This window comes from Budorcas taxicolor, chromosome 5 (assembly GCF_023091745.1).
Source record: "Budorcas taxicolor isolate Tak-1 chromosome 5, Takin1.1, whole genome shotgun sequence".
In the NCBI taxonomy this organism is placed as follows: Eukaryota; Metazoa; Chordata; class Mammalia; order Artiodactyla; family Bovidae; genus Budorcas; species Budorcas taxicolor.
The window spans coordinates 40,291,168-40,363,256 of NC_068914.1; positions in this window are offsets into that span (position 1 = coordinate 40,291,168).

Sequence of the window (72,089 nt, forward strand, 5' to 3'; positions counted from 1 at the left end):
AGGAGAAGGGGACTACAGAGGATGAGATGGTTGGATGGCATCACTGACTCAATGGACATGAGTTTGCACAAACGTTGGGAGATAGTGAAGGACAGGGAAGCCTGGTGTGCTGCAGTCCATGGGGTGGCAAAGAGTCAGACATGGCTGAGGGAATGAACACCAATAATATTCTCAGCACAGCAGGGCCCAGGAAGGAAAATCTTGTTAACCAGTCAAAAGAAGAAGGTCTCCCTCTTTATGAGGGGGCTTCATCTTGGGGAGGCTCCACACTGTTACCTTCTCAGCCCAGTTTTGAACTGAGGAGGTTCAAACATATTCTTTGGTCAAGCATATTTTTTCAATATGTTTTTGACTTATTTAGGTGAAACATATTTTTTCCAAGATAGAGGCAAACTGGACAGAGAAACATAAGACTGGCTGTCCCTGCGTGAGTGATCCTATGTTTTCTTTAAATGACCATTCAGGATCTCAGGTATAGTTTGAACGACTCTTCAACTGATTTCATTCATCTTTTTTTTTCCAATAAGAGAGAAGCTGTAGCTTATAATCACTCAGGCTTTATGTGATTTGGTTTCTCCTGTCTGATAGTGAGGCCAGAGTATGTTTTTTTATTTTCCACCCACTTTCTTGGCCTCTCAAATTCTGCCTTCACGATGGAAAGCCCAGTGATCTCAGGTGCATAAGCATATTCATGCTGTGTTGTGGAAGGACCAGGGGGAACCAATTTGGTGATCCTGTTCCCTTCCTCCAAAACAATTTTGATCATTCTCCTTCCAATTGCCCACCCCTCACTAATATACACAGTCTCACAGGCTCTCACACATACCTCCTGTCCACCACTGGGCTCAGAATTTCACAGGGACAGGGATGGGGGAGGGAAGGAGGAAGAAGAAGAGAAAAGAAGGAGACAAAGCCCTTCCTCAGCTTCATGTAGGGCTCACAACCCTGGAGGAGGGGAAACACCATTGGACCCACCCCACCCCACCCCTCCTCTTGTTTCTCCCTTCTCACACTCAAAAGTGCTTCTGACCCAGAAAGAACCACAGACCTCCTGCCTTCACCTCAGCTTACACGAGACTGTGTCACACTGTTCCTGAAAGGTGTGGGCTGTGCTACTCGCTACCCAAAAGCCAATAAACAGGCCTGGTTGGTAGAAAGGAACGTTTGCTTTATTTCAGATGCCAGCAACTGGTGGGGAAGGTGAGCATCTGTCCAAAGGCCACCCCCGCCTCCCCCCTCCCCGCCCCCGCCACTGCTGGCGACCAGTGGGGCAGGAGCTTTTATAGACAAAACGAGGCATCACATGCAGAAACAGCACAGTCGGCTCTGACAGTCAGTCAGCTTCAAGGTGATCGTTGGTGGGCTGACCACCGTCATCTTCATTGTTCTAGGCACAATTAATCTTCAGTTCAGAGAAGGTAATGGCAACCCACTCCAGTACTCTTGCCTGGAAAATCCCATGGGCGGAGGAGCCTGGTGAGCTGCAGTCCATGGGGTCGCTAAGAGTCGGACACGACTGAGCAACTTCACTTTCACTTTTCCCTTTCATGCATTGGAGAAGGAAATGGCAACCCACTCCAGTGTTCTTGCCTGGAGAATCCCAGGGACGGTGGGCTGCTGTCTATGGGGTCGCATAGAGTTGGACATGACTGAAGCGACTTAGCAGCAGCAGCAGCAATCTTCAGTTCCAGGGTCTGTTTTTTCCCATTTCGGTGAGGCCAGTTCACAGAATTGTGGCAGCTTATGTCGGTATGACAAAGCCTTTGACTGTGCGGATCACAACAAACTGTGGAAAATTCTTAAACAGGTGGGAATATCAGACCACCTTACCTGTCTCCTGAGAATGTATGCAGGTAAAGAAGTAACAGTTGGAACCAAACATGGAACAACAGACAGGTTCCAAATTGGGAACGGAGCACATCAAGGCTGTATATTGTCACCCTGCTTATTTAACTTATATGTAGAGTACATTATGCGAAATGTCAGGTTGGATGAACCGCCAGCTGGAATCAAGACTTCCAGGAGAAATATCAACAACCTCAGTTATGCAGATGACACCATCCTTATGGCAGAAAGTGAAGAGGAACTGAAAGTGAAAATAAGAGTGAAAAAGTTGGCTTAAAATTCAACATTCAAAAAAAGATCATGGCATCCAGTTCCATCACTTCATGGCAAATATATGGGGAAACAATGGAAACAATGACAGACTTCATTTTGGGGGGCTCCAAAATCACTGTTGATGGTGACTGCAGCTTGCTCCTTGGAAGAAAAGCTGTGACAAACCTAGACAACATATTAAAAAGAAGAGACATTACTTTGCTGACGAAGGTCCATCTAGTCAAAGCTATGGTTTTGCCAATAGTCATGTGTGGTTGTGAGAGTTGGACCGTAAAGAAAGCTGAGCACTGAAGAATTGGTGCTTCTGAACTGTGGTGTTGGAGAAGACTCTTGACAGTCTCTGGGACTGCAAGGAGATCCAACCAGTCAATCCTAAAGGAAATCAGTCCTGAATATTCATTAGAAGGACTGATGCTGAAGCTGAAGCTCCAATAGTTTGGCCACCTGATGGGAAGAGCTGATTCATTGGAAAAGACCCTGATGCTGGGAAAAATTGAAGGCTGGGAAAAGAGAAGGGGATGACAGAGGATGAGATGGTTGGATGGCACCACCGACTCAATGGACATGAGTTTGAGCAAGCTCCAGGAGTTGTTGGTGGACAGAGAAGCCTGGTGTGCTGCAATTCATGGGGCTGCAAAGATTCGGACACGACTGAGTGGCTGAAGTGAACTGATGTCATAGCTACAGTGCAGTCATCACGTAGTTAGCTTCTTTTACTTGGTGTTTCAGTATCTATAAGTCAGCTCATAGGATATGGCTCAGAATATTATCTGTAGCCCTTGAGAAAGAACTAGAGCATGGACTGATTAACTATGCTTAATGAATACATTATTACTTGGTCTCCTTTGACTTTTCCTTTGTTTTCACTTGTTCTAATTTTTCTGATTAAACTTACTCTTTGACTAAACTTTTCCACAGACCACAGGCAGGCTGAGGACATGGGGGCGTGTGCAGTAAGGACCATGGGGTCCTGCTCCATTTTAACACGCCCCACCCCAGGCTGCTGGCAGGGACATCATCTTCTCCCATTGCCCTAAAGCTGGAGCTTCCTTGTAAGTGGCTAGAAGGGTAACTGGTGCAAAAGAGATTCCTGGATTTGACGTGCTGTCCTTGTTTCCTCATAGTTCCCCTTTGGGGACATTATCCCATCTGAGATTATACTAGAAGAACAGGTCAGGAAAGAACATGGAGAGGGAAGTCTCTAGTCTCCCAGGAATGCTTGCTAATGTTACTCCAATGGTCCCCAGTTAAGTGCACGTGCATTCAGGGATCTCTACCATGATTTGTAAAGCAGGCCTGCCCCAAACCCTGGAATCCACGTGGGTGATGCTGAGGGACTCTGGGCAGGCCTTTCAGCTGCTATCTGCCTGATTCTGAAGGGTCTGTGTCTGGCCATGAGGGAGAAATGAAGACTGGGAATATCCAGTTTGTATAAAGTATCCCCATTTTCTGATTCTAGACCTTGCCCATTCTTGCCCTCTTTACATCAAGAAATCAACGTCTTTCCCATCTCATCCTGGTTGCTAGGAAAAGAACTTGTGGGATCATTTACCTGCTGGGTCCTTTCTCCCAGACTTTGGCCTTTGTGCAGGTGAAGCGTGTATGTTCTTTGTCTTAGCCACAATCCCCAGAAGCTGGACATCCTGAGGTAGACAAGAGGCAGTTCTTTGGGACAGACTAGAGGTACAGGTTGTTTGGAATAGAGAGAGAAGCATGGGTTGTTTGGAGAAGAGGGTTGAGAAAAGGAAGGAAGGGAACAGAGGGGGGATCTGTGTGTAGGCTACAGTCCAACCCAAGAAAGTAGCCCCCTGCCTTCTATCCCAGGGTTAAACTGCAACAAAATAATTGTGACTATAAAAGTATTCAGTTCTCCTTTCCTCCTTCACTACTTCCCAGGACACAATTTACCTGTGATTTCTAATATGTGATTTTACGTATTTGAAGGAAACATTCTTTAGAGTTCAAAATCTTAATTGTACATAGATTTCATCTTATAGTTTTCCTCCTAGGCTTGAAAGTAAAAATTCATGGCATTAATTTCTATATTATGTAGAAAACAGTCTGTCTCATAAAAGCAATATCAGGCTATCATTTTAAAAATAAACTTACTGCCTACTTCAAAATCAATACACAATTTTTGAAAGCACTTAATATGTTGGCGATATCTCCAACCTTCCTTCATTGTCTTAAATATCTGCCTGGTTGTCTCCCTGCAGACATCCGCTAAATATATGGTTTATTTTGGGTAACTGATTATAGGAAACTTTTTCATATATCCACCAAATGGCATGCTTAATCACATCTTCTTTTCAACTTTAAAGAACCAAATAATTTCCTTATCTTGACATGATTTATCATTTGAGCATGAGCCAGAGACCTCAGAGGAGGTTATCTATGGCTCCTACACATGAAGAGCCCTTATCAAGCAAGCAAAGTTTACAATCGCAGCAAGAGCATAGAAGGAAAACAAATGGTCTGGTCAATAGTTCTCCATGTGAGACTTTTTCAAAGGATCTTATCTAGAAGCCTTTTTCCAAAAAGCTCACAGCGGATGAGATTTTTCGTTAACTGCAGAGCTATGTGATGGGTGTAATGTTTTGAATGCTTTTCTCTTTTCACTGGCTATCAGCTAAGACTCTTATTTTATTTCTTTTTGGATATAAGTTAAAATTTTCTCCCATGACCTCAAAGCCTTCGCTGCTCCAGACTTTTTCTCATTACTGATGGTTTTGATTAGAAACTAAAAAACTGTGATGAAAAAGTCACCTTCTCTACCTTCCTTCCTGCTTCCCTGGAATTTGATGACCAGCCAGAGGGTATCCCACACACAGTCTTTTCCCTATAGGGAAACTGATGTGGAAAGATTACATGAAGGATCTGTTAGTGGAGGCATAGCATTGACCAGAAGCAAGGCTAGCAGAACATGGTGCACTGAGAGTAGCTAGATTTTTCTTTGCATAGAAAAGTAAATTTCACATAATTTAATATCTTTCATGTACAGTTTCACTGTCAAGGCACCCAGGAAAGGAGTTAAATTCAGTTTCAATCAAAATGTTAAGAACTTTTATTAATATTTAGAGTGTGATACAACCTAGATTTACAAAAGTGCAAAAATTATAAATTCAGAGCTTGCTGGATTACTACAAAGTAAAGACAGCTGTGTGACCACTTCCTAGTTCAATAAACTGAAAGCTGCTGAACCCCAGAAAGACCCTTACTCTCCTTCCCAAAATTATACTATACTCCTTCCACTACTGTGATCTCTAACACAAGAGGTTGTCTGTTTTTGAGCTTTGTATAAATGGATTGGGCTTCCCTTGTACCTCAGATGGTAAAGAGCCTGCTTGCAGTGCAGAAGACCCAGGTTTGATCCCTGAGTCAAGAAGGTCCCCTGGAGAAGGAAATGGCAACCCACTCCAGTGTTCCTGCCTGGATAATCCATGGGCAGGGGAGCCTGGTAGACTACTGTCCATGGGGTGGCAAAGAGTTGGACATGACTGAGTGACTAACATACACATGAATGGATTATATGGTATGTATTTTCTTGTGTCTTCTATTGCTCAATACATTTGCAACTTTTATCCAAATTGTTGCATGAAATAGTTCAATCATTTTAATTGCTGTGTAGTATTCCATTCTATTGATGTACCAAGTTTATCCATTCTACCACTGATAAGTATCTGGATTGCTTGCAATTTTTGGTGATTATGAACAGTGCTGCTGTGAATATTCTTGTACATATTTCTTGCAGGTATGTATTTAGGAGTGCAGCAGCCAGAATACAAGGTGTATATATGTAGTGTATACCGTCAACGTTTACTAAAACAGTTAACCAAAATACACCAATATGTACGAACAGACTCTTGATTTCTACGAGAGGTCCTATTGTCCCATATGTTTGTCAGTTCTTAACATTTTCAAGTTTAAATTTTGGCCCTTCTGGGAATTCCCTGGTGGTCCAGTGGTTAGGACTCGAAGCTTCTGCTGCAGTGAGCAGTGGATCTATCCCTGGCCGGCAAACTAAGATCCTGCATGCTGTTTGGCATGGCCAAAAAATAAAATGAATAAATAAATGTTAGCCCTTCTAGTGAGTGTGGTGGTTACTCATTGCAGTTTAAGTGTTCTTGATTGCTAATGAAATTGAGCACTTCTTCACATATCTTGCGGACATTTAGATACCTTTTTTTGCAGTGCCTGTCCAAACGTCTTGCCCGTTTTGCAACAGAGTATCTGACACTTTCTTTGTGATTTATATATTCTTTACATACTCTGGAATATGCGTTTTTTTTCAGACATATGTGTTGCATATGTCTTTTTCCACTTACATCTTGATATTTTAAATGGCCTTAATAGTATATCTATCTGATGGGCAGTTTTAAATTTTCATCTAGCCTAATTTATCAGACAAATAGCTTTTAAAGTAAAAATTGTTTGTAGAGACAGAAATAATACATCATGAAAAAAATGTTCAACAAACAAGATATTCAGTTTCCCAATTTGTTGCAACTAATAATGTAATTTCAAAAGATGAAAAGGAAAAAAGAAAACAAAAAAACAAAAGCAGAGTTAAAAGGGAACTTTAGAAAACCTATAGCCTTTTCCCAGTAACTGTATTGAAACACAAAAACTCACTGTGCACTGCTTGTAAGAGACACAATTTAGATATAACCATACTGAAAGGGACCTTTGCGAATCCCCTGGGCAGCCAGCAAATCAAACCAGTCAATCCTAAAGGAAATCAACCCTGAATATTCATTGGAAGGACTGATGCTGAAGCTGAAGCTCCAGTACTTTGGCCACCTGATGCAAAGAGCTGATACACTGGAAAAGACTAATGCTGGGGAAGATTGAGGGTAGGAGAAGAGGATGACAGAGGATGAGATGGTTGGATGGCATCATTGACTCAATTGATACGAGTTTGAGCAAACTCTGAGAGATAGTGAAGGACAGGAAAGCCTTGCATGCTGCAGTCCACGGGATCTCAAAGAGTAGGACACGACCGAGCGGCTGAGCAACAACAACTGAAAGTTTAAAAATAAAAGGATGAAAAAGGTATATAATTCAAACACTAATCCAAAGAAAGCTGGATTTTAAATATTGAATCAGTCTGGCAATCCAGAGATAAAATCCAACTTGTCATGGTACATTTTCTTTTTTAAAAATTAACGTATTCAATTCACTAAAGTTTTTTTAAAGTTTTTCTTTTTGATCTATGTTTAGGAGAGATATCTGTCTATAATTTTTTTTTCTTGTAATTATTTTGTTAGGTTTTAGTATCAGGACAACATTAATCTTACAAAATAGCAGGGAGAGTTTTATTCCTCTTTAATTTTTTAAAAAATTTTATGATAAATTGGTAATATTACTTCCTTAAATATTTAGTAGAATTCACCAGTGATAGCATCTGGGCCTGGAGTTTTCTTTGTGGGAAGTTTTTAACCAATAATCAGTTTATTTAACAGATAAAGAGGCAGGCTAGCTATTGTTCTTTGGATGGGATTTGATAGTTTGTGTCTTTTATAAAATATGTCTGCTTCATCTAAATTATGAATATCATCAATGTAAAATATTTAATAATAGTATTGATTATAATTTCCTGTCTGTAGGGTCTGTAGAGATAGTCTTTTTTTTTTCTTTCTGCAATTGGCAATCTGTGCTTTCTATCTCTCTTCCCTATCAGTCTAAAGAAATTATCGATTTTATTTTCTGATTCTTTCAAAGAACTAGATTTTGCAGTAATTGTTTTATCTATTATTTTCTGCTTCTTTCATTGATTTATGCTTTTGTTCTATATATAACTAGAAAATTAAGAATTCTACTACTTTGTTATTTGTTCAGTATGGAAAACCTAACTCTTGTGATTTCTTATAGGTCATGGGAGACACAAAATTTAGTGCTAAGTCTCAACATCATCAATTGGAGAATGAAAATTTCACTTAACAAAAGAAATGAGTAACACATCATCATAATTTATAATTTGATCTGCTGTTATGATAAGTTAATATATACAGTGCTATTAGGTTTAGTTAATTTAAAACATACATATCACTTTTTAATCTCCCTAAAGCTTTACAAAGTAATATCATTTTTCCCATTTTATGGACAAGAAAGTGAAAAATCAGAGCAGTTTATAATGTGTCCTCACCAATCACACATTAGAAAGGAGCAGATTGAGTTGTGAACCAGTGCTCTTAAATACTATTTTTTACCACTTATAAACCAAAATCACTTGTGGTCTAAGGTAACCTAAACAACTAAGGGACTCTGTTCTTTTCAAGCCTGTATGATAGCACATCTGTTAACAACATGGTTACTGAATATTTTAAGCCCCGTGTTGAGACCTACCACTCAGAATAAAAGATCCCTTTCAAAATATTACTGCTCATTGATAATGCATCTGGTCACCGAAGAGCTCTGATGGAAACGCAGGAGATTCGTGATGTTTTCATGTCTGCTGACACAGCCTCTGTCCTGCAGCCCATGGATCAAGGACTAATCTCAGCTTTCAAGTCTTTCACTTAAGAAATGCATTTCATGAGGCTGCCGTACATAGTGATTCTTCTGATTAATCTGGGCAAAGTAAATTAAAAATATTCTGGAAAGGATTCACCATCCTAGAGCTATTAAGAACATTCTCAATTCATGGGAAGAGGCCAAAATATCAATATTAACGGGAGTTTGGAAGAAGTTGATTCCAGCCCTCATGGATGACTTTGAGGGGTTCAAGGCTTCAGTAGAGGAGGCAACTGTGGCTGTCGTGGGAGCAGCAAGAGAAGTACGCGTGGAGCTTGAAGGTGTCGCTGAATTCTTGAAATCTTGGGATGAAAATTGAATAGGTGGGGAGTTGCTTCATATGGGTGAGCCAAGAAAGAGGTTTCTTGAGATGGAATCTATTCCTGGTGAAGATGATATGATGATTGTTGAAATGACAGCAAAGGATTCAGAATATGACATAAACTTGGTTGATTTGAGAGGATTGACTCTAATTTTGAAAGAAGTTCTACAGTTAGTAAAACACTATAAAAAGCATTGCATTATAGGTAAACTCTTGATCATCTGAGACACCAGGGAAGCCCCACTTTCGCTTTTCACTTTCTACTGTGGGTAAAACACTGTCAAAAAGCAATGCGTACTACAGAGAAATTGTGAAAAAAAGCTTTAATAGGTGTAGCAAACTTTACTGTTGTCTTACTTTAAGGAATCATTATAGTCACCCCAGTCTTCCGCAACCACCACCCTAATTAGTTAGCAGCCATCAATATTGAGGCAAGGTCTTCCATCAGCAAAAAGATTATGACTCACCGAAGTCTCAGTTGGTAGTAAGCATTTTTCGTAGCAATAAGTACTTCCAAAAAAATTATGTACCTTTTTTGGACATAATGCCATTGGACTACAGAATAGTATAAGCACAACATTTATATGCACTGCAAAGCCAAAAATTCATGTAACAAATTTTATTACAGTGTTCACTTTATTGGGATGGTCTGGAACCAAACCCACAACATCCCCAAGGGAAGCCTGAATATCTTAAAAGTTTCATCAGAAGAAAAAGAAAAAAAAAAAAACTGTAACTGTGTATGGTGATGAGTGCTAATTAAACTTATTTTAGTGACCATCTGTCAGCATACACAAATATTGAATCATGATGTATACCTGCAACTAACATTATGTTGTCAGACTATTATACCTCAATTTAAAAACCAGTTCTTCTCTCTTCTGTAACTACACCAGGCTTTCCCCTCCTCTCAGATATATCACTACGTTTTCCTTTTTATTCTTCACCTCGTAGCCACCAGAAGCTATTTCTAGGTAAGATATCTTGGCATGTCTTCTTTTTCAAACTGTGTTAAAATAATCCTCAATTCAATTTTTTAACAAATTGTTGAAAATCTTTCGGACCAATTAAAACATACTTATTGACAACTTTCTCTTACTGGTTTACTTTTGAAATTTAAATTGAGTTGAACTGGATTATGATACAAATAAATCTAGTAATGTAATAGTACATTTTCTATTCTTCGACTTTCTCCATTGACTTTAATATGTGCATATATACAGCATTATGTGTGATATAACATGTATTGCATGTATGCCGCTGCTGCTTAATTGCTCAGTCATGTCTGACTTTTTGTGGCCCCATGGAGTGTAGCTGCCCAGGCTCCTCTATCCATGGGGATTCTCCAGGCAAGAATGCTGGAGTGGGTGCCATGCCCTCCTCCAGGGGATCTTCCCAACCTAGGTCTCCTGCACTGCAGGCAGATTTTTTACCTTCTGAGCCACCAGGGAAGCCCAAGAATACTGGCGTGGGTAGCTTATCCCTTCTCCAGGGAATCTTCTTGACCAAGGAATCGAACCAGGGTCTCTTGCATTACAGGTGGATTCTTTACCAGCTGAGCTACCAGGGAAGCCCCATCATGTGTGTGTGTGTGTGTGTGTGTGTGTATAAAATCAAATATATATATATAATCAATTTGAGAATACATATTTTTGGTAACTAAGAATATACCTACAGTCTTTGTTTTTTAATCTCCAAGGATTAGTGGATCCAGGACAGCAGATGGAAGACATCTTAGTTTTTTGTTGTGATTTTATCTGCTGTTTGTTATTTTCTATTTTCTTTATACCTGGATAACTATGTGGCCTGAAAATCTTTACTTTAAATTGAAGATGATAATCTGATTGCTATGCATCGGGGAGATTTAAAATGCCTGTGTTCTGTGCTTAGTCACTCAGTCCTCTCCAACTCTTTGTGACCCCATGGACTGTAGACTACCAGGCTGCTATGTCCATGGGATTCTCCTGGCAACAATACTGGAGTGGATCCCATGCCCTCCTCCAGGGAATCTTCTCCACCCAGGGATAGAACCCATGTCTCCTACACTGCAGGCAAATTGTTTGCCTTCTGAGCCACCAGGGAAGCCCATGAATACTGGAGTGGGTAGGCTATGGCTTCTCCAGGGTATCTTCTCAACCCAGGAATCGAACTGGGGTCGCTTGCATTGCAGGTGGGTTCTTCACCAGCTGAGCCACCAGGGAAGCCCTCAAAACGTCTACCCCACCCCGCTACCTCTTGATTGTGTTCCTGTGTTGAATATGTATGTTAGATGGTCTTTCCCTGTATCAAGACTCGCCTGGGGAAATGGGACTTAGGAGGAGGTGGGTCTCCTGCCTTGCAGGCAGATGCTTTACTGTCTGAGCCACTAGGGAATCCCAGGAATGCAGTAGCTGTGTGAAATTCAGGGATTTAACCTCTTAAGCTAACAAATACACCCTCCGTTCCTACGTAAGCCTTTTAGCCCTGACACAGCCCAGTGTTTCCTTGTTTGGTCTCTGGTCTGTATTAACCCCTGTCATCACCCCTCTCCCACAGGCGATTCTGCGAAGGGCCCTGGGCTGTCTTTGCATCTCGGCTGCAGGGAGGACACTGCCCCCAGCCTCTAAAGCTGGCAGGTCAAATACGAGAACCACAGAGACTCGGTTACTCCTCCAGGGAAGAGGTTTCTCATGATGTCAGGCAAAACTGCCTCCCAGAAGCCCTTGTAAACAGTCAACCCATTTTGTTATATTAGTCCTGCCACAGCGCTGAGGATGTGCCAGGGGTACAATCGCATCTGACAGAATGCAGCTGCTAGAACACTCGGTCTGGCAGTTTTAAGAGGGGACTCTCCCGATTAAAACCCTCCTTCTCGGGACAACCTCTAGGATGCCACCTACATGCTCTGCCTGAGGGAGTCCCCAAGCGTCTATCCATCCTCCTTTTCCCTTCCTTTGTTAGCTGTGAAGAAAGAGCTAAGATGAGTGAGTCAGATGCAGAGAGAAATTATCACATGTATCGGTGTGTGTTCCTTTCTGAGGACAAACATAAGAAAAATTAACCTGTTGTTTGGCTATGCAAGTTATATTATTAATCAGTTCCCTACAATGTGTTTTAGCTAAAAAGTAATAACTCATCATTAGGGTGCTACCCGAGGGTATTAAGCTACCATGGAAACAGCCTGTAATATGAGACAATCTTTCATTTTCCCTCAGAGGTAGCATTTCATCAGATGCCTTAACAGAACATTCAGCATTTGGATGGAAAAAGAAATATATTTTTGCATCTATACTTACATGTATGGGCGTATATATATACTGTCAGAGGGGGATATCTATATCTATATTTCTAAATCTATATCTATATGGCACAGTTAACAAGCTTTCTCTAATAAAGCATCTGCCCATCAGATGCCTTTCTCTAGGCAAGCTCCTCTGTATCCTGTCTTCCTACAGCAAAGGGACAATCCTCAAATGTCTGCCTTACCAAGTATGTTAGTCATTCAGTCATGTCTGACTCTTTGAGACCTTATGGACTGTAGCCTGTCAGGCTCCTCTGTCCATGGGATTCTCCAGGCAAGAATGCTGGAGTGGGTTGCCATGCCCTCCTCCAGGGGATCTTCCTGACCCAGGGGTCAAAGCTGGATCTCCTGCATTGCAGGCAGATTCTTTACCATTTGAGCCACCAGGGAAGCCCTCTTCACCACTCTCGCAAAATGATTAATGATTAAGACTAGCTCTACACTCAAGAACCCAACAGATGGAGGCTCGCCCTGACTTAAAATGGAAGGGAATGCAGAAGATGCAGGTCCCTCCCTGCCTCTGACCCTCTGGCATTTGGCAGCAGGAGCCCCAGATGGGTTGGCAGCTGGCGCCTGCGGCTAAGGTGTGGGCAGTGTGGTGTGAGCAGGGCAGTGTCTTGCTCACAGGCAGTGAACGCAGAGCAGCACAGAGGTGGAGCTGATGGAAGCCCCATGATTCCATACAAGAGATTCATGAATTCAGGGTCTCCTTCCAGATATTATCTTCTTGGTGATTCCCTGGTCAAGGGAGCAAAAACCGGATTTGCTAACCCACTTTGCAAGAGCTAACCTCAAGAAATTCTAGGCATTGTAGCAATAAAACCAATATTGTAGCAATAAAACCAATATTGTCAGACTTCCAGCAGGCAACTGGCAGAGTAGGAAAAAGGTCTTGCTCTTCTCTCAAATAATGCATTCATCTATGTAATCTTGAGCTTGAAATAGATGGATTCAAAATCTTCAATCAAAAAACATAAATGTGGGCAATCAGGTTCTTTCCCTGTGTGATGATACCCTGAGGGGTCAACGTGATCAACCTCATTGTACTAGCTTGCGTACTTAGGCACTCAGTCATGTCCGATTCTGTGAGACCCTTTGGACTGTAGCCCGCCAGGCTTATCTGTCCATGGAATTTTTCTGGCAAGAATACTGGAGTGGGTTGCCATTTCCTCCTCCAAGGGAAGGGATCTTCTGGACCCAGGGATTGAACCCTCATCCCCTGTGTCTCCTGCATTGCTGGCAGATTTGTTAACGCTGAGCCATCGTGGAAAACCCCATCATAGTAGTTTAAGTAATCACAAGTGTTGAATCAAAAGTCTGGATATTTTATTCCAACCCAATCAATTGTCCCCAAAACAGGGACAGATGCGTGTCCATGTCTCAAGGCTTTCGCCTTAGATATAGTCTGTGACGATCGTTTATAAGCTGCCCAGCGCAAAGTCCTCTCTCCCTTTCTTTGAAGCCCCCGATCACTAGTATTCATTTGGCCTTCATCAAATGTGCCGCCACTGTGACAGTGGGCGGAGGTGCAGGGGGAGACTGAGTGGTCAGAGAAAATCTCTCTAAAGAAATGAATTTTTGAACAGAGCCTAAAAAAAGAGTCAGCAAGGCAAAAAGTATGTCAGGAAGATATTCTGTTCTCTCTTTAGAGAGTCTAAAGAGATGCCCCTCTTATCAGAGGGAGCAGAAAGGCAAAGGTTTTGAGGTGGGGGTAATTTCAGTTCCCAAGGAAACAAAGTCAGCGTGGCTAGAGGGAGGTGGGTAAGGGAAAGAGTGAAATGTGGGTCTGCTTGCACAGGGCCCTGGGGTCTTCCATCAATGGCCTGAATTTGTTCTAAATGGAAGCATTTGGGGGGAGAGATTATTAAGTAAGAGAAAGGCTGATCTGATTTACTTTTCTGAAAGGTCTCATTAAATGCTGGAAGTGACCCCTGCTCAGGACTCATTGCCATCCTCTCTTAGACCCCCTTGCACATTATCTCTGCTTAAGTCCTGGCCATACCAAGTGGTCAGCAGGTCCTAGAGGCAGAAACCAAGGTCAGCTGCAGAATTAAAAAGCACCGCTTCTATCTGTGGCTTGTTGCGTTGCCAAGATAATGAAACAGTAATACATAGGACTGATGTTGAAGCTGAAACTCCAATACTTTGGCCACCTGATGTGGAGAGCTGACTCATTTGAAAAGACTCTGATGCTGGAAAAGATTGAGGGCAGGAGAAGAAGGGGACGACAGAGGATAAGATGGCTGGATGGCATCACTGACACAATGGGCATGGGTTTGGGTGGACTCCGGGAGTTGGTGATGGACAGCGAGGCCTGGCGTGCTGCAGTTCATGGGGTCACAAAGAGTAGGACATGACTGAGCAACTGAACTGAATACATAGTATATATCTTACAAAAGAAAACTGCCTCAGCCTTTCTTTTTAAACATTTTTCTTAATTTTGAACTTAAAGAAACATTTCTGCTTCAATTACCAATGCTTTTTTCTTCTTAATATAATGTACTTTATAATTAAGAAAGTATATCAAACATAAAAAGACATTAGATCAAAACATGCATGCCATCTGAGCTTACTTGGTATGGAAACAATTTTAATTGATGCAATTTGCAGCCATTTAAATATTTCATATTTGGTTATTAACACTGCAGGGAGAGAGCGGGTCTTCATGCTGATAGATCAACAGAAAAGGAAATGCTAGCTTTGTAACTTTCATTTTCTCAAGCCTAATTTGCCTTGGAGTTCACCGGGACTTGTGTAGGTTAGTGAACATCCTTAAAGAGCAGAGGACACAAAAATGACTTTTCATATTTAAACCCAACTATTAGCATCAGGAAAGAGCTAGAGCTTTGTTAAGGTAAAGGCTGCTTCTGTCTTAGTACTGTGTGAAAAATCTTTCCAATAGAGTCCCGAAGTTTAGTGCTTGGATTTTATGATACGCACCATAGGAGATGTGGGTGAATATATTCAATCAGCTGTTTAATTAGAGGACCCCAACCAGCAAAGAGAGGGCTTGTTGAGCTAAGCATTTTATGATTTCATTTTCTTGTCTCCAGCTCACAGTGGAGTCTGTGGTGCTTTCTGATTTGCATCTGTCTAAATTTTGCCTTTGGGGAATAAAAGAGAAAGGTAGACGAGGAATAAAGGAGGAGGGAAAAATGAATTGCTTTTTCACAGCCACTGTGGATGACTGTTTTGTTTTTTTTTTAATAGTTCAGACAAGAGCGGGAGAGGTTCTGGCTCGATACTGGACAGGACCTTCTGTGTGCCACAAACAGTCCGGAGGGCTGTGGGGTCTTCCTGGGCAATCTTGACAGTGCCTCTCTCCCTCTCTCTCTACACGGAAAAGTTAAAGATCAGGAAGTGGACAAGAAGACCATTCAGACTCGTTATATAGGAATTTTCAAAAAACCACCATGTAGAAATAGTATTCGCCAGGCCTGCAAAATTTGCTTGAGCCCCATGTCCATTTATCTTTTCTTACAGCCCCTTTCTCACTAGGAGGAAACGCAAGCAGCTGCCTGCAACAGAAGCAGACAGAACTTCCTTATAAACACAGATCCTCATCAGAGCAGGAATGAAACGGAGAGCTAAGTGGGTAGCGCTGCCTTTCTCATTAGGTCCTGTGCATATAAGTGCTTTTGTTCCATGGTTGTCCAGGTCATTGGATTCTCAAAGATCTAACATCTACTTTGTTCTAGCCCCAACTGGTCAGGGCAGAGAAAAGCTCCCAGCATAGCGAAGCCACCGCTCATGACTTCTGCCTAGAATCCCAGCGGACCTGGAGCCCCAGGCATTCTGCAGAGATGATATTCTCAATGCCTTTCTTCCAAATCCCACGGCTGAAGGTTTCTGGGGAGAAGTCAGGAGAAATACTTTGGGTTTTCTAGTAGAAGACAGTAGTTGTATCTGGAACAAAAATGAAAAGATAGTCTATGGAAGATAGTTTCTTTCACCAGCTCAGTGAATCCCCAAGGAGCAAGCAGACACACCCACACCCCACCTTAATGTTTTCCAGTTTGCTCATAAGCCAAGGGCACTGTTACATCTAATTCCAGCCCCTCTCCTGGTGTTCACTCCAGTTTACCCAGTTAAGCAATGGTTGAACCTTTGGGGGATAAGCCGTCCATCACTGGTGCCAGAGATGATACAGGCCAGCTTTGAGCATAGGAGGTTGACAGAACCTGTGCCTGGGGGGTGCCCTACACGTTCTATTCCTACATCTGGACTTCTTTTGAGGAATAGTTGGAGGTTGTAATTTACTGAAGTTTTTTCCCCTCGATATCTTACTCAATTAAAGCTCTAAGGACATTATTTTTACTTTTTAAATAGTAAACTCTTTCCCGTTTATTTCACACACACAATTTCCTATATGTTATTTTTCCATCTCTATTTAGGGAATATATGAAAATTCCCATTTTATCTTAGTAAATGCGCTGAACTGGAGTCATTTTTTTTTTTTTTTTTTTGGAGCTACCTAGAATCACTCCAAATGTTGTGGAATGCTCTCAAAGGGGAGTGGTCTAGATGTCGCAGGTGGGACTTTTAGGGACTACCTGGTCTCATGACACTCCCCCATCCCCCACTCCTGCCAACACACACACACACACATTTACACATCAGGGAAGATCAGAGCCTGGACTTTTACAGGATCATTGCTGGAGGGCAAGTGAAAAAAGAACCAGAATTATTGGATGGTGGCTTGTTAGGTAACCCCAAGGGGTAAACATTGGACTAAGAAACTTCTCTATGGCTGAAGGTACTTATCGAACACTTCCTGACTTTTATCTAGACCCAGTGTGTGTGTGTGTGTGTGTGTGTGTGTGTGTGTGTGTGGTGTGTGTGTGCGTGTGCACGCGCACGCATGCTTAGTCACTCAGTCATGTCCAACTCCTGGTGACCCCATGGACTGTAGCACACCAGGCTCCTCTGTCCATGGGAATCTCCAGGGTAAAATACTGGAGTGGGTTGCCATTTTCTCCAGGGGATCTTCCCAACCCAGGGATCAAACCTGTGTCTCCTATGTCTCCTGCCTTGCAGGCAGATTTTTTTTACCCGCTGAGCACTGGGGAAGCCCCTCCTCTATAGTATGTTGCTCCAAAGCCACGATAAAGAAGCAAGTAAGTTCTCTGTATTCCTGGAAACTCAGTCCCTCCTGTGGTTTGGGGTTTGACAAGATGGGCCATTGCCAGAGACTCTCGCAGCTTACGCTCATCTTCCAGTTTAATTCAGTTCCCTTTACCCTGCCCCGGCCAGAGGGTAGCAGGTAGATGGCACTGTGCTGGTGAGAGACTCAGAGAAGACCCTTGCATTGAGTGATTCTATGCAAGTCTGGGACATGATAAAAAATGGCAGCTCACTCCAGTGTTCTTGCCTGGAAAATTCCATGGGTAGAGGAACCTGGCGGGCTGTAGCCCATGGGATGCAAAGAGTCAGACATGACTGAGCACAAGATACAGGAGGGGAAGGGAGGGGCTATGAAATCATAGAAGGCATACGCAGTCGTGTATTTTATTTTATCCTCATGCGTTGCCTGTGACATCACTGCACACCATTCTACAGATAAAGAAAAGGAGAAGCAGAGAATCTAACCCTCCCAAGGTCATATGCCTATGAAGTTGCAGAAGTGATTCGAATCTGGGTCTATCTGATCAGCGCTTAAGTTCGTCACCTCTGCTACCTCTGAGTCACTGAGCTACGCGCCTGATGGGGCTGAATAGAGGAAGGTGACCTCTGAGGGAGTCCACCCAGAGCTATGGGTGGAGGGTTCTGGAAGTTGCCTTAATCAGGATAGGTTATGACATTCCTTGGTAACAAACTCTCAAGAGCTTACTACAACTAAGGTTTATTTTTGGTTCGTGCAAAGTTAGATGCCAGCCAGGTGACTCTCCAGGGGATCTGTCTGTGATGATCTATCTGGTGTTTCTGTCATCTCAGCCTGCAGCCTCCCACTCTGCGAAAAAGAAGAAACACAGAAAACTCACACCCACTCTCGACTGTCTCCGGAAATGACTCGCTTCACTTCTGCTCAGAGTCCACGGGTGTGACCAATTACACGGCCCCGCACAGCTGTCAGGAGTGATGGCAAGTGTTCTGATGGGCCCAGGAAGATGAGCAGGAAAGGACGGGGTGACCACTAGCAAGTCTGCTGTCTCCTGCTCAGCTTGGAGTGGCCTGGGGGCTGGGAGACACCGGGGCTGCTCCTTTTCCTCCCTTTCTGGGTCACAGATACACTCAGTCACTGTTGCCAAGGAGCACACTCGCTCTCAGCACCTTATGGGTACCAGCCAAGTGAAACTGGGAGTTAACCTAATAATCTAAATAATAAAGACCAAAGATTTGATACTTTCACTGACACAGTCAGAGAACTGAGTCAAAGTAGTAAACATTCCAGAGAAGGCAATGGCACCCCACTCCAGTACTCTTGCCTAGAAAATCCCATGGATGGAGGAGCCTGGTGGGCTGCAGTCCATGGGGTCGCTAAGAGTCGGACACGACTGAGCGACTTCACTTTCACTTTTCACTTTCATGCATTGGAGAAGGAAATGGCAACCCACTCCAGTGTTCTTGCCTGGAGAATCCCGGGGACGGGGGAGCCTGGTGGGCTGCTATCTATGGGGTTGCACAGAGTCGGACACGACTGAAGCGACTTAGCAGCAGCAGCAGCAGCAGTAAACATTCAGTTTCCTGGATTACTACTTAAATTAGACGCTTCTCTTAACTAGTATAGCCTGGCCTCTCCATCAGCCAAAATAGTTCACCTATTTAGTCAGCCCCCCGAGACCACCCACTCTTGTACCAGATGCTAGGACTGCAAGCTGGATTGGATATGGATGTTGTGTCCATGGCCCCTGCCATATACTGGAGAAGATATGATGAATACACAAAGTGCCAGCAACGAGGAGGCCGTGAGCGGTACCAGGAGGTCCAGCTGTAACAGGATGGCTGTCCTGGATGTGCTGGTCTAGGCGGCATGCCCACAGCTGATTGGACCAGGGGTGGAGACCTGACCTGAAGGCTGCAAGTGCTGTGAATCACAGCCCAGCTAGAAAAGAGGAGCAGGGCCAGGGAGAAGGTGCCCTTGGCAGTCTGGAATTCGGAACCTCAGAGATGGGCTAGCAGGAGGGCATTCCCAGGGGAGCTGGAATCACCACTGTGTTCCGCGGGCACCTGGAAGTTAGAAGCCGGGAGCAAGGGCTAGAGGCTGAGAGAGAAGCAGACACTACAAGAGAGATCTGCTTCCCCCTGAAATTCAGCAAATGCCCCTCGGTTTTTGTTCCCAAGGGACAAACTGTCCTGCTGTCTGCTTTCCTGGAAGAGCACAGCACAAAGGTTATGAGCCCAGGCTCTGAGGTCGGACAGGTCCAAGTTCACATCTCAGCTCGGCACAGTGCTGGCTGTGACTGTACTCGCCTGACCTGTCTATGCCTCTGGCCCCTCATCGGTAAAATCATCACACAGCCTGTGACGATTAAACAAAGTAATACATGGCACACAGAAAGCAGTACCAGACTGTTTCCAGCATCACTGTCATTTCCATGCGCTTTCCCATCACCCCACATCTGTGTTTGTAAAAACATGCCCTCCTCCCCTGGCTCTCTTCTGGGGGGAACTGAAGGAGTCTTTGCGTCTTGTGACCCAAAGATCCTCAAGCAGCACTTTGGTTTGGGTTGAAAGAGTTTCTGAGGAGGCTGGGTTGCAGGGGGATCTGAGTTTCACATTCAGGCCCTGATCTTACCAGTTGTGGATATTTTTGTAAATTCTTAAGCTTTTCATGAGTTAGAGCACCAGGTAGATAGGAGATCTGAAAGATTTCTTCCAGGTTTAGCATTCTATGATGCTAAACAAACTTCCGTTAGTATATTATCTCTGTTACATGCTAAAAAAGACTTCTTACAGGGATATTTTGAAAACCCAGCAGTGTAAGGAGTAACTAGACCATTACAGAGCCCTTAATCATTTACAAATAATCATATATATGTTTGATTACATCGAACTGAGGTTCAACAACTCTACAAAGGAAGGAAGAAAGATACTCTTCTCATCTTTATTTTCCTGATCAAAAAAATAAGGGTTCACACAATGTCTGTGATGTTTCAAAAGTCACAGGTTAAGATGTAACAAATTATTAGCTTAAAATCCCAGTTTTCTGATTCCTAGATGTACGCACTCACATAGGCTCTGCTCTCCTGCCTCCTAGTCTGCAAACTCAGAGTGTGCCTGAGGCCCTGGGGCTACGAGACGGGCAGAAAGAGTGGGCAGTGCTTTGCGGGCTTCGGTATGCCAGTAGAGGTGCTGTTTTGTTTTTTTTTTTAATATTTATTTATTTGATGCATCAGGTCAAAGAAATAACTTGCAGCATGCCAGGTCTTCACTGCATCCTGCAGGACCTTTCCTGGGGAGCAGGGCTCTCTGGTTGTGGCGCGTTGCCTCAGTAGTTGTGGAGCTTGGGCTCCAGAGCACACGGGCTCAGCAACTGTGGCTTAGTTGCTCCGTGGAATATGGAATCTGAGTTCCCTGACCAGAAATCGAACTCAAGTCCCCTGCAGTGGAAGCGTGGTGTCTTAACCTCTGGACTTCCTAGGAAGCCCCTAGACACACTATTAATGGGGATTTCATGCACAATGAAGAGTCACATGGAAGAGGGCATCTACTTTTTTGGTTGGGGGGGGTGTTCCTCTTCAGCCACGCAAGGAAAGCCTATTCCAACTGTTTCCAGAAAGACCAGGCAGAGAACGGCAGGGGAGGGGAGGAATGGGGGAAGGAAGGAGTTGGGAAAGGTGGAGTGGGGGAGGGGAGCAGAGGAGGCAACTGGGGTGACCAAAAAAAAAAACCAAAAAACCCAGGATGTAGCCATGATGGCTGGTTAGTGTTCCACAACTGTCTTCTGAAACACAACACTCACACACACACTGGCCCTGATACTTAGCATCTGCTCATCTCTGTGGCAAGAGCACTCCCACCATGGCCAAGTCCAAACCAGCACTCTGCCGTCACTGACTCTGCAGCTGGGCAGAGACGGACGGGAGCACAGGTCACACAGCCCCACCGCACAGGGGCCACTGCCCGCAGGACACGGACAACAGCAAAATGAGGAAAGGAAGAATTTTGAGCATTTGATGTGGCCTTTTAATATAGTTCATTAATTGTGAGTTTATGTGAGTCTGTCTTTAATCAAGGCCGTGTTGAACAACAGGCTCACAAAATCCCTGCGAATTTAATGATCCCCTCTCACAAGCTGATGAATGCCGTCCCCAGCCCAGCAGCAGGGCAAGATATGTGTCTGCATCCTTGCTGCGACAGGCACAGAGTCAGTCCTTGCCTCTTCCTGTCCAGCCGCAGCGGCGGGATTAATGAAGTGGCAGTTACAGAGATATGACCCTATCCATCCTCCTCCCCGCCCACCCATGCCCCCTCCACCCCCCTGAGTTGTTATGGAAAAGAAAGGGGCAGTTTTCTGTTGATCTTTGCCTTCCTGGTGTAGGTTCAAAAACCCAACATGGAGTTCAGCTTCTCTAACCACTGATACCGTTGTTTATTTTGATACCTGGAGCAGAAGGCAGCTTCTCTCAGGCACTAGATGCTGAGAATACACTTCTGGTCTTGTCTGGTTGGAATCATGCAGACCTCGTGAATATAGGCTTATAAATTTTACAGCACCCATGAAATATCGCTCTTGGAGTAAAAACATTACAGAGATGGTTAAACCAGACCCCTAATTCCCTCGAGCACTCTTTGTATAGCTATTAATCTCAGTATCAGAAATAATTTACAGTCATAATAGCTAACTCTTTGCAGCATATGCATACATAAACAAAACTAGTATAAAAAAGAAGGTATTTAGACACAATTAAAGCAAATGATTCCTATGCACACTTAGGACACAAAACATAGATGACTCAAAAATTATTACCTTTTGTATAGTTTTTACTTCACTAAATTTTGGAAATAGTCTTTTGAAAGCAGCAATCACAGATTCCCCAAAGGAAAAAGCATTGCAGTCGGATGGCTAAAATGAGTATTCTGAGAATCTCTTTTAAATGCCAGAAGGCACAGCCCTCCAGGACCTCTGTGGGCCTTGGGGAGTTCATGTACTGCTGCTGAATAAAACATAAAATGTTATAGTGTGTATATTCTACTATCTACATGGTTTCTTCCATATAAAAGTTTATTGATACCTTCAGGGACTCAGACAAATGTTTCAAAAGCTCACATTCCACTGTCTGTGCAGGAAATCAGCTATATTTGAAAGCTCCTAATGTTCTCAATATTGGTTTATTGGGCCATAGATTCTCCTATTTCTATTTGGGGACATACAAATAATTTCACAACCTAATGTATGAGTCAGGTTATAGTGACACCATCATTTTAAAAAATGAGATGTTGCAGTGCCTAGCACTGGCCTTGCAAATAGCAAGTATCCAATCAGAGTTTGCAAGAGGGGAGGCAGGAGGGAGGGAGGGAAGAGGGGCAGAGAGACTCACAGTTGTCTGAGAAAAGACTGGTTCATTGGCGTTCTTTGTTTGCCTTCCATGTATCCCTCAGAGTCTAAGCCCCAAGATCGTTTCCGTTTTTTTTGAAATCCAGTATGACGGTCAAGGTCATAGCCCACGGAGGCTCTGTCTGTACATCGATTCATTCTGGAACCATATGCCACTCCTGGAAGAAAACCAGCCTTTGCATTATGCCCATGCTTGGGCTTCCGTATATTCTGATTTAGAGCTGATGAGCTGAGCAGGAAAAACCTTCCATTTCCTGTCCATGTGCTTGCCCTGTGGCTACATAGGTGTTTAGATGTTCTAATTCCATCTTCCAAAACAGGACAGGTCTCCCCTCTTACTCGTCTCTGAGACTTCTCACTCCCTGCAACCCCATAAGGCTCTCTCACTATGATGCCCATTCTAGTGACTATTCCACAAAGTTGGGTATCATTCTGATACATGTCAGTGGCAGTTTTGCAGCTCACTAGTTGTGTGACTTTGAGCAAATTTCTTAAGCTCTCTGAATCTTGTTTTCATTATATTCCACCTTTGAGGAGTTTTGTGAGGAGTAAATGAGATAATATTTATGAAGTGTTTAACCCAGTTCCTGGTATTTGTTGTTTTTCAAGAAAGTCAGCTGTTATTATGACGGTGGTAATTTAAAAAAAAAATTAAATATACTCATAGAAAATTGAGTGCAGCTATGAAATCAGCACCCCGTATTAAGATATATAGTACTATTAACACTCCAGGGGACCCCTTCCCTTCCTAGTCACTAACTACCCCTTCCCAAGAGAAATCATTATTCTTCCCTTCAGTATCATGGATTAATTTTTGAACTTTATGAAAATAGAATCAAACTGTATGTTCTTTTTTTACTCAGTACTGTTTGTAAGACACACCCAGATGGACACCTGTAGTTGAAGTTTGCTCATCCTTATAGCCATATACTATTTTATGGTATGATCGACAATGATTTATTTATCCCTCCCATTCCATGGACAGTTAGATTGCTTACAGTTTTGAAATATTACTTTGTTCTGCTGTGAATATCTTGTATGTGTATCTTAGGGAACATGTGCAGAACATATACTGAGAGGAGAAATGCCTAGGTCACTGGGCCATTCAATGGGCTGTTAATGGCCATTATTAGAAAGTCTATAAATAACAAATGCTGGAGAGGATGTGGACAAGGGAACGCTCCCACGCAATTAGCGGGAATGTAAATTGGTGTGGCCACTGAAAACAATATGGAGGTTCTTCAAAAACTAAGCAGAGAGTTGCCATAGGACCCAGCAATCCCACTTCTAGGGATCTATCTGGAGAAAACTATAATTCAAAAAGATACATGTACCCCTATGTTCACAGCAGCACTGTTCACAATAGCCAAGATGAGGAGCAACCTAGATGCTCATCAATGGATGAATGGATAAAGGAGGTGTGATGCGTTTATACGGTGGAATACTACTCAGCCGTAAAAAGAATGAAACAATGCCAGCTGCAGCCATATGGTTGGACCCAGAGGTTATCACACTAAATGAAGTGAGTCAGAAAGAGAAAGATGAATATCTACGATGTCACTTATATGTGGAACCTAAAATACGATGCAAATGAACTTGTTTACAAACTAGAAACAAGCTCACGGACAGGGGAGGGTGGAGTGAGAGCTTGGGATCAACAGATACAAACTTCTATGTATAGATAAACAGTCAACAGGGTCCTGCTGTGTAGACAAGGAACTATATTCAGCATCCTGTAATAAACTGTAATGGGAGGGAATATGGAAAGGGATGTATGTGTGTGCGCTCAGTTACTTGGTCGTCTCTGACTCTTTGCGACGCTGTGGACTGTGCCCCTCTGTCCGTGGGATTATCCCAGCAAGAATACTGAAGAGGGTTGCCATGCGCTCCTCGAGGGGATATTCCTGACCCAGGGGTTGGCTCTGTGTCTCCTGCAGCCCCTGCATCAGCACGTGGATTTGTTACCACTGAGCCACCTGGGAAGCTGTATTTATAGAGTAACTGAATCACTTCGCTGTGTAACAGAAACTAACATTGTACAACAACCATATTTCAATTAAAAGTTAAAGAGTAATGTGCGGTTACTATTTGCAGGCAGAAAACATGTTCCATTTCTCATGCAGCCATCACTTCCAACAAGGATATTGAGCAATTATAAATTGATGCAGATACCAGACAGAAATGTATATTTCAGAAGCTAAGGGAAGAATCATTTCAAAATGGTTTGACTAGAAAATAAAACATTTTCTTAATCACAAAGTGAATGCGTTACTCCGAAGCCACTTCATCTTTTGGAGATAATTTTATTTATTTTTGGCTGTGCTGGGTCTTTGCTGCTGCTCTGACTGTTTTCCAGTCACGGCAAGCGGGGGCTCCTCTCTAGCTGGAGTGCATGTTTCTCATGGCCGCGGCTTCTCTTGTCGCGGAGCCTGGGCTCTAGGGCACGCAGACTTCATGGCTGCGGATCCCGGGCTCTAGGGCACAGGCTCAGGAGTTGTGGCGCACAAGCTTAGTTGCCCCAAGGCATGCAGGATCCTCCCAGATCAGGGATCAAACCCACGCTTCTTACCTTGGCAGGTGGACTCTTTACCATTGCACCACCTGGGAAGCCCTCTGAAGCCACTTTAGAGGATGAAGTAGGAAAGGGCGCAGTAAGACCTGGGAGCCCAACGTGACATACTCGCTTCTTTGTAAATAAAGTTTTACTGGAACACAGCCACATCTATTCAACTGAGCCTATCGTTGCTTTTGCACTTCAGCCATAGAGCTAAGCATTGTAATGGAGATAATGCAAGCCACAAAGCCTAAATTATTTACTATCTGGCTATTTAAAGAAAATGTTTGCTGAAGCCTGAAGGAAAGAATATTTAAAGGGAGGACGAAGATAATCCTAAGCTTTCCTGATGTCCTGGACCATGTCCTCAATTCTATCCACACAGACTTTTCCTCACTGTGACAGAAGTAGTCCCTGCCACCACAGACCAGAGGTGATCTCTAGGTCGTGGGGAGCCTTTCCTTTGTCCAAAGGTCTTACGATGACCATATGTCTTTGATCGAACAAAACAGTTAAATAGGATCAAAATACTGTTCTAGAAAAGAACACAGCGCCTAAAATATGGCAGGGAGAAAGAAGGGAGCTGACCAGTCAAGATGGTGCAGGAAAACAAGAATGAGAGGTCCCTTTTGACCAGGTGCCTCCATCCTCACTCAAGAGAGAGGGCAGCATGGTCCAGGGGCACAGGTGGCCCACCTGCAGGTGGCATGCCCGTCAGGGAGAGGGTCAGACTGTCTCAGGTCTGTGACATCAGCATTTCAAATCATCCAACCCTCCCCTGCTCCTCAGAGTCCACACTCAAGAGGAAAAATTCTGATTTTAATTTGGTTTCCCTGTAAGTTTGCCTAGAGGGATAGAATAAACTGAAAACCAAACATGAGTCTCCAATCTGCTTGATGGTTTTCTCATGATGAACGAATAAATCGATGCTCTGTTTTCTACAAAGTCATTGCATATTCTAATGCGTGCGTTTGTCCCTGTTTAACATTCAGTGAGATCAGGGTTAAAACAGAACAAACAAAACACATACCCACTTTCTTCTGGACTAAACTAACCTGATTTATTTGCATGTGTGTGTGTGTGTTTGTGTACATGCTTAAGAAATGAGGCGTCATTGCCATAAGCTTATATAGAAACCGTTTACTCTTCCACGCCATCATGCTCTTTCTCTCCTTCTGTCTAGTGAATTTAAATCTTAAACAATCACCTTATCAAAAACTTAAGTTTCTAAGTTGTACTGTAACCAAAATACATGCTCACTACATTGGCAATTGCCATTTCTTCTGACTAGCTTGGTGAAAGGACAGCCTCTGGTCATAAGGTTCCAAATCTAGGCTCTGGTAATATTGTTACGAAATTGATGGGCTGGACCTGCGCTGAGGTCCGAGCCCAGGTGGAGACCCCTTGTCTCCATCAGGAAGTTTCTTTCCCGGATCATATTCCTGCAGCCAGTGATGAAGCCAGTGCTGAGGCTGGAGCAGGGCAAGCTTTAGTCAACATCCAAGGAATAGAGAAGTGGGAACCTAGGTCACAAATCAACTTCTCAACTAAATTTGGGTGGAGACACCAAACATATAGGAGGGTCGAGGTGAAACGGAGGGAATTGAAGAAAGTGGGAGGAATACTCATGACTTACCCAGCAACCGGGGTGTGGACCTGGAACTGATAAAATTCCTCTTTCCAGTCCTTGGATGGGTCTTTCCGGCTGTTGTCTTGGCAGATATCCACTGTCACGGCAGTGGTGAATGTGTCATTCAATATGCTAATATATTATAATTAGCATATAATGAGGTTCCGAAGTCTACTGGAAGTTGTCTTCCACCATCTTGAACCTAGTTGGTTCTGACCAGTTCTTGGTTAACTGTATCTTCTTCACAGCTTCTTCCTGAAACTTGGGTAAGAGTAATTGGTTTCCAGTCATGGGAAGGACAGTGGTATGATTCTGCGGCAACAAGCTTGGTATCAGTATCACAGAGCCCTTTTTACCTCTGGAATATATCTTGGGTATAAGTTAGGCACAGGAAAGAAAAAACAAAGTTTATTGTTTCTCACAGCTTATTAGTGAAAATGCCTTCTGTGCTTTTCTAAAGAGGGTCACCTGAGTCCAGGTGTTGACATATAACTTCTTGCTCATGTGAATCACTCAGGTCCTTCAGCAGGGATTCAGGTGCCCGTGGCTTCCCAATGCTGTGCTGTCTGGGGAGTGACGGAGGATGCGCCACAGGCGGAGGAAGATGTTAAGCAAGGGTTTGGTCTCACCTGGAGCCTGTCACCAGCCTGATTCCATGAGGAGCTCTGGAGTAGAAACTGCACCGTAAACCTGGTCCCACCTTAAGCAAGCGGGTCAGCCTCCTGTGCCCTGCACCTCCATTGGTCCATTGTCTCCTGCGGGATGTTTTTTTGGAGAAGGGACAGCTTTGAGCCATTATCAAGCAATGGTCAGAGCGGATGTGGGGTGAACACAGCAAATAGATGAATATGCATGGGGCAGAAAGAGCTTCCCCTGCAAAGGGGTGCCATAATCTACCCAAGTCAATGTGGGCCGACGTTTCGCTAATAACATTTTGGAGGTCATACTTTTAGACTATCTTGGACTACAAAATAGAGAACAGCAACAACAGAAGTGCATTATCTCTGCGAGGCTTTTGTTTGCTTATTTTAATTTTACATTGATGTATACTTGATTTATACTTCGATACAAAATTAAGGGCTTCCTAGGTGAGGCTAGTGTTAAAGAACTCGCCTGCTAGGAGATGAGACACGATTTCAATCCTTGGGTCAGGAAGATCCTCTGGAGGAGGGTGGGCACCTCACTCCAGTATTCTTGCTTGGAGAATCCTGTGGTCAGAGAAGTCCAGTGATATACAGCCGCTGGAGTCACAAAGAGACATGACTGACGTGTCTTAACATGCATATATATCCCATATTTGTTCCATTATGGTTTATCATAAGATACTGAATGTAGTTCCCTGCAGTATACAGTTGGACCTTGTTGTTTATCCATCCTACATATGAAAACTTGCTTTTAGCAGAACTGAGAACTAATTGGCCACAATCTGGATTGTATCTTCCAGAATGGAAAGAGATGTCCTTCAGGAAAGCAATATATAAGTATGTACATATATGTGTGTGTATGTAAAAGCAAATTCAAAACCAGAGAAATATCTCTCCTTAGCCATATTTAAATTTCTTAATATAAATTTCCCTGTTTTCCCATAAAATGTGCCTTTTGTATACGTGAGAACTTTTGACATCTAAGATACTGTACTGAAAAGGAATTAGGAGACATTAAACTTTACTTCGATTCTACTATTCAATATTGGGAGACATTATTGAAGACATGAAGCCTGGCCCAAAGCCTACTCTTATTACTATTAAGAGACTATTTTCTCTCTTGGAGGGTCCTTGAGAATCATACATGAGAAGAGGCTTTTGAGAGGCTTTTAAAAAATCAGAAAACGTATCCAAAAATGAGTTATTAATAACTCAGGAGTGCCAATTAGTCCCATGTCAAATCTGTATTGGGTGACAAGCCTTTCCTCCTGAGAGCCACCCAACCCCTGAGGGCTGAGCCGTCTCCCAGCCACCCAGCCTCCACCTCCAGGGAAGGGCTTAGGTTCCATGCGAAGGTTCTGCCTCCTTTGACTGAATGCTCGTTAAGTGACATTCTCTTCATTCTGAAAGATCTTACCTGTGTAAACTCAATAGGAGAAGAGAAAAAGGCAGGGTCTCCAACAGGATCTTTCCAAAAGTTGGCCAGGAATTGAAAAGCTGAGATTGAAAGAGCGAAACAGAATTCTCTTGGGAAACCCTGAAAGCTCAGAAATTATCCTAATCCAGCTCTCCATTAGCAAAATGGCAAATGCAGAAGGTACTCCTTGTGGGGCAATTCCAGTAATAATCTTGCTTTATTTCTTTTGAATACATTAATGAGGGTTGCTTGGATGGCTGCCTTGGCCCCTAGTTCTAAATTAAGAAATTACCCACAGAGTTCTCCAGCCCACACCTACTCCATTCCACCCTGAATAACTCAAAGAGAAAAGACAGTTATAGTCATCAGACTCTGATCTTTTATCTTAAAAAAATATATTCTGGAGGGTAAGATAATCACAAATGTGAATATGTATATATACTTAAATATGCTCAGTGGGTGGAGCTGTTTTTAGCTTTCATGGACAGCGATTTCCTTTGAGATGGAGAAAAAAATCACATTTGAATTTTCTGGTAGAGACGACAGTCACTCTGTCTCCAAAGTGGGTCCCTGGAGAAGGAGGGGAGTCCAGCATCATGCTTGCTTCCTCCCCCATCCCTCCTACCAAAGCTAAGCCTGACCAGCAGGTACATAGGGGTTCCTAGTCCGCTTAAAAACACAAAACCACCTCCAGTCACAGATGTGTGACAGCTTCGTAAGGAGAGGGGCTTGTGCCCACCTGCTGTGCTTCGTTTCAGAACCGGACCCAGGGCTTTCATTGAAAAGACAAAATCTGACTAACTTTTCATCTGTGAGCCTTACTGCATCAAATGCCACCCAGACTGCAAATGTTTCCCTTGAGTAGGGAGCAAAACCAGGGGAGGAGGCTTCCATCCCAGAAATGCCATCTCCATCTGGGAAGGAGGGAGGTCACTGGCAGGCCATTCAGAATGGCAGGGGTGCGGGGTCAGGCCAGGAAGGCAGATTCCTTAAATGGCTTTAGACCCCAGACTCCTGGTGAAGCCACTGCTTAAGAACCCCAGAGGGAGCACAGCCATCATCCTGCATCAGTCCTAAGACAAATGACTCAATAAGGAATTCAAGCTCTTAGGAAATCAGTGGGGTTTAAGTGAAAATTCAAATGAGACAAATGGAGGGAGGGGTGTTAAAAATAGTTTTTGACATGAAAAAGCTAACCAGGAACCAAGAGACTGAAATGACGGGCACCAGGCTCACATAGAAGCCACCTCCTACTGAGCGTGTAGAATTTGGAATCATAGGACTGGGAACAGTGTGCCCTGGAGTTTACAGAGATCCGCTGGTTAATGGAACTGGCTGCAGCAGGTCCAAAGGAAAAGATAGGACATTCAGAGCAACTGTAACCCTTTCTTTCTGATTTCACTGTTTCCACCTTAGTCTCCACCACTCTCTCCCATATTAATTATTAAAACCACCTGCAAATGGACGTCCCTGCCTCTAATCTGTCTTGTTCCCTCCCTTCCTCCTCATCCCGTCCCTCCTTCCATCTATTCACTCATGACTCATTCCACATACATTATTGAGCTACTACGCATCAGGCATCACATTTACTAAAATCAGGCATTATATCCACATCTATTGTAGATCAAGCATTATTCTAGGTCCTGGGAAATAACTTTGATTGGAATTCATAGTGCCAACATTTTAGTAAGGGAGAAAGACTATAAACAAGATAAAGAAAAAGGATATAGACTGTGTAGGAGGATGATAAGTGAAATAAAGGAAGGATATCACGCAGAATATATACACAGGAGAGAGTGAAGGACAGGCGGGCAGCCTGGTGTGCTGCAGGCCATGGGGTTGCAAAGAGCTGGACAGGACTGAGCAACTGAACAGCAACAATAGTACAGAATGAGGTCAGATTGATTATGCAAGTTGGTACAGGCACACTGCCTAGATCCTGGACGGATGTCCTCTGTGCAAGGACATGGCTTGGCCTGTGTGCCCAGCTCAGCTCCCTTACTCTGGGGATGGGGCCCAGGGGACTGGGACCCAGCAACGGGAATGGGGACTGGACTTCAGAACCTGCCTGCCCCTCCATCTCCACCACGATGCAGCAGTTATCAGATGGACGGTGTGTGGGGGAACGTGCGTGTGCACAGGCTTGTGTGATTCTGTGCAGTGAGGCCAAGGCAGCCCTCCTGGGGAGGTGGCATCATGTGGTGACCGGAAAGAGTGAGGGGGCAGGAAGGGGTAGGTGTAGGTCCTGAGCGGGGAGCCTGCCAGGAGGGGTGCAGAAGGGAGAGGGGGAAATATGAGGGGAAGGACACGTAGGGGTCTGGGCCATGAGAGGACACCTGGCCTGACTGGCTGTGCCAGGGGCTCTCTGGCTGCAAACTGGAGGGGGCACCCAGCAAGGTGCAGATCAATACAGGTGCTATCATCCAAGCACGAGGCGAGCCACTGCGGGACTGCTCTCATTCCTCTTCTGCTGAGGCCAGCATACTCTTACAGAAACCTAATTTGATTTGAGTCTTGGTGTAAAAAAAAAAAAAGGCCTGCACTGGCTCCAGAGTGCCTGTCAAATGACGTCTCCTGATGGGATGAGCTTCCAGCTCAGCCACATGGCCTGGACTCTTTCCCCCACCTCAACTCCCTCCTTAACCAGTTCCCCCCACCGCCCCGACTCTTCCCACACTCTAGCTCAAGGTTCTGAAACAGATGGACTGAAGGCCAGCTCTGGAATCTTTGATGTCTTGCTGACAGGTCAGATTCAACAGCTGTAGTACCTGGGACCTGGCTTGGACGTGTCAGGAAACAGCTGTGACGGGGAGAGAAAGAAACATTGCAAAGAGGAGAAGGTGGGATGCAGGGATAAGTGGAGAGAGAGGCTGGGAAGGGGAAAGCTGGCCAAAACTGTGAGGACCTGGGGGGTGGGGCTCTGGATGGGTACAACAGCAGCCACTGCAGTTGGCCTGACAGTGCTTTTTAAAAATTGGTTGCCAAAAATTAAGGGGGCTTCCCTGATGTCTCAGCAGGTAAAGAATTCACCTGCAGTGCAAGAGCTGCAGGAGACATGGGTTTGATCCCTGGGTCAGGAAGGCCCCCTGGAAGAGGAAATGGCAATTCCAGTATTCTTGCTGGAAAATTGCATGAACAGAGGAGCCTGGCGAGCTACAGTCACAAGGAGTCAGAAATGACTGAGCATGCACCACGACGGCCAATGATTAAAATTCAGGAAATCTGGAAAATCTGCATCACTGACATCTTTCAGAAATTCACAGATGCACCCACTCTGACCTGCTTTCCTGCACGGTGACATTAGCTGTCCCCTCCACACAGGCCTCTGCTTGGAAATTTCCCCTCTGGCCTCCTTCACTCTCTCACCCTGCCCGACACACACAGCACCCAGCATCACCCACTTGTTTGTGTGCCCTCATGTCTTGCATCTTTGGAAACTCTGCCCCACCTGGGAATGTACCTGGGGCTCCCACCTGGCAATGTGGTCTGAACGTGTGCTCCACACCCACACCCCGCCCAAGTTCTTATGTTGAAACCTTGATGCTAGTGCTGAGGTCCTGAGGGTAGAGCTCTCACAAATAGATTTAGTATCTTATAAAAGAGGCCCCCAGAACTCCCAGCCCCTTCTGCCGTATGAGGACACAGAGAGGATGAGGTGGCTGGGGCCAGGAAGAGGGTCATCCCTCAGTCCTGCTGGGGCCTTGATCTGGGGCTTCCAGCCTCTGGAACTGTGAGGAATCAATTTCTGTAGTTCATAAACTTCCCAACTGGTAGTAGTTTATTACAACTGCTGGAAGGGGCTAAGACACCGGGCAAAATACATATTCTTTAAGACTCTGCTCAAAGACCTTCTCCTTGGGGGCACCTCCTGGGACACCCTTACGGAAATGACTCCTCCTCTGGAAACCCTTCTGAAAGGTCTGTGAGAGCCTGAGGCACAGCTGTGTCCTATCCACATTTGAGCATCTAGTTTCTAGCACAGCATCTGACTCCTTGCGGGGACACTATGACTAACGGTTTAGACGAAATTGACATAAATTAGGTGAATAAAAAGCTTACAGACTTACAAAATTTACAGCATCTCATTGGAAAGAGACTCGAGTTGCTAGACGTTTTCTAGATTTAGAAATAAGGGAATTCAGCCCGCTTCCATCGTCCTAGTTTCCCCCCAGGTGAGATGGTGGCCCCCAACATCAGACAGTTCAGCCAGCAGGTGGCCCACACAAGTGAGTGAAAACATTCCTGGGATTGAAGAGCTGCCCAGTTCCGATCAACATGTACGTTTGTTTTTGCTTCAACTCAGTGTACCCACCGTCTCTATAATGTCCATCTAGGGGCACTGAGGGAATGGGCATCGAGTGGAGGGGTGGAGGTGAACTTGAGAGGGAGACGTAAGAGTCCCAGCACCAGCCAGGGACACAGCCACACCATGCTTCGGTTGCAGCAAGTGGCCTCGAAACTGTAAGAAAGGGTGGGCAGGGCGGTGAAAGATATATCTCACATGAGGATGGGGAGGCTGACCCGGCCGGTGGCCAGACCACACATGCTTTACAGACAGTGAGACACCGCCAACTGTGCAGTAATTGATCTATGATCACCACTCACTGTTTCAGTGTTGTGTTAGCCTTTAATCCCTTAAGTGGGTACGCATTTTTCATATTCAAAGGTGAACTACAAACAGAGCAGTTGAAGATGAATGTATCGGAGGATCACATCACTGCTGTAATACGTATTTATAGTTTGCTATTGGCAAAAGCTCTCTGTACGTTCATTTGTCACCACAACAGCCCTGCTTAGAGCAGGAAAGGTAATGCAGTTTGCTCAAGGTCCCATGACTAAGATGTCGCTGGTTTGAACTCCTGTCTTATGACCCCAGGGTTGGCTATCTTTTCATGGTGCTCACCACATGTACTGGGGCAGGTCTAAAGTGGGCAGGCAGGGCATCCGGGAGTGGCTGGAGCAGTCACTATGCTTCCTGCCTGCCTCTGTGCTCCTTGGGCCCTGCTAACAATTGGCACATGGCTGGTGCTGGCTGGCAGGCCCTTTGTCCAGCTCTGCCATCTGGCATCAGGCCCTTCCTGCTCACCAGCCTCTCTTCTGCCTGGGTGCCTGTGCCTGCTGCTCCTGTCTGGCAGGACCTGAGTGGCAGAGGGTTGGCTGCAAGGTCCTGGTCATTGGCTTCCGGTGAGGTTGCAGTGAATCAATCCTCCTGGAAGTCTGTTCTCCTCAGCGTTTGGCCCAAGGCTCCCATAGTCTGTTGCCAACTCCCGCCACCATTGATGAAATGGACTCCTGCTGCCCAGAGAGAAAAAGTCTTGGGCTTCAGTCCTTTCTGTGTTCAGCATCCTGTCCTGGAAACTCTGCTTGACCCATACATGCCCTGTGCTATTCTGGAGTTCATTCTGGAAAGCAGGGCTGTGTTAGCAGAGAGGTCTTTCCTGAGCATGCATACAATCCTATACATGTAAATGGCCATCTAAATTCCAAGGACTCTACCTAAGATCTTCAAAACCCCTTGGAAATCTCATTTCCCAGATTTTCTTTTTCGCTTTTTGGTTAACCTATTGCTTGTTACAACTGTTATCCACTGCCTCAGGCAACCGAGAAACTAAAAAATTGCCTCTGATTGTTTTTAACAAATGCTCCCACCCTCACTCCCACCCTGGGAAAAACTGCACTAGGCAAACCAAGTCAGGTCAAATAAAAACAGTCTTCCAGAGAACTACAAGACAGGTCAAATAATAACAGTTACCTGGGAATGAAACTTTAAGCTTTGCTTAATTCTTCATTACTTTCAGCATAAAATGCAAGTTCAATAACAGAGTATGTAAATTCTTTTAGAATCTTATCTCTGCCCAAATCTCCAGCTGCATCTGCTAACAAGCTATTCACTCAGTCGCTAAACTTCTCCCCCTTCCTCGCCACTGCCCCAACCCCCACCCCCACCCCCGCCAGCGGCTGCCTGGTTTCTGGTTTTCACCTGATTGCGGCTTTTGGTTTCAACACTATTGTGGAGCTGTGCAGAGGCAATGGGATAGAGACAACTTAAAGTGACACAAAGCTGTTCTTACTGAGATCTAGCAGTTTTCCGTGAAAAATGCTTCCTGGATTGTTGCAAGTGTTTAGTTAAGTTTGATACTTCTGAAAATGGTCATTTCTTACTATTTTTTTTGCCAGTGTTCTCATTGAGCTTATGGAGAAGAGAGTTTTCAGAGGACCTTACTTTGCCATTTTCACTGATATCCAAACAAAGCCTGAAAGAGTGAGTAGAGGAAAAGCTTATTAATGCAGAAATGACAGCTTGGGCAAAGAAAAAAGATGGGAGAAACAGTTGACATATTGCAGGGGAGCTGCAAGCAAGATGGTCTTAGTGGAGCATAAAGTCGTGACTAAAGAATGGAAGGAAAAAGGCTGAGGAAGTAGGCAGTGGCCTGTGTGCTACATTAACAGATATTTAAACTTCTTTTCCCCCCTGTCAGCAGTTTTACTCCCAGACCCAGTTTCAAATCTCAGCTACTACAGGAACACCGACATAGCCACTCAGGCCCATGAGTTTTGAATTCACTGATACTAGTAACCTTCTTCCACCACCTAAACATTGCTTTCCTATTGTCAATACTTCCATTTAATTATATTTTAAATCTTCCAAATGCATTCTTCAGTGATCCTAGCTAACAATCTTCATTGCAGCTCTTCTTCACCTTATAATTGTAAAAGCTAATACAGTGTCTGGGACATTATAGGAGCTCAGTACATAAGGGTAAAGGTGAAAGGTCAGGGCGAGGTCAGGATGAAGGTCAGGGCAAGGTCAGGCATGCCTGGGCATGCCTGGGCATGTCGGGACATGCCCCAGCAGAGGGCGCTGCAGACACACCCCGGAGACGGGCTGGCAACCAAGCCGACCAATCAGGAGCAGACACGAAGCCCTCGCCGTCCAATCAGGAACCGACACGGAGCCCTTGAACACCAATCACCGCTGAGCCCGCGTTTTCTTCCTTATATGGGAGCCCCAGCCCGGGCTATAAAACCCCTTCCCCACCCCTCACACCTCGCAGACTCCCTTTGCTTTGCAGACCTCCCTTCCTCCCCTGCTTACCCGCCCCCGGGAGTTCTGCCCGAGAGCAGCCGCCCAATAAAAGGCCCTGTTCAACGGTCCATAGGGGTGGTTCCCTCTTCCCGCGGCGTTTCTTACAAAAGGGATAAACAGAAGGAACTTTTTAAGAGATAACAATCTGTCCTGAAAGACTTTTGCTTGTTTTAAACTGGGTTCCTTGGAAAAACAGATTCTGCCTAGGGATTTGCATGAAAGGAGTTTACTGGGGAGTAGCCTTAATTTGGGTGGTTCTGGGGAACTGAGGAAAGCAGAACTGTGGAGAGGGAAGAACTGATCCCCAGTGCGGTCACAAGAAGCCCCAGCCAATCCTTGGGGACCTAGATGAACTTTCAGTGTAGTCCTGCATTGGAACCATGGGTTCAGTGTTTTATGCCCTCCTGATCAAGCAGTGTCTTGGGAGGAGGCATGACCTTGGCAAAACAGTCTGGCCATCAGCCTCCAGCTGTTCAATAGATCAGGAGAGGGATGAGCACCCCGGTCCTTACGAGAGGTGTGGGCACCACAACGTTCGTGACACTGCTCAGTCCTGACGTGGCCTGGCCCACAGTGCTGCATCAGCGCTGGTTCCCCTAAAAGAGGCGTGAAGAGAGTCAAAGCCTGCTGTCAAACCATTCGACTTCCACCCTGAGGCTCCTTCCCACTGACTGCATTGCTCAGATCAGGCTTTATCTTCTCTCAAAGGGTTTCTCCTTCCATGGCAAGTGGTATTCCTTCTTAAACGCTGAGCAAGTGGCAGATATGCTGAGACAGCACAGGCACAGGCTCAGAGCTGAATGAACTATGACCAGGAAAGAGATACCTAGCTACGACTGCCTGCAAGGGCAGCCACACTGCGCTTCCTCCTCCTCAGTCACTCAGGATCTCCCACATCATTGCTGGAAAAGTACAGAAGAGAGCTGGAGGCATCACTACAGTACTGAGAAACTGATCAACTGTTTTGAGATAGTTGGACCCTGATAAGGGTTTTGCATGAGGTAGATGCTCTGATTCCTTTTCCTGACAGTGGTCAGTGAGAAATCATAGTGGAAGAAAATGATGTCATTCTTCATCCTGTATCAAACTGTACATGGCTTAGTGACTTTTGAGGAAGAAAAAAAATTAGTCCATAATGGTAAATTACTCTGAGTGCCGTAGAGAAATCTGAGAGTCAGAGGTGTAAAGGATTCTTGAGTGATATAATCCCAACCTTGACATTCGAGCAAATGGCTTCTCAAAGAGGGAGCTGGAGAGGGAAACTTCTGAGACTCACAAGGGAAAGGTGAGACTCAGATAGTCTGAAAAAGCATATTGTGCTTTGTCCCCATAAGGTTTTATACAAAATTCTTTTCTGTTGCAGATACGCAAAAAATAGCTTGAGGGAGTGTTTTAGGAGGATGAAGTTTGGGGAAAAAATAAAAAAAAACAGCTGAGAACTAGCTTTCAGGAAAAATGGCTGTTTGATGTCAAAATGACTTGTCAGAAGCCTATATCTCTAACAGCTATATTTGGCTTAAAATTACACACTTTTTTTTTTACACAAAGCCTTAAGTTAAGGGATGGAGTTACCCCCTGCTAGAAATGAGAGTTCCAACCACTGATGGGGGGAACCTCTGAAAACTAAGGAAGACAAAATGATAACAGGCTCTGAAAAATGTTTGAAGCTTGCTCTCAAGTTAAAATCACGGGGATTTTTGACAGCTCTCATTGGATATGAATGTATCACTGGAGAAGATGACGACTTGTCATGTCTGAGACTCCAGTGATGTCCAAGCTTTCCTTTCAGGCCTAGAGTAAAGAGTTGAACAAACAGAGCCTTTCAGAAGGACAGGCTGGTTCCCCCAGGTAGGTAAGGAGATAGTATCACCATCCTTCCTCAGACAGTTATCTGATGTTTCTGTGATCCAGTTAGTTTCACCCAGGATATCAGTTGCTCTGACTGACAGCTCCAACAATGCCAGAGCTCACATTCCTGTAAGCTGCGTGGTGAAGGCAATCTGCAGATGAAAGCAAATTTACTCAAATTTCAGCAGCAGCATTTCTCAAGGTTTGTCAGATTAGAATAGGAATATAGTCTGTTTCTGTGGTGTCAGCAGCAGCAAGAAGTGTGGCTTTTAGGAGCAATTAATGGTCTACAGGTTAATGCTTTGCTTATGGAAAAGGAATACTAAAATAACTTCCATTATTGTTTATTTATTCAATGAATATGAATATAATATACATATAATATTTATACATTACATATATTAAATTTATATAAACTATATATATATTGAATATATGTAAAATCTCTTAATAAAATGTTTCTCCACTTACGAAATGCTTCTTGTTAATTTTTGGAAAAACTACCCAAATGAGTTTAATGCTACAAAACGCACATTAAGATATTCATAACCAACTTTAATATCCCAGGTTTTCTTTCCAAAAGGTGGGCTAATAAGTTGCCAGATTCATGTCAGGGCCTAAAGCAAGGGTCAGCATTTATAGCCTGCAGTCCCCGACCTGTTCTTGCATGGCCTGTGTACATTTTGCAATGGTTGAAGAAAAACCAAGGAACAATATTAGTTCATGACATAAGACAACTGTCTGAAATGCAACTTTCAGCTTCCATGCATACAGTTTTATTGGACACAGCCACACCATTTCTTTACAGATTATCTTTGTCTGCCTTCCTGTTGAAAGAACAGAGCTGAGCAGTTGTAACACAGACCATTACAGCTCAAAAGCCAAAGTAACTTACTCTGACTCTACAGAAAACAGATTTGTTGCTAGCTGTTTTAGGGATGATTGACAGTTAGGCTTCCCAGGTAGCACAAGTGGTAAAGAATCTGCCTGCCAATGCTGGAGATAGAAGAGACGTGGTTTCAATCCCTGGGTTGGGAAGATCCCCTGGAGAAGAAAATGGCAAACCACTCCAGTTTTCTTGCCTGGAGAATCCCCATGGACAGAGGGGCCCGGTGGGTTACAGACCATGGGGTCGCAAAGAATTGGACACAACTGAAGTCGCTCAGTCGTGTCCAACTCTTTGCGACCCCATGAATCGCAGCACGCCAGGCCTCCGTGTCCATCACCAACTCCCAGAGTTCACTCAGACTCACGTCCATCAAATCAGTGATGCCATCCAGCCATCTCATCCTCTGTCATCCCCTTCTTCTCCTGCCCCCAATCCCTCCCAGCATCAGAGTCTTTGCCAATGAGTCAACTCTTCGCATGAGGTGGCCAAAGTACTGGAGTTTCAGCTTTAGCATCATTCCTTCCAAAGAAATCCCAGGGCTGATCTCCTTCAGAATGGACTGGTTGGATCTCCTTGCAGTCCAAGGGACGAGCGACTGAACTGAACTGAAGTGACTTAGCATGCATGCACAAAGGACGGTTAGCTACTGCTCTGCTAGAGATGAGAGGGTTGCAGTCACAGAGATCTTGCACAGTGGCCCCTGGAGAGTACCTCTATTAATATAACTCAGGTCTACCTAACTCCATACAACACACATCTGCGGGTAAATAGCACTTTGCTGATTACATTTTACTTTTTTAAAATCATTGTTTAATTTTTAAAAATTAATTAATTTCATTTTTGGTTGCACTGAGTCTTTGTCGCTGAGTGGACTTTCTCTGCTTGCGGCCAGGAGGGGCTGTTCTTCATTTGCAGTGCGTGGGCTTCTCAATGCCTTGGTTTCTGTAGTTGCAGAGAACAGGTTCTAGACATACAGGCTTCCATAGCTACAGTACACATTCTCAGCAGTTGTGGCACATGGGCTTAGTTGCCCTGCAGCACGTAGAAAGCAAAGAAATAGAGGAAAGCAGCAGAATGGGAAAGACTATGATCTTTTCAAGAAAATTAGCAATATCAAGGGAACATTTCATCAAAGATGGGCACAATAAAGGGCAAAAATGATATGGACCTAACAGAAGCAGAAGGTATTAAATCATGATGGTGTGGTCACTCAGCTAGAGCCAGACATCCTGGAGTGTGAAGTTAAGTGGACCCTAGAAGGCACTACTGCAAACTAAGCTAGTGGAAGTGATGGAATTCCAGCTGAGCTATTTCAAATCCTAAAAGGTGATACTATTAAAGTGCTGCACTCAATATGCCAGCAAATTTGGAAAACTCAGCAGTGGCCACAGGACTGGAAAATGTCAAATTTCATTCCAATCCCAAAGAAGTGAAATGCCAAAGAATGCTCACACTACCACACAACTGCATTCATTTCACATGCTAGCAAGGTAATATTCAAAATCCTTTAAGCTAGGCTTCAATAGTATGTGAATAGAAAACTTCTGGATGTACAAGCTGGATATAGCAAAGGCCAAGGAACCATAGATCAAATTGCCAACATCCATTGGATCATTGAAAAAGCAAGGGAATTCCAGAAAAGCATCTATTTCTGTTTCCTTAACTATGCTAAAGTCTTTGACTGTGTGGATTGCAGCAAACTGTGAAACGTTCTTAAAAATGTGGGAATACCAGACCACCTTACCTGCCTCCTGAGAAACCTATATGCAGGTCAAGAAGCAACAGTAAGAACCAAACATGAAAAAGCAGATTGGCTCAAAATTAGAAAAGGGTTACGACAAGGCTGTATATTATCACCCTGCTTATTTAACTTCCATACAGAGTACATAGTGGTAGATGCTGAGCTGAATGGATCACAAGCTGGAATCAAGATTGCCAGGGAAAATATCAATAACCTTAGATATGCAGAAGACACAACCCAAATGGCAGAAATCAAAGAGCCTCATGATGAATGTGAAAGAGGAGAGTGAAAAGGTTGGCGTAGAATTCAACATTAAAAAAATGAAGATCATGGCGTCCAGTCCCATCACTTCATGGCAAATAGATGGGAAAAAATGGAAACAGTGACAGACTTTATTTTATTGGGCTCCAAAATCACTGCGGATGGTGACTGCAGCCTTGAAATTAAAAGACACTTGCTCCTTGGAAGAAAAGCTATGACAAACCTAGGCAGTGTATTAAAAAGCAGAGACATCACTTTGCCAACAAAGGTCCATATCGTCAAAGCAATGATTTTTCCAATAATCATGTACGGTTGGGAGAGTCAGACCATAAAGAAGGCTAAGCTTTGAGGAACTGATGCTTTCAATTTGTGGTTCTGGAAAAGACTCTTGAGAGTCCCTTGGACAGCAATGAGATCAAACCAGTTAATCCTAAAGGAAATCAACGCTGAATATTCATTGGAAGGACTGATGCTGAAGCTGAAGCTCCAATACTTTGGCTACCTGATGCAAAGAGCCAACTCATTGGAAAAAATCCCTGATGCTGGGAAAGATTGAGGGCAGGAGAAGAAGGGGTTAACAGAGGATGAGATGGTTGGATGGCATCATTAACTCAATGAACATGAGTTTGAGCAAACTCTGAGAGATGGTGAAGGACAGAGAAGCATGGCGTGCTGCAGTCCATGGGATCACGAAGAGTCTGATATGACTGAGTAACTGAACAACAACATGTGGAATCTCCCCAGGCCCAGAATCAAACCCATATCCCTTGCATTAGCAGGTGGATTCTTATCCATTGTGCCACCAGGGAAGTCCTGTTAATCACAGTTAATCATGCTGTTTATAACAAAAACTGTTGAATTCTCTTGAGAAGACTCCTCACCACAATTGCTTTTTTAGGACAATTGGAATAGTATATAACAGATTTGTTTAAAGAAATATTATAACTACTATCAGCAGAAAAAAAATGCTTTCTTCTAAAGGTTAAAAATTATCCTTCAAATCATAAGTTAGTTGTAGAATACAAAACAAGGAATGATGCTAACTGTAGTGTTCCATTTAAATGTAAGATATTGTTGGGTCTAACAGACAGGGAAGACCTTTAGTTAATGGAAAGGGCAGTAATGATTTTATCACATAAACTCAAGAAAGGCACAAAACCCTAAATGACAAAATTAAAATGTGTCTTATTTTTCATTTTAACTCTGTAATGTTTAGTGGGAAGGAGATTACTGGAAGGAGGAGGGACAAAGGCCCTCAACCAGAGCAAGGAACTGTCAAAGAGCGAATGAAAGAGTTCTTTCTTTTAATGCTTTGAAAAAATATATATATATATTCACTTAAATATAGTCAAATGGTGAATTCAGTTGAACTTTTTATTTTGAGAACACTGTAGATTTATACCCGGTTGTAAGAAATAATACAGAAAGATCATATGTATTCTTCACCCATTTTTCCCAAATGGATGTTTTTTAGTCGCTAAGTCATGTCCGACTCTTTTGCTACCCCATGGACTGTAGCCTGCCAGGCTCCTCTGTTCATGGGATTTCCCAGGCAAGAATACTGGGGTGGGTCGCCACTTCCTTCTCCAGGGCTTCTTCCCAACCCAAGGATCAAACCCACATCTCCTGCCCTGTTCCCCAGTGATAACATCTTACAAAGCCATAGAATATCACAACTAGGGTATTAACATTAGTACAATTGGCTACTCTTATTCAGATTTCCCATTTTACTTGCATGTGTTTCTATGTAGCTTTATCACATGTAGGCTTGTATGTCTAGCACCGTAGGTAAGTACACAGCAGTTCAGTTGCCACATAGCTCCCTCCCATTGCCTGGTTATAATCACACCCACCATTGATCATATACATCTTTCTACCACCCTATCACCCACATCCCTAACCCGCGACAAACACTATTCTGGTCTCCATTTCTAGAATTTTGTCATGTAAAGAACGTTATATTAGTGGCATCACGCAGTGTGTAACCTTGTGAGATTGTTTTTTGTCACTCAGCATACTTCTCTGGAGATTCAGCCACATTGTTGTGTATATCCATAGCTCTCTCTTTTTAACTGTTGAGTAGTATTCACGACTGAGCGACCTCACTTTCGCTTTTCACTTCCATGCACTGGAGAAGGAAATGGCAACCCACTCCAGTGTTCTTGCCTGGAGAATCCCATCTATGGGGTCGCACAGAGTCGGACACGACTGAAGTGACTTAGCAGCAGCAGCAGTATCAGCTAGTATGGGTTTTAAACTTTTTATTTTAAGTTGGCGTATAGTTAACTTACAACATTGTGTTAGTTTCAGGTGTACAGCAAAGTGATTAATTTAAAGATATACGCATATCTATTCTGTTCTATGCATATATATACGTATATCTATCCTGTTTCAAATTCTTTTCCCATTTAGGCCATTACAGTATAGCAAGTAGCTTTCCCTATGCTTGCTATACAGTAGGTCCTTGTTCACTATCTATTCTGTGTATAGTAGTGTATATATGGCAATCCCAAACTCCTAATTTACACCCTCCCGCACACACACCACTTTTCCCCTTTGGTAACCAAGTTTGTTTTCTAAGTCTGTGAGTCTGTTATTGTTTTGTAAATAAGTCCACTTGTATATTTTTTTTAGATTTCATATATAAGGGGTATCATACGACACTTATCTTTCTCTCACTTACTTCACTTAGTGTGATAGTCTCCATCCACGCGCTGCAAATGGCCCCATCTCATTCTTTTCTACGGCTCAGGAGTATTCCTTGGTCTCTGTGGACCACATCTTCTTTATCCATTCATCTGTTGATGGAAGTTTAGGTTGCTTCCATGTCTTGGCTGTTGTAAATAGTGCTGCAAGGATCATTGGGGTGCATGTGTATTTTCAAATTATGGTTTTCTTCAGCTAAATGCCCCAAAATGGGATTGCTGGATCATATGGTAGCTCTGTTTTTAAAATCCACTCCCCTAATCTCTGTTCTTTTTTTTAATTTACTTTTTCATTTCCTTTTAACATAATTATTGATAGAACTGACACTTCATCATTTATTTCCTCTAAAGCTCATTTTTCTGTTTCTCTTTGCTAAAGCTCTCGTATGCTTTGGATATTTTCAAGGATTTCATTTTGCTTCATTTACAGTGTCTTTAAGTCTAACTCTTTGTGTGGTTTCCTTAGAGGCGTCTCTGGATGTTACAATATGCGTGTGTAGCCAGTGTCTGCTAGTCTACTGGTGTCAGGACTTCATCACTCTGAGTGAAGGACAAGAATCCTACTTCTAGTAAGGCGCATTTACCTACCCCTCTTTTAATATCATTGCTGTTAGTATCAGATGGTGTCAGAATGTTTGCTTCAGTCATCACAAACGGTTTGAAAGCTCAAGAGAAGGATAGTCCGGTGTATGCCCCCCATTTGCGTCCTTTTCATTGTTTTTTCTTCCTTCCTCATGCTCCAAGATTTCTTCTTTCACCACTTCTTGTCTTTGACGAACTTTCGTTAGCCATTGTCCAATCAGTTCAGTTCAGTTCAGTCACTCAGTCATGTCTGACTCTTTGTGACCCCAAGAACCACAGCACTCCAGGCCTCCCTGTCCATCACCAACTCCCGGAGTCCACCCAAACCCATGTCCATTGAGTCGGTGATGCCATCCAACTATCTCATCCTCTGTCGTCCCCTTCTCCTCCTGCCCTCAGTCTTTCCCAGCACCAGGGTCTTTTCCAATGAGTCAGCTCTTCGCATCAGATGGCCAAAGTATTGGAGTTTCAGCTTCAATATTGCCCAATAGTGGGTAACTAACAAATTCTTTCCATTTTCTTTCATTTGAGAATATATTTATTTTCCATTTATTCCTGAAGAATAGTTTGACCAGATATAGAATTTGTGCTTCATTACTTGGAATGAAGTTTGTCCCCACAGTTTCAGATGGGAAATTCACTGTCTCTTGAACTGATCTCCTTCTATGGGCTTCTGTTATTTCTCTCTGGATGCTTTCAAGGCTTTTTTTCTTGTCAGAATTTTAATTACGATGTGTCCCCCCAGTGGATGTCTCTGGGTTTGTCACATTTGGGGTTTTACCAGCTTCTTGATTCTTCAGGTTCACACTTTTCACCAAATTGAAAAGTTTTCTTTAAAAACTATTATCTGTGAATACTTTTTTACTCACACCTCTCTCTCTTCTCTCTTCCTAGGAAACCGGTGATACGCATGTTGACTTTTCGCTTTTGTCCCACATGTTCCTGGGAATCTGTTTACTTTTTTTTTCCAGTTTATTTTCTCTCTATTGTTCAGATTGAATAAACACTATTGGTCTGTCCTCAAATACAGTAATCCCATCTTCCCTCACCTCTACTGTTGAGTCTGTCCAATGAGTTCTAAAAACCTCTTACTCTATTTTTCAGTTGTGCAATTTACATGTTTTTTTAATATAGGTGGCACTAGTAGTAAAGAATCTGCCTGCAATGCAGGAGACCTGAGTTCGATCCCTGGGTTGGGAAGATCCCCTGGAGAAGGGAATGGCAACCCACTCCAGTGTTCTTGCCTGGAGAATTTCATGGACAGAGGAGCCTGGTGGGCTCCAGTCCATGGAGTCGCAAAGAGTCAGGCACGACTGAGTGACTAACACTTTCACTTTTCACCTTCTATTTCTTCACTGAGACGTCTTCTTTTTTTTTTTTTTTTTCATTTGTTTCAAGAGAATTTGCAATTGCTGTGGAAGCATTTTTATGATAGCTGCCCTAAAATCCTTACTGGATAATCCCAACGTCTGATTCACCTTGGTGTTGGTATCTGTTGATTGGCTTTTCTCAATCAAGTTGTGATTTCCTGGTTTTTATTTTGATGGGTGATTTTTTTATTGTATCCTTGTCATTTGGGCTATTATGTTAGGAGATTCTGAGTCCTATTGAAACATTTCATTTTAGGATGCAGTCACCCTGTGTAAGTTTAGCACACAATTTCTGACTTATTTCATAGGCTGTGATGCATTTTGGTTTGAGATGGCTCCCACTTTTCCCTGCTGTTACTACTTGAGGCTATGGAAGGAGCTTCCCCAACAGCAATCCATTTGGTGTCTCTGGGTAGGGGAATGGATTTTCTGTTCCCAGACTCCAGCCAAGATGAAGAATTCTACCAACTAACTCAGGTGAGCCTAGCAGCATCAGGAGGTAGGATCTACCGAGGGCCCGGGGACTGTAGCACCAAGGGAAAGAGCTCTCCCTTTCTGCTGGTCTCACCCAGAAACATCAGACAGCTAGGCATCATCAGCCAGGGCTTCTCACACAACAGAAGCCTCGTCCAGAAAGTGCTTGTTGTCTCTATAAGCTTCAGACTTCCCTTCAAATGCACAGCCATGGGATCCAGTGCACACCAACAGTCCAGGAAGTGTTCCCTTCCCCCAGAAGCCTAGCCCCCCGGATGTAAATTGAAGGTAAAGTTTTTGAAAAGATAAACTCTCAGCTCTCTTGCATGATCTCCTTCAAATTCTTATAGAAGCTTAGAAAATATACAAGATTCGACTTGAACTACTTCCACTTTGCCCACTGAGTCATTCAAATTCTTTCCCTTTTCTCTCTTTGTCTGCCCCAGGTCCCTGCCCTGATCATTTATTTCTAAATGCTTGCCTGACCTCCTCCACAATTGCTTGCTTCCTTCCCCTCACAATGCTCCCTGAAGAACGATGCCCACTCTTCTGGTTGTCTTCAGAGACCATTACCTCCGTGGCTCTCTTCTGCTCGGTCCCCGTAAGTTCTCAGCAATTGGGAGAAGCTGACTCTTGCTGCTTCCCTCCCTCTCAGCCTGGTCTTGTGTGCATATGGGTTTGGTCCCACTCACAACTTACCTCCTTGGACCTTTCCTATGTGGGGTCTCTGAGAGACAGTGTGACATGGCGGCTTCAAGTCCCAGCTCAATCACTTAGCACCTGAGAGATCTCAGGTAGGCCACTTAACTCTGCCAACTCCAGTTTCTTCATCCAAAAAGGGGTATATGATTACACACTGCTAGATTTAAGATAGATTACCAACAAGGACCTACTGGGGCACAAAAGACTATTGTGAGTGTGGTTCAGTGCAGGGGGATCTCTGTAGGCAGTGGCACAGAGCAGGGAACTCTGCTCAATCCTATGTAACAACCTAAAAAGAAAAAGAATTTGAAAAAGAATAGACAAATGTATATGTATAACTGAATCACTTTGCTGTACACCTGAAATTAACACATTGTTAAGAAACTGTGCTCCAATATAAAAATGAAAATTAAAAAATAGATAAAAATAAAAAGTTGTAAAAGGAGTGCATATGAATAGCATATACCTATAGGGCTGCTGTGAAAATTCAATAATCACATAAATGTTACTTACTGTTATCATCACTCTCTCCTCTAGCTAACTGTCTCATCATCTTCTTTACAGCCCAGTCTGGTCTGCATGTATTCTCATAAGGTGTCCAGAACCTCTTTCACCTTCCTTGATAATACCACAATTATCATCCTCAATTTCAGCTCAATTTTGGATCTCCCTCCTCTAAGAATAAATCTTCTACACAGCAAACAGGGAGTAGTCATTTTAGCTGTGAGCCTTATTCATATTTTTAAGACATTGGTCAGACTTGTACTCTCTGAGCTGCTCAGATTTGGAGACAAAGGCTGTACCCAGGCTTATCTATGCTTCTCAGTTCCCTAGCAGTGGTCCGAGGTACCCGGTGGCACGTCCTCACAGTCTTACCTTCACAGCATATTCACCAGTAGTCTTTTGTTATATCCCGAGTAGATGGCCTGGTCAATAGTCAGGATGGATCACACAGGGGACTCTCTAGTGTGTAACTGTGTGACTGTATGATGGAATTGTGAAACAAAAGAGGGACACTGTCTGCAGTGAGGAGTCCCATCAGAAGAATCTATCATTCCAAGTAAATGAAACAAACCCATCTTAAGCTGGTTGCTAGCGTCCGAAATTCCAGGCACTTTGCCAGAAATCTTTACGGATCAAAGTTAAGTAGGGAAATTTAATAAAGCCACAACCTCAGGTGTGATTATTCTCAAAGTAATGCATTCACATCAGTTCAGCAGAATTTCTCCTTTAGGCCACAGTGTTTCAATAATTTAGGTCTTTAGTCAGGGAGATAATATTTTTTTGGCAGGCTATCGGTTCTTTTCATTTTTAGGTGTATTTTTTCTGCAGCCCGTGCCAGACCAAGAATGTTAACAGGCCATCAGATTAACTTGGATTTCGTAAAATGTGAGTAAAGTGGTGGCGGGCTGTGGCACGTTTGCCAGCGGGCAGCTGTTAAGCAGGTTGAGAAAAGATTTGAATAAGGCAGGGACTCACTCTGCAATGAAATTGCAGGAATTTGCTCTGTCGGAGCTGTGATTCATGCAGAGATCTGAGAGGCAAGCTAAAGACTAATGAAACTGCCTTTCTTTAAGCTCCAACCTAAGGAGCTAACAAGCCCTCTTCGCTTTGCTGATGATGTCAGAATTTTTCCAGCTCTCATCACAGAAGGTGTCTGTGATGACTGTGTCTAGAATATTCCATGTTGATGGAGAACCTTCATTTTCCATGTATCCACATGGCGATAGCATATGTACATGCCCCTTAGGGACTTTTAATGGAAATAAACTGCAAAGGCTTCCTTAGGCCCTTGCTGGAGAAATTGCTACCAGGAAGTGCTGTAGCTTAACTGAGGTGCCCTGTGGGACTCCAGGCTTGTTGGCAGAGTCGCCAAGTTCCAAGACTACTGTCTCAATCCGGAAGACACAGCACTTAGCAGTCAAGAGGGCCCAACACTTTTGATATTAAAGGACAAATTTATTGACTTATATTGGATCGATCAGTTTAGGACCTGATATTGGCCATTTACCTGAGATATCACTGATTTTTCAGGTGGGATACCCAAGAGACAGATAAAATTATGGATCAAAATTGGTAGTGTGTACAAAAGATTAAAAATGCTTGGAAATTGCTGAAGGATATTTGTTCCACCCAGAATTCTCCGAGACACACTGTGTCACCATTATCCACTGATGTCACCATCTTTCTTATCATATTGATATCTTATTTTTCTATATTTATTTAAGTATAAATAAATACTTGCATTTTCTGCCCCTTTAATTGTTTTCATGGGTTTGCGTGTGTGTTGTTGTTGTTGTTGTTTTATTTTTATTTACTTATTTTTTTTAGGCCATGCCATGTGGCATGCAGGATCTTAGTTCCCTGACCAGGAATGGAACCCACGCCTCCTACAGTGGAAGCACGGAGTCCTAACCAGCAGTATTATTATCTTCTCAGCTCAAAGTCGGGGTATTACTCAGTTTTGTGTCCCTCGTACTTAAAACAGAGTAAACACTCACTAAAGGCTTACTGAATACATACTAGATTAAAACAAGAAGCGTTTGTTTTTGACCTTGAACAGTAAGTCAGTTTTAGGGCAGTGAAATTATTCTGTATGATGCTATAATGGTGGATACATGGCATTATGGCCCATAGAACATACAACTGCCAGTGTGTACCCTAATGTAAACTATGGCCTCTTCATGTTAAAGATGTTTTAGCATAGGTTCCCCTGTTGTAACCAATGTCCCACTCTGGGTGGTGTTGATAATAGGGGAAGCTGTGCAGGTGGTGTGAGGGAAGAGTAGGTATATGCGAATGCTCTGTACTTCTCACTCAATTTTTCTTTGAAATTAAACTGCTCTAAAAATAAAGCATATTTAAGAAAATAAGTTGGATTTCAACATGATGTGATATTGAATGAAGTTATTCAAAAACAGAAAAAACAGCAGAAGTAAAAGTATTGAGGTCGCAGTCCTAGGTGGTGTGGGGGGTTGGAAGTATGGTCTCTGGAAAATCAGCGACAATTCTGTTTGGTTTGAGAAAACTCTACACGTAAAGCAAACATAAAAGAAATAAGAACAAAAAATAATTGAGAGAGAGTGAGGGTCTTATATAACAAATAAAAAGTTTCAACTTAATTAGGTAGGCAATGGGAAGCCACAAAAAGTGTCTCGGATTATGTCTTGGTGAGGATTAAAGATGCAGCTAAATCAAGGTCAAATGATCAAGTTCCTTAATCCCTTCTATTAGAGATCTCCAAGTGGACACAATCAGTTCCCTCCCCCACAAACAATAGAAGTATCCCAAATGCATGTGCCTGGATTGTGACTCTGCACCAGATGTTTTCAAAATGAAATCTTATCTTGACTACATCCTGTGTCTATCTATTACCTTCTCCCACTTTTCAATAAAGACAATACTCATCTAAGATCTCCTGCCAGAGGCAGACCATGAGAACAAAGGAAGAAGAAGGGATTTGGTTAGAGCAGGTGGGGCAGGGGCAAATGGCATAATGCCCAGGAGAGCACAAAGCACACTCCCCTAAAAAGTTCCCAAAGCCCACCCTGCAGATCCCACTGCAGGGAAGTGTAGGAGGGTATAGCCTCCTGAAGTCAGCGATGAGAGGCGCTCACGCTGTGTAGACAGCCTTTACCTGGGAGGAGAACTCTGACCCCACTGTGCTGCGATTATGGGAAACAGCAGCTCCATCTGTGGGAGCGCTGCTGACATGGACCATGACGGGCACGATTACCCCCGGGTAGGATCCTCTTACTGGGCTTCTGGGAAAGCCTGCGTTATGGAGAATCGCTCCTGACGGTAGAAATACCAGTGACGGTGTGTTGGGATGGTCTGGAATACTGAGATGCTAGGAAAGAAAGTTAATGGTGTGTAACACTGATCCAGAAGCACAAAGGAAAGATGGTGAAGGAAATCAGATGTTGGGTCAATAGGTGACGGGTGACTGACAGCTCCCCCCACAGCTTCCCCCGGGATGGCTGCTTTCTCTCTCCGGGATTCTAGCAGTTGTGGGGACCAGCAGGAAGAGAAGGAGTGGTTAGGACAAAGTTTACCAGGTCATGAAGAGTCCTGAGGAGATCAAAGTTTGACATGATGTTAATATAATGGCTAAAATATAAGGAGATCTAAAGGCCAATTCTAATTCTAAGGGCTTTACCTGGACCACATCTTCACACTTCACAAATGCTTCAAGGCAGATGTCAATATTAAGTCCCTTTTAGAGATGAGGGCATGAGGTTAAGGAACTCACTGATTTTACAAAGTAAGTAAATGGTGGACTCTGCCTCCAGAAATCATGCCATACTGCCAATTTATGCCACACTGCCAATAAGTCATGCCAGTTTATTCATACTGCTTGGGAAAGAGGTGGGAGGAAAAGAAAGGATGGAAACATGGAGAAACCTAGGTTGTCTTCAGTTCAGTTCAGTTCAGTCTCTCAGTTGTGTCCTACTCTTTGGGATCTCATGGACTGCAGCACGCCAGGCCTCCCTGTCCAGCACCAACTCCCAGAGTTCACTCACTCATGTCCATTGAGTTGGTGATGCCATCCACCCATCTCATCCTCTGTTGTCCCCTTCTCTTCTTGCCTCCGATCTTTCCCAGCGCTGGGGTCTTTTCAAATGTGTCAGGTGGCCAAAGTATTGGAGTTTCAGCTTCAACATCAGTCCTTCCAATGAATATTCAGGACTGATTTCCTTTAAGATGGACTGGTTGGATTTCCTTGCAGTCCAACAGACTCTCAAGAGTTTTCTCCTACACTACCGTTCAAAAGAATCAGTTCTTCGGTGCTCAGCTTTCTTTATAGTCCAATTCTCTTATCCAAATGTGACTACTGGAAAAACCATAGCCTTGACTAGTCGGACCTTTGTTGGCAAAGTAATGTTTCTAGTTTTTAATATGCTGTCTAGGTTAGTCATAACTTTTCTTCCAAGGAGCAAATGTCTTTTAATTTCATGGCTGCAGTCACCATCTGCAGTGACTTTGGAGCCCTAGAAAATAAAATCTGTCACTGTTTCCACTGTTTCCCCATCTATTTTCCATGAAATGATGGAACCAGATGCCATGCCCTTAGCCCTTGCACTTAGGAGGTAGAATTCACAATGGTTTCTCATCTCAGGTGGGCAGCCAGCCAGAATAAGGATAGGGAAAGTGGCAGAGCACCAGGTATGGCTCACAAGGAGAAGAGCTGAGATGAGTGACAAGCAGACGGGTTCACAGAGCTGGAGACCTGTGGCTGCTGCCATTGTCTTCCACCCTCTGCCAGGACCACGTGTCCTTGAAAGAAACATGGAACCCGGAAGATGCAAAGCCTGACTTGCCTCTCCCAAGAATAGCACAGAATGTGCACCGTCTTGAAGCAGCATAGTTCACTTTCTACATCCTAAGGCTGCCCATGTCTGGGCATTGGAACCCCATTTTTGTAGGGGAGTCCTGATTGAGAAACTGCCATCTTTTTCAAGTGTTAGGACCATTAGGGATATTCATTTAAGGAAAAACCAACATTTCAAAGCTGATAGGGCCCAGCAGAGATGTGGAAAGAAGTATTCCACACAACGATGTCTGAGCATCACCAAGTTGTGACTGGGAAGCAGGTGAAGCCTCTTCTGAAGATTTAGACAAAATCAGCTCAAAGCCCCCTTCAATCTCCCACAGAGACCTGCTTGCCTTCCTAAGATTTGTGTGACTTCTTGGGAATTTTCCTCCTCAGACACCTCTGGCCCTGGAAGGGTGTCTCCCCTGAGTGCCAACCATCCCCTTTGTGTCATTTTGCTCATACCCTGGTGTCAACAAGAATATGGGGGTTTCCTAGATCCTTTCCTGGAATCAAAGGCCCTCAGCCAGTGCCTTCGTGTGGAAAATGAATTCACCTGGTAGGGTTTCAGGAGCCACAACATAAGGAATTTAAAATGAAACACTAGGGACTTCCCTTGTGGTCCAGTGGTTAAAGCTTCTCTCTTCCATGGAAGGGGGCTTGGGTTTGATTCCTGGTCAGGGAACTAAGATCCTGCATGCCCCACAGAGTACCCCAAAAGACATAAAGACCTTAAAACTTTTTAAAAATAAAATGAAACACTGGGCCTCAGGAGGCTGAACACAGTGTAGCTAGCCATCTCTGCCACCTCCAGTGCCTCCTGGCCCTCTCCAGAGCCCCCTTCTTTTTGGCAACATTCACAGTTCTGCTTGGACCCCAGACCCTCTTTGTGGCTTCAAGGACTCGGATCCGCTTGAGCTTGGAATTGGCTGATCATGAGGTAAGGATGGAGTTTCCAAACCAGCCACCTCCTCCTCCTCAGGCTGGGACTGAGAATCTGGAGAAGTCACTGCTTTCCCAGTAGCTTGAGACAGATAAAACTGTTTCTGTCTCTCAGAGCCTTAAACCCCATTGAAAACCCATCTAATCATGACCAGAGGAGCTCAGAAAGGGAACTGAGGCAGGGTCAGGAATGTGGAGCCCACCTCCTGGCTCCACCCCGACAAGCTGGGTGACCTTGAACTTGTTACTACCCCTTAGACCCTCCCCTGAGGAACACAGATCACATAAGGTGATGTGGGGAGTTGTTACGGGTATAATGTGACATGTTTCACATGACTAACTCTGTGCTCACATTGTGAGGGCAATCATAGATGCTAGAAATCCTTTATTAATTCTTCAGTGACTGCATAGCATAGACACCTATTAGGTGTTAGTTACCCTCGTAAGATCATGTTAGGGCTGAAAAGAGGCATAGTATAATGATGTTGGGTAGAACGCAGTGAATATAGAACAGTTCTTTCTCTTCAGTGTCCCTCCACTTCATTTAAAAGGTCTCCAAAATAAAACAAGAAATGCCTTCCATGGAAGGGCTCCAAGGCAAGACAGGTGCCCTCATCTCCCCGTCAGGCCAGCAAGTTAAGTGAGTTCTTCTGTGACTAGTAGTGACCCTGTGTCCAAGGATCACAGTCACGTGAATATTTGTGAACAGTTTACTCAAAGGAAACACAGTCCAGGACACAAAGAGGATGAGGGGAAACACCGGGGTCTCCCTCCTTCTACTCTCTCCTCCCTGCTCCCACCCTCATATTTCTTTGCTTCACAAGGTCTTACTTTTTGGTTAAACCACAATGCTGCGGTTTCCTAACCAGGAGTCTTGACTGTGAAACTTCAATCCAGTTCAGAAGCTAAATGAGAAATAATAATTACACTCTATGAGGTGACGTCTCCGATGGGCTTTGATTTCTGTCAGATCTAGGCCTCAGCCTGGCTGGTGAGGAGGGGCCAGGACCTGTCTAGCTGGGCCAGCGGGCACCCCCGGGCAGGGAGATGGCGGGAGGAGAGGCAGGCAGGCTGTGGGCTCCACTGGGGTCTCCCCCGGAGGGGTCACCTCAGTGATAGGATCAGTCAGCGGACAAGAGATAGCTCCGCTGCCCCTCCCTGACAGGAGGTCTCAGAAACCAGGAGGATAAACTCCCAGCTTTGGGAAACAAAGGCAGGAGCAGATTATCAAGGAAGAAGCTTGGGAATAGGGAAAAAAGTGAGAGAGACCCACTTGCTCGAGTCCCAGGATGGGGCTTGGTCATGGAGATGGGAGTGGAGTCATTGACTGAACTAAGACCAGGTCAGAACAGGCCTTTCTAGAGGCAAAACAGAGGTGGGGTGTGTCACCCAAATCTCAGAGCAACTGCGGCCCCCGGGCACACACAGTTTTAGAGGGCCACAGAAGCAGGATGTCTGGGTGGTTCCAGGACACACCCACCACATCTCTCAGCCCCTGCAGGGGTGGAACTGCCACAGACCCAAACCCAGAAGTGTCTGTGACCTGCCCGTCACCTCTAATTGTGACGAGCAGGCCGAGAAGGTGCCCATGTGCGACGGTTGGTTGCAGGTATGGGGTCCCGATTTGCAGCTAGAGAGGCAGGGGCCATGTGCATCCTACCCTTCTCCTGCTGCAGTCAGAGAAGCAAAGGGATCATAACCTGAACTGTGGACATAGAAACTGGACATTTGAACTGGTCTCTCGTTTTAGCCTAGCTCTTGAGGACAGGGAGAACAGAATGGCTCTCCCCGCTCCTCCGAGTGTGACCGTGGAAAGTGCCATCAGCATCACCAGGGCCCTGGACTGAACTGGAAGCTCCGGGGATTGTGAGGGGGTGACGAGAGGCATTTAACGCTCCTCTGCCCCCTAGGACTGGGGGGCTCTGCCTAGGGAGCAGGTAAGCTGAGCCGCAGCCCAGGCGTGGGTCTCCGTCTTCTGCTCATCCTTCCAGGCTGGGGCCGCACAGAGGCAAGTGCCCTGCTGAGAGTGGGTATTCTGAATTTTGTTTCCTGCTCCAGCTGCCAAGTGTGCGCCATCCCAGGGAGCCTGTGAAGCTCTCACCTCAAGCTCTTCCCCCCAGAAAGAAGGGAAGCAGTTACCGCCCTTTAGGTCTGCATGAAGCGGAGCTCACAAAATATTTCCCCTAGATTCGCCTGCTTAAGGGAGAAGCATAGAAATAAATGCTGTTGTTGCCACTTCCGCCCACTTTCCAGCTCACGTCCTACTTGAGGAAGGATGTTGGAGCTACGAATGGGGTCACTGAAGCAGGAACACAGATGGCAGTTGAGGAAAGGGAAGTGACTCTATTTCCTCTCTCAAGCAACTTAAATGAGAGTTGAGAGAAGCATGTGGGTGACTTGAGTGTAATCCCGTGTCTTGTCCCTGCGTCCCAAGGTGGTCCTGATAAACACACTGGGTGAAAGAGGAGGGAGTTGGGTCAGAATCTCATGACTACACAGGTAAGATGTAGGTTATAAGGCTAACTGTCCCACCCCATCCAGGGTCCCTGGACATGAGAAATGTTCCTGCCAGCTAATCTCCAAGGGGATTTATTGGAGCCAGGAAGAGGCTCACAGAACCCACGGGCAGGGCACAAGCAGAGCTGGCATCTGGGGACTGGAGACCAGAGGTTTCCTGGCCCACATTCTCCAGGGCTGCTCCACCATTTCTGCATACTACCACGCCTCTCTTCTCTCTGTTTCTCCTCCTTCCTCGACATGTGGGTCAAACATGGCTCAGTGTTAAATCATTTCATATTTCAAGATCCCAGAGGGAATTCTGAGTGTCTTCTGGCCCTAATTCCAAATTCAGGGAAAGAAGATGCAGTAGGCCCATCTTAGTGGAGGTAGGGGGGTGTGGAGTCCAGCTGGCGGCGACAGGTTCCCTTTTCCCTCTGTCCACCTGGCCGGGCTGCAAAGGGCCCCCTGAACAGGGCTGTGGTGGGTTCTGTGAGGAGGGGAGAAGCAGTCAGAGGTGGCATCTGCTGGGAAAGTGCACACTGTCTCCCTGTCATTCACATAGGGAAGTGACTCTCAGGGGAGCCCACTCGGGCCCGGGTTGTCCCAGCACACTCCACAGGGGAGGGCCCTTCACTACAGGACTCACAGATGTCAGGACCGTTCGTAGAATCCAGTGTCTTGTCATATCCCTCTTTCCTGCATCCTGCCCCTGTCCCATAGGACTGATGGGCTACTCCAAAATCCTTTGCGTGGTCAGAAGGAAGGTCTGCACCTTTTTTTGTGCACAATGATTTTTCAGAGTTATAGCAAACAGCTCTAGTACAAAGGTTTATCAGCCATCCTTTCCCATTTTATGCTTATAAATATATATTGATCTGCATGCATGCTCAGTCGTGTCTGACTCTTTGTGACCCTATGGACTACAGCTTGCCAGGCTCCTCTGTCCGTAGATTTCCTCAGGCAAGAACACTGGAGTAGGTTGCTATGTCCTCCTCCAGGGGATCTTCCTGACCCGGCGATCAAACCCGTGTCTTGAATATCCTGCAGTGGCAGGTGGATTCTTTACCACTAGCACCACCTTCCTCAGTGATTAGTGCAAAGAAATAGAGGAAAACAATATAATGGAAAAGACTAGAGTTCTCTTCAAGAAAATTAGAGATACCAAGGGAACATTTAAAGCAAAAATGGGCTCAATTAATGGCAGAAATGGTATGGACCTAACAGAAGCAGAAGATATTAAGAAGAGGTGGCAAGAATACACAGAAGAACTGTACAAAAAAGATCTTCACAGGCCAGATAATCATGATGGTGTGATCACTCACCTAGAGCCACTCATCCTGGAATGTGAAGTCAAGTGGGCCTTAGGAAGCATCACTACAAACAAAGCTAGTGGAGGTGATGGAATTCCAGTTAAGCTATTTCAAATCCTAAAAGATGATGCTGTGAAAGCGTTGTACTCAACATGCCAGCAAATGTGGAAAACTCAGCAGTGGCCACAGGACTAGAAAAGGTCCCTAAGAAAATCTCTAAGAAAGGCAATGCCAAAGAACGTTCAAACTACCACACAATTGCACTCACTAGTCAATTGCACTAATCTCACACGCTAGTAAATTAACGCTCAAAATTCTTCAAGCCAGGCTGCAACAGTACGTGAACCGTGAACTTCCAGATGTTCCAGTTGGTTTTAGAAAAGGCAGAGGAACCAGAGATCAAATTACCAACATCTGCTGGATCATCAAAAAAGCACGAGTGTTCCAGAAAAACATCTATTTCTGCTTTATTGACTATGCCAAAGCCCTTGACTGTGTGGATCACAACAAACTGCGGAAATTCTGAAAGAGATGGGAATTCCAGACCACCTGACTTGCCTCTTGAGAAATCTGTATGCAGGTCAGAAAATGATAGTTAGAACCAGACATGGAACAACAGATGGGTTCAAATAGGAAAGGGAGTTTGTCAAGGCTGTGTATTGTCACCATGCTTATTTAACTTATACACAGAGTACATCATGAGAAATGCTGGGCTGGATGAAGCACAAGCTGGAATCAAGATTGCCAGGAGAAATCTCAATAACCTCAGATATGCAGATGACACCACCCTTATGGCAGAAAGTGAAGAACTAAAGAGCCTCTTGATGAAAGTGAGAGGCGAGTGAAAAGGTTGGCTTAAAGCTTAACATTCAAAAAACGAAGATCATAGCATCCAATCCCATCACTTCATAGCAAATAGATGGGAAAAAAGTGGAAACAATGTCAGACTTTATTTTCTGGGGCTCCAAAATCACTGCAGATGGTGACTATAGCCATGAAATTAAAAGACACTTACTCCTTGGTAGGAAAGTTATGACCAACCTAGATAGTATATTCAAGAGCTGAGACATTGCTTCACCAACAAAGGTCTGTTTAATCAAGGCTATGGTTTTTCCAGTAGTCATGTATGGATATGAGAGTTGGACTATAAAGAAAGCTGAGTGCCGAAGAATTGATGCTTTTGAACTGTGGTGTTGGAGAAGACTCTTGAGAGTCCCTTGGACTGCAAGGAGATCCAACCAGTCCATCCTAAAGGAAATCAGTCCTGAATATTCATTGGAAGGACTGGTGTTGAAGCTGAAACTTCAGTGCTTTGACCACCTGATGTGAAGAACTGACTCGTTTGAAAAAGCTTTGATGCTGGGAAAGACTGAGGGCAGGAGGAAAAGGGGACGACAGAGGATGAGATGGTTGGATGGCATCTCCGACTGAATGGACATAAGTTTCAGTAAACTCCAGAAGTTGATGATGGACAGAAAGGCCTGGTGAGCTGCAGCCCATGGGATCGCAAAGAGTGGGACATGACTGAGCGACTGAACTGAACTGAGCACCACCTGGGAAATACACACACACACACACACACACACACACACACACACATAAAAGTAAGAAAGTGGAAAAACATTTTTAAAGTGCCTGTGATACCCTTACAAAGTGACCATCCACAACCAAAGAGTGCTTGCTTCTGCTAATTCCCAGAACCATCAGGCTGGCTCTCCTGGCCTGAGTTCACACCCCAAAACCCCAGGAAGTGCAGGCCCTGAGCCAGACAAGAGTCAGGAATGAATGGGGGTAGGGTTCCGTCACAGGCTCCCCTGCACGTAACCTGCCGTGGCCATTTGGTGTGTGCCCTGCACCCTCGCTGTTTCAATATTTTATGAATGACACCGTCCAAGATGGGCTGGCCCAGGCTGGGATGCCTGCCGTGCTGACATCCTGATGTGCTCCAGGGAAGAGGCCGTGCCTGCTGAGAAGGTACAGATGGCACTGGCTAGCCTCCATCAGCACCAGCTCCTTGCCAAGCTAGACAACTGCAGGTTCTGGACCTCTTGGAAGTAGGGTGATCAGGGCCTTTTTCTCCCCCTGTGGAACATTTACCTGGTCTCCCACTGGGCTGTCTCCACCTTTGGCTGACAGAGCGCTAACCAGAGCCCCTGGGGTCTCCCGGCTTTAGTCACCGCCTCCACCTCTCAGCCCAGTCTGGACATTTTTGCAGAAAAAGTGAGCTTTCTATTGGTCTGAAGCCTTTGAAACCACAGTAGCTGTCTCTCGTGATGAAGATGACACTGGGGAAAGGCTGTCACTCAGAGCTCTCCCCTCTTCCCGAACGTCCTGGGTCTGCTTCTAGGGCAGAGATGCCCATTGGGAAAAAGATCCTGTCCCTGGAGCATACCTGGCCTGGCATCCACAGGCAATCTACAGCATGAGCCAGACCATGTTTCTAAATGGAGCATGCCCATCCTTGGGGGGACAGGACTATCCACCAAAGAGGGGAGAAATAGAGAAATCATCCATTTTTCCTGTCTCAAGATATAGAAAATGAATCATACTTTACTGATACTGATGTACGCAGTGACTATGTTTGTTGCTGTTGTTCAGGCATTAAGTGATGTCCAACTCTTTGTGACTCCATAGACCACAGGACTCCAGGCTTCCCTGTCCTTCACCATCACCCAGAGTTTGCTAAACCTCATGTCCATTGAGTCAGTGATGACATCCAACCATCTCATCTTCTGCCACCCTCTTCTCCTTTTGTCTTCAATCTTTCCCAGCATCAGGGTCTTTTCCAATGAGTCAGCTCTTCACAGGCATGGCAGCTTCGACAGTGCATAGGCATGGCCAAGAGGAGCTATCCCAGGCCCGAGGTCAGGGGGTGGTGGCTGAGAGGAGCTACCCCACATCAGAGGTGAGGAGCGGTGGCTGCGTTTTGCTGGAGCAGCTGTGAAGAGATACCCCATGTCCAAGGTAAGAGAAACCCAAGTAAGATGGTAGGCAGTGAGAGAGGCCATCAGTGGGCAGACAGACTGAAACCACAGTCACAGACATCAGGCCAATCTGATCACATGGACCCCTGCCTTGTCTAACTCAATGAAACTAAGCCATGCCATGTGGGGCCACCCAAGACGGATGGGTCATGGTGGAGAGGTCTGACAGAATGTGGTCCACTGGAGAAGGGAATGGCAAACCACTTCAGTATTCTTGCCTTGAGAACCCCATGAACAGTAGGAAAAGGCAAAAAGATAGGACACTGAAAGATGAATTCCCCAGGTTGGTAGGTGCCCAATATGCTACTGGAGATCAGTGGAGAAATAACTCGAGAAAGAATGAAGGGATGGAGCCGAAGCAAAAACAACAGCCAGTTGTGGATGGGACTGGTGATAGAAGCAAGATCCAATATTGCATAGGAACCTGGAATGTTAGGTCCATGAATCAAGGCAAATTGGAAGTGGTCAAACAAGAGATGGCAAGAGTGAACGTCGACATTCTAGGAATCAGTGAACTAAGATGGACTGAAATGGGTGAATTTAACTCAGATGACCATTATATCCACTACTGTGGGCAGGAATCCCTTAGAAGAAATAGAGTAGCCACCATGGTCAACAAAAGAGTCCGAAATGCAGTACTTGGATGCAATCTCAAAAATGACAGAATGATCTCAGTTCGTTTCCGAGGCAAACCATTCAATATAATGGTAATTCAAGTCTATGCCCTGACCAGTAGCACTGAAGAAGCTGAAGTTGAACAGTTCTATGAAGATCTACAAGACCATCTAGAACTAACACCCAAAAGAGATGTCCTTTTCATTATAGGGGACTGGAATGCAAAAGTAGGAAGTCAAGAAACACCTGGGGTAACAGGCAAATTTGTCCTTGGAATACAGAATGAAGCAGGGCAAAGGCTAATAGAATTCTGCCAAGAGAATGTACTGGTCATAGCAAACACCCTCTTCCAGCAACACAAGAGAAGACTCTACACATGGACATCACCAGATGGTCAACACTGAAATCAGATTGATTATATTCTTTGCAGCCAAAGATGGAGAAGCTCTATACGGTCAGCAAAAAGAAGACCAGGAGCTGACTGTGGCTCAGATCACGAACTCTTTATTGCCAAATTCAGGCTTAAATTGAAGAAAGTGGAGAAAACCACTAGACCATTCAGGTATGACCTAAATCAAATCCCTTGTGATTATACAGTGGAAGTGACAAATAGATTTAAGGGACTAGATCTGATAGATAGAGTGCCTGATGAACTATGGATGAAGGTTTGTGACATTGTACAGGAGACAGGAATCAAGACCATCCCAAAGAAAAAGAAATGCAAAAAAGCAAAATGGCTGTCTGAGGAGGCCTTACAAATAGCTATAAAAGAAGGGAAGTGAAAAGCAAAGGAGAAAAGGAAAGATATACCCATTTGAATGAAGAATTCCAAAGAATAGCAAGGAAAGATAAGAAAGCCTTTCTCAGCGATCAATGCAAAGAAATAGAGGAAAACAATAGAATGGGAAAGTTTAGAGATCTCTTCAAGAAAATTAAAGATACCAAGGGAACATTTCATGCAAAGATGGGCTCAATAAAGGACAGAAATTGTAGGGACCTAACAAAAGCAGGAGATATTAAGAAGAGGTGGCAAGAATACACGGAAGAACTGTACAGAAAAGATCTTCATGACCAAGATAATCACGATGGTGTGATCACTCACCTAGAGCCAGACATCCTGGAATGTGAAGTCAAGTGGACCTTAGGAAGCATCACGACAAACAAAGCTAGTGGAGGTGATGGAATTCCAGTTGAGCTATTTCAACTCCTGAAAGATGATGCTGTGAAAGTGCTGCTCTCATTATGCCAGCAAATTTGGAAAACTCAGCAGTGGCCACAAGAGTGGAAAAGGTCAGTTTTCATTCCACACTCAAAGAAAGGCAATGCCAAAGAATGCTCAAACGACCGCATATTTGCACTCACTAGTAAATTGCACTCATCTCACATGCTAGTAAAGTAATGCTTAAAATTCTCCAATCCAGGCTTCAGCAATATGTGAACCGTGAACTTCCAGCTGTTCAAGTTGGTTTTAGAAAAGGCAGAGGAACCAGAGATCAAATTGCCACCAACTGCTGGATCATCAAAAACCAAGAGAGTTCCAGAAAAACATCTATTTCTGCTTTATTGACTATGCCAAAGCCTTTGACTGTGTGGATCACAATCAACTGTGGAAAATTCTGAAAGAGATGGGAATACCAGACCACCTGACCTGCCTCTTGAGAAACCTATATGCCGGTCAGGAAGCAACAGATAAAACTGGACATGGAACAACAGACTGCTTCCAAATAAGAAAAGGAGTACATCAAGGCTGTATATTGTCACCCTGCTTATTTAACTTATATGCAGAGTACATCATGAGAAACACTGGGCTGGAGGAAGCACAAGCTGGAGTCAAGATTTCCAGGGGAAATATCAATAACCTCAGATATGCAGATGACACCACCCTTATGGCAGAAAGTGAAGAACTAAAGAGGCTGTTGATGAAAGTGAAAGAGGAGAGTGAAGAAGTTGGCTTAAAGCTCAACATTCAGAAAACGAAGATCATGGCATCTGGTCCCATCTCTTCATGGGAAATAGATGGGGAAACAGTGGAAACAGTGGCTGACTTTATTTTTCTGGGCTCCAAAATCACTGCAGATGGTAATTGCAGCCATGAAATTAAAAGACACTTACTCTTTGGAATGAAAGTTATGCCCAACCTAGATAGCATATTCCAAAGCAGAGACATTACTTTGCCAACAAAGGTCCGTCTAGTCAAGGCTATGGTTTTTCCAGTAGTCATGTATGGATGTGAGAGTTGGACTGCAAAGAAAGCTGAGTGCTGAAGAATTGATTCTTTTGAACTGTGCTATTTGAGAAGACTCTTGAGAGCCCCTTGGACTGCATGGAGCTCCAACCGGTCCATCCTAAGGGAGATCAGTCCTGAGTGTTCATTAGAAGGACTGATATTGAAGCTGAAATTCCAATACTTTGGCCATCTGGTGTGAACAGCTGACTCATTTGAAAAGACGCTGATGCTGGGAAAGATTGAGGGCAGGAGCAGCAGGGGACGACAGAGGATGAGATGGTTGGATGGCATCACCAACTCAATGGACATGGGTTTGGGTGGACTCCAGGAGTTGGTGATGGACAGGGAGGCCTGGCGTGCTGTGGTTCATGGGGTCACAAAGAGTGGGACACAACTGAGCAACTGAACTGAACTTCACACTAGGTGGCCAAAGTATTGGAGCTTCAGCATCAGTCCTTCCAATGAATATTCAAGGTTGATCTCCTTTAGACTTGACTTGTTTGATCTCTTTACATTCCAAGGGACTCTCAAGAGTCTTCTCCAACACCACAATTCAAAAGCATCAAATCTTCAATGCTCAGTCTTCTTTATGGTCCAACTCTCACATCCGTACATGACTACTGGAAAAACCATAGCTTTGAGTATATGGGCCTTTGTCAGCAATGTAATGTATGAAATGCATTTAAAAACTGGCTTGTGTTTTATCTTTCTTTGATGGAGTACACAATCCAGAACATCTGGGGACCAGTGATTCAGAGCAGGAATCTTGGTCAGAGAGTCACTGTGAGTCCTGGCTCTGCCGCTCTCAGCTTGTGTGACCCTGGGTCAGTGTTTAGCCTCTCAACACTCCTGTTTCCTCACTTACAGCATACACTTGACGGAAGACCCTCACGCGTAAGACTGAACATGAAATGAGCAAGCGCACCACCTGAATGAGAATATTTATTCTTGTCACTGTCACTGTTCACATCTGTCCTTGGCAAAGGCAAAAGTGATAGCACCTGGATGGCCCAAGCTCAGCTGAGTCTCCAGCCCCCGAGTGGACTGCCCAGATGCAAGAGTTACCCTGTGTCCATTCCATGGCTCAGCCAGATCTCTCCTGACATGAATATAAGTACTGGGTGTGGAGATATGGAAGCGGAGCCTGTGTGGGCAGAGGGAGCAGGAGCCCTAAATGGAAACTGTTTTGAAAGGAAAGACACCTGAGTGTTCCAGGTAGAGCTGAGTTTATTGCCCATCTTCCCTGTGTGACCTTGGCTGTGTGACCTTGGCTTAGTGACTCCCCTTCTCTGTTCTGGTTGGAATAATGCTAGCTGCTGTGTAGCATATAAATGTCAACATTGAAGGAGCTCTGCATGGTAGAAGTTTACTCTTCATTTACGTCTGCACTCCACGGCAACGCTCCTAACTGGAGCAAGGCTGCCCTCCACACTCTGACTCAGGGACCCCATCTCCCTCTGACTTGCAGCCCCATCATCCCCTCAGAATTGTTGGTGTCCAGAAAGTATGGGAGAGAATGGAGAAGTGCATTTTGTTGCAAGGAGAGTTGGGAAATATCCTTAGCTGGGCAGCCAAATCTCAGCAGCCACTGAAAGGCGATGACGGAAGGGGAGGACAGACTGGTGTGGACGGTTCCCTGTCTGCCACACTCTCTGTGCTACAGATTCTTCTTCAGTGAACTGGGGATGATGATAGTCATACCTGGCTCTTACTGTCGGCATGAAAGTTCAAGGGTAATCACACAATAATCAAGAGCTGCTATTGTGACTGCTAAGAACTAGACCTTGCTAACATTTACCAAAGTTGACAGGCTGCGGCACAAAAGTGAATCCCGATACACGCGGGGGCTGGATTCTAGGGGTTTAAGAAGCAATTCAGGCATGAAGGCCCATGCAGAGAAGTTATTTCTGAATGTAGGTCCTTCACCTGGCTGCCCTACGCCCCTGCCGTTTTTCACTCACGTGTGCCTTGTATGTTTGGCACATCTTTGTCCCCATGGCTGCCCCCTCTCCACACAAAGTCTTGCCTCGCCCATCTCTGTCCCCTCTGGCTGTCTAGCCCACGGGTCTGCCCTCTGATTTCTGGCTTTGTGTTCGCCGCTATAGGGTCCCAGCCCTCCCCGCTTTACCTTTAAGTCTATCCAAACCGGCAAAGCTCTGCCCCTGAGCGCCAGACCCTTTGTGACCCTTTGTGACCCTTTGTGATTGATGTATTGAACTGTCTGAATCCAGTATGAATTCAAATGGGAAGTGATTTGTATGTTTTTTTAATTAGTCACTTCCTGCAACTACACCCTTTTCCATCACCCAGTGACATTTGGTGCAGATTCCATAGCTTTCCAGGCACTTTCAGGAGCCCAGACAATGCAGTCTTGCTCCACATGTCAATTTCACATGCGGTTTCATGATGCGTTCCTTCCTCCTGTCCTGCCCACCGCCACGCTCCAGCTGCGGGACTGGAATGGGGAGGGAACCAGGCTTCTCACCCTTCCTCCCCTGTCTTCTGAGTGTCTCTGCTGTAGAATTTGTTCAGGAAGGAGGAGGGACTGAGGAAAAGATCCACAGCCCTTAGTTGTCAGGCAGGTGCCCCCTCCCTGGCAGGAGAGTGGACCTTCTGCAGCCTTGGGGCCCGAGAGGCCCGCACACTTGTGCCATACCCATCTGTGGGAGCACTGACTGCCCCTCCTCTCTGCCCTGTGCTCTGGGCCCCCTTCTCCTTGTCACCCGCTCAGCTAGCAAATCTGCCACCCACGCAGATATTCATTTGACTAAGGAGACCTGCATGTCCTTATCTGCCATGCCCACCTCCCCTGGGTGCCCCTCCCTTCTTGGAGACTCAGTGTCGCAAAGGACATGGTTCCATTAGCTTTCCAGAGCAGGGCTATCTGGGAACACTCAGATCTATCCTGGAAAAGTGACAGAGGCTATGAATGAGACTCCATCTTGGCCTTCCAAGCCTTTAGAATAGATTTGGCTGTTGCCTGGCCTCCAGCTTGGTCCAATGCTGACCTTTTCTGACCTTCCCTCTATCCTCCCAGCCAGATTTGCAGTGCTGGCTCTAGGTCCTATCTGAAACTAGGGCCAGACAGGCATGTGGGCACCCTAGGCAGGCTTGTAACTTGGCACACCTTCAAGATAATGCACTTTAAATATTTGTTCAATAAAAATTTAGTAGGGCCAAGGAGAAACTGATTTTCTATTAATGACTAGAGAAAAACCAATTCCTTTTATCATTTGTTTCTACTAGCCGAGGAATTGATGCTTTAAAAAATAAAAAGCTAGATTTCTGGTCAAATATGTCTCACTGTTTTCTGTTCATTCTCCTCTTTTCAGTAACTTCTCAAAGGAAGTAGCTTCTTAGGGGGTATAAACAAGAGTTTAAAATTTAAATAACGGAATGCATTCTTAATACTAGCACCAGAGTACGCTTTGTTCGTTCACAAAATTCAAACTGACTGACGGTTTTTAGCTGCCATGAGAGCTCATGAACATGATGCACCCGCAGAGGATGGGAATATGCCTGGGTGAGCAAGGTACTTCCTTCCTTCTTTCCCTTTCTTGGATTTTTCATGTTTTCTCATTGCTGTTTTATTAGCTTGTTTATTTGCAGTGTCCACTCCAGCTTAACCTACTCTGCCGGAGTTCATGCCCAACATAGTTAGGTGAGGCTGATGTGGGGGCCAAGATCAGCCAGGTTTATTCCAGAGATAATTTTGTGCCCTTGTGTGCTACCCAGGGGCACATCTCTGCTCTGTCTACTTGATGGGGACCCTCCTGCTCCAATGAGCACCACCATCTCTCGCTCTCCTAGCCTCACCCCCATCCCAAGTTTCCGCTTCTTTCCTCCAGTTCTCAGGCAACTACGTGGTCCACATGTTTCTCGGGGCGAATTCTGAATCGAATCCTGGCACTTTAATAACTACAGCAGGGAGAAAATATTCACCCATTCAAACTTGTGTGAGTGCACGCATGCATGCTTAAGAGCTTCAGTTGTGTCTGAGTCTGTGAGGTCCTATAGACTATAGTCTGCCAGGCTCCTCTGTCCATGGGATTCTCCAGGTAAGAACACTGGAGCGGGTTGCCATGCCCTCCTTGAGGGGTTCTTTTCCACCCAGGGATCGAGTTCGCGTCTCCTGCGGCTCCTGCATTGCAGGCAGATTCTTCACCTCTGAGCCACTCATCTAAATGGGAAGCCCCATCTCAACTCGTCTGGCCCAAGTCCAGGCCCAGCCCCTTACTAGTTGCATGGCTTTGCAAGAAATTCAGCCTCTCTGAACCTAGGCTTTGTTAGTTGGAGGAGGATGGGGCGATGGGCCCCACCTCTCTAAATTCTCCAGAGGATCCCAGTAAGCATGTGCACAGTACGGCCCCAGGAGGCTTGCGGTGCAAGGATCCTACCCCTTCTAGAGTTACCAGCTCCACAGCTCACTTCCTTGCAAGTGATACCAAAGTTCCCCACCTTTCATGCAAAGATCTTGGGCTGCTAACTTAACGTCTGTGGTTGGAAGGCCACCTACACATCAGTTCTGATCTCCCCCTTCCAGGTGTCTATCCCTTTAGGTGGAGTTAGTACTAAATGACTCTGGTCAGAGTGGGCTTGTTGGTGGGGACCCAGTCCTCCCCACACCAGCCAGACCCATCTCCTACTAGTGGTGACATCACACCAAAACATGCCAAAGGAAAGAGACCGCAGAACCATCCCAAACCTTGGACTCACACATTCCTGAGTGCTAAGCAATGGCTTAGCTACTCTTTACCAGCTGATCCATCTGGGCAAACCTGAAGAGTGCCTCTTCGTGTCTGAGCTGTGTGAGGACTGAGTTAGGTGATGGGTCTGGGGTTCTCAGCATGTGTCCATAGGAATAATTATTTCCCTCTCTGCTCCCCCAGCCAATCTGGCCTGTTGCTGATGCTTGATTTATTTCTTTAAACTTATTTAAGTAAATGAAGAGGCCACTATGTGCACACAGCTATTCTGGAGAAGGAAAGGGGCTCAGGACAGTGTGATTCCTCTAAGAAGCAGAGCCATTAGGCAGCATCACTGGGGGCTTGTCAATCTCTTGAGAAGCAGCTGAGCCCAGCTCCCTCTGCTGCCTCCAAGCAGTGCGGAGCAAAACAGGGACAGTCCCTGAAGGTATGCATTCCTGGGAGAGCAGACCTGGTCATGATGTGCTTGTGGAAGGTCGTAAGGCACTCTGGGACCAAACCGAGATGCTGAACCCCTGTGAGCTAGAAATGCTCCAAGAGGAAAGGGGGAAGGCCGGTAGTGGAATCTGTCTACCCTTGTCTCAGCTTTGCCTTAGGGATACCTGAAGTGAAACTGGATCCTCATAACTGGCAGACAAGTGCCCATACTGCCTGGGTCTTGTCTGTCTCAGAGTTGGAAGGAAGAGGATCTGTAATGACAAGCAGGGCTGGCTGCTCAGGCAGAGGGCAGACTCTCAGGCTCAGCTCTCTAACAACAGACACCGATCAGAAGCATGTACGCAGCACTTTGCAAACAAGCAAAGAAAGCAACCCCCGCCTGTCATAGAAGACCAAACTGTCTATTGGAATAATTAATATCAGAAAAACCACAATTCCACTAAGGAGAGAAAAAAATAAAGAACATTGAAAGGCCCTGTTGTGATTTGAAGAATGATTCTGTACAGATTTCCTGGTCAGGAAAAGCCATGCAGAGAATTAGAGGGAGAGAAAAGAAAAATGAACAGAATCATATCATGTGTGACTGGCGGGAAGGTTGTAAAGATAATGCTAGTAAAAAGGGTTAAAGGCATAGGAGGGTTTTTTACTAATGCATCAGGGAAAAGAGATACTGAAGTGAGAATAGGTCTGCTAATAAATCAGTCTGGGCATGAAATTAATGATGGGTCTGAAATGGCCAAGATATTGAACTCATTCTTCAAAACTGTCTTTAGCAACAGAAATAAAAAGGAAAATACAGACAATGATGGGGCAATAGAATCTTTTTGAAAATAACTACTGGCAGAAGCAGATATTATATCCTTGGAACATTAAAGGACCACACAGAAGCATAGGAGTAAATGCGTTTCTTGGGTATTATGGGAAATTGATTAGTATCTACTGGATCAATTTAAACAGCGGTTAAAAATGGCTTTGTCATCATTATTGTTATTCTAAATGAGTAAAGTTAGAGGAGGTTCTGAAAGAAAAGGTCCAAAATTCTGGGTGGAAACATTAAAATGACGTAGTCCAAAGGAACAGTGATCCTGTTTGGAGAACCTGGTGAGAATTACCAGGGAAACTGTGACACCACATTGTGTGTGTATGCTCAGCTGTGCCTGACTCTTTACCCTCCAGTGGCACCCCACTCCAGTACTCTTGCCTGGAAAATCCCATGGATGGAGGAGCCTGGTGGGCTGCAGTCCATGGGGTCGCTGAGTCGGGCACGACTGAGTGACTTCACTTTCACTTTTCACTTTCATGCATTGGAGAAGGAAATGGCAACCCACTCCAGTGTTATTGCCTGGAGAATCCCGGGGATGGGGAAGCCTGGTGGGCTGCCGTCTATGGGGTCGAACAGAGTCAGACACGACTGCAGCGACTTAGTAGCAGCAGCAACAGCAGGCTGTAGCCCTCCAGTCTCTTCTGCCCATGGCATTTCCCAGGCAAGAAAACTGCAGTGGGTTGCCATTTCCTCCTCCAGGGGATCTTCCTGACCCAGGGTTGAACCCATGTTTCCTGCATTGGCAGGTGGATTCTTTACCACTAAGCCACTGGGGAAACCCCAACACCACATTCAGGATCACCTAAAAGTTCAGTAGGCGAAACAACCATTACATTTATTTGAATCAAGTTGTCTTTTAAAAAGTAGTTTAATGTCTCCTGCCCCCACAGCCCCAAAGGCCAAGCTGGTGAAGAAAAGGCTGCTAACTGGGTCTATTGGCATTTTCGGCATCTCTGTATCGATACCGTCCACAGGACATGGCATGGGGAGAATATATCAGAAGGGCCCATGCACTCCCATGGGAAAGCCAGGAAAGGAATCCCCCTCTGCTGCCCCACTGTTGTCACGGCCACCTCCACGTCCTGGACGGCAGGGCCGTACAGAGCTCCTGTCACCTCCCCCGCCTCTTCCTATCCTCCCCCACGTGCGGGCACGTGGTTGCTCTGGCCAGGTCCCCCGCCCACCCCCCTCCATGCCCAGTGATGGCCTCAGTGCTGTCTTCACGCTCCTGTCTGGCACTCCAGACTGGGCCTTTCCCCAGTCTTAGGACCTCACTTGCCATGGGGTGACAAAGAAAGTTATGCTAAATACTGAGTGGGTCGGTGTGCCAGTGTTAGGAAAGCCCTTTGCCAGAGTGCATGCTCTCACTTCAGTCATGTCCAGCTCTTTGTGACCCCATGGACTGTAGCCCACCAGGCTCCTCTGTCCATGGGATTCTCCAGGCAAGAGTACTGGAGTGAGTTGCCATGCGCTCCTCCGGGGGATCGTCCCGACCCAGAGATCTCTTATATCTTCTGCACTGGCAGGCAGGTTTTATACCACTAGTGCCACCTGGGAAGCCCAGGAAGGTCCTTTAATTGATACAAAAATTTTTTTTAATTAAAGGAAGCCAGTGAATATAGCACTTTTCTGAAGGGAAAGTGCAAAAATCTGAGCTTATTTTTCTTCCTTTATTTATTTCTGGTCGTGTTGCACGTGGGATCCTAGTTCCCCGACCAGGGATCAAACCTGGCAACCTGCACTGGGAGCCAGGATTCCCAGCCACTGGACCACCTGGCAATTTCCTAACTGATAAAGTTTTAGTTCAGAGAAATAACTCCTGGTGCTGATTCAGGCTCTAGGGTGAGGTCATGGAGAGGGTTAGGGACAGAAAGTGTGAGAGTTGTCTCTTAATTCCCACTGGAGACAGGTGCCCAGGACCAGAGTTGGTCCTACTTGGAGGACAGAAGTTACTCATGAGGGACCCAGGGGCAGGACTGTGGTTTCTGAGTCAGGGGCCACATGTACCTACATTAGTGACACAGGGAGGCCTGCTGAATATGCCTGTTAAGTCCTACATAGGAGGTCAGTGATCTCACAGCTGATCTTCAGAGAAAAAAGTGGCAGTGACATAATCTCATTTGTGTGAATCTCTGCATGTCATCACAAAAATTATGTTAGATAATACGTTTATTTGGCTATCACTTATGAAATTAATTTTGCTAAAACATCATTAGGTGTTAATGTAAAATCTATACATACACGGGAGCTTATGTACTGATGAAAAAATGCTCTGAAACATATGTGGTCTTGACAAGTCATATGTAAATATTAACATGCACCACTTTAAAATGTACTAAGGGAAAGAATTCTGCTATTTAAAGAAAGCCTATAAAGATACCTATTTAAACATAAGGGCCCTTTATAAAATGATTCATCACCCCTAAATTTAGAATCTTTAGACTGCTATTTATAGTACAGTCTACTCAAACACACAGTTACATACCATGGGTCTGTGTGCTCAGTGATGCACGTGGACTCTTTATGACCCCATGGACTGCAGTCCATCAGGTTCCTCTGTCCATGGAATTTTCCAGGCAAGAATCCTGGAGTGGGTTGCCATTTCATACTCCAGGGGGCTTCCCGACCCAGGGATCCATCCCACATCTCTTGCTGTTCCTGCACGGGCAGGCAGGTTCTTTACGACTGGACCACATGGGAAGCCCCTTATGGTACACATATGCATGCATGTATGGGCATATGCAATATGTATTAGGGACATATACTTAAACCAATGGTAATTTTCTCCCCAAAGTCTTGCATCTTTTTGGATTTCACCCTGGTCTGCAGCCATGACCAGTTTAGATCCTACGAAAGGCCAGTATAGTTGCCCCAGGAACTTCTATAGAAAGGATGTTCCCTGGAGACCCAGCTGTGCAAGCATATCAGTATTTCTGCCCATGATGGGTAATTATTTTTAAAAAATAGGAGCTTCTATTTCTGAGAAAGATTCAACAAACTGAGTCTTTTTATTATAGCAATTCCTTTCCTGCAAATTATTTTTCTTTCTTTTTTTCCTGATTTTGCGTGGGACTAGGGAGCCCTGAGTGGACCATTTCAGATGGAAATGTTGCTGGTTCAGCTTGGCTGGGATGAGGGAGGACCATAACCTTATAGATTTGACGGCAATTTCCTGCCCAGCTTCCTGAACAGGCCTTTTAGCCCTGTTATTTATTAACTGGGCTTGCTGGTTTTGTAGGTCACTGACTGTTACTTTGTGCTATTGCTAGTTTAATGAGCAAGTCCAAGAGCTTCCAGTCTTAAAAATATGAAGCACTTACATCTGTGATTTCTGGGCCAGCAGTAAGTGCTGTATAAGAAAATGTTTTAGGAACACTCTTAGCATAGAATTAAGATGTTTAATTCACAGAAAATACTATGTGACACTGGGGCAGTCAGTAAGGGAAGGGAGAGAAATGGCTGATTCTTAATTATCATATCATGAACTAGGGGTCTTTTAGGCCCTTGAAAGATGACCTCTTGCCATTAAATTAAGTAAAAAACTCCCCCCCCCCCCCCATGCTATTTCTCATTCAGTATCACAGAAGGTCATCCTT